The sequence below is a fragment of the Miniopterus natalensis genome, chromosome 8 (genome assembly GCF_054644295.1).
Source record: "Miniopterus natalensis isolate mMinNat1 chromosome 8, mMinNat1.hap1, whole genome shotgun sequence".
Lineage (NCBI taxonomy): Eukaryota > Metazoa > Chordata > Mammalia > Chiroptera > Miniopteridae > Miniopterus > Miniopterus natalensis.
The window spans coordinates 70,923,518-70,995,606 of record NC_142088.1 but is presented as its reverse complement, the minus strand read 5'-3'; the positions used below and the strand labels follow the sequence as shown (position 1 = coordinate 70,995,606).

The 72,089-nt window shown below is 37.0% G+C and overlaps 1 protein-coding gene across 1 annotated transcript; it reads right to left on the bottom strand.

Moving 5' to 3' along the window:
* Window positions 1-13,812: 13,812 nt before the first annotated feature.
* Window positions 13,813-63,672, bottom strand: ACTR3 (actin related protein 3). The gene is made up of 12 exons (XM_016199492.2): window positions 63,493-63,672; window positions 44,087-44,142; window positions 40,656-40,780; window positions 33,289-33,399; window positions 30,905-31,000; window positions 29,073-29,180; window positions 25,325-25,468; window positions 23,389-23,562; window positions 20,029-20,121; window positions 19,718-19,843; window positions 16,569-16,652; window positions 13,813-15,464 (listed from the first exon to the last, which is right to left on the bottom strand). Exons 1-12 carry the CDS (start codon window positions 63,534-63,536, stop codon window positions 15,369-15,371), a joined length of 1,257 nt encoding a protein of 418 aa, XP_016054978.1. The 5' UTR covers window positions 63,537-63,672; the 3' UTR covers window positions 13,813-15,368.
* Between the last annotated feature and the right edge of the window lie 8,417 nt (window positions 63,673-72,089).

Sequence of the window (72,089 nt, the reverse complement as noted above, 5' to 3'; positions counted from 1 at the left end):
CAATGATCGCACCTGTCTCGGCTCCCCCTTACCCTCTAGCTCCTTGCAACCTGCTTCAGTTCCTATTTCTTTTCTAGGTTGATCCCTGAAAAGTCACCAGTAATCGTCCAACTGGGATATTTAATAACCTTTTCTTCAGTCTTCATCTTGCTCAACTCTCTGCAGGTTTTGGCGTTTGTGCCAGCTATTTTCTTAATGTCCTCGGCTGTCCTGGTTCCCTGGTTCCACTCCCTACGACTCTCATCCTAACACCATGGCCACCCCACTCCCCGTGACTCTCATCCTAACACCATGGCCACCCCACTCCCTGTGACTCTCATCCTAACACCATGACCACCCCACTCCCCGTGACTCTCATCCTAACACCGTGGCCACCCCCACTCCCTGTGACTCTCATCCTAACACCATGGCCACCCCACTCCCCGTGACTCTCATCCTAACACCATGGCCACCCCACTCCCTGTGACTCTCATCCTAACACCATGACCACCCCACTCCCCGTGACTCTCATCCTAACACCGTGGCCACCCCCACTCCCTGTGACTCTCATCCTAACACCATGGCCGCCCCACTCCCTGTGACTCTCATCCTAACACCATGACCACCCCACTCCCCGTGACTCTCATCCTAACACCGTGGCCACCCCCACTCCCTGTGACTCATCCTAACACCATGACCACCCCACTCCCCGTGACTCTCATCCTAACACCGTGGCCACCCCCACTCCCTGTGACTCATCCTAACACCATGGCCACCCCACTCCCTGTGACTCTCATCCTAACACCATGACCACCCCACTCCCCGTGACTCTCATCCTAACACCATGGCCACCCCACTCCCTGTGACTCTCATCCTAACACCATGACCACCCCACTCCCTGTGACTCTCATCCTAACACCGTGGCCACCCCCACTCCCCGTGACTCTCATCCTAACACCATGGCCACCCCACTCCCTGTGACTCTCATCCTAACACCATGGCCACCCCCCTCCCCGTGACTCTCATCCTAACACCATGACCACCCCACTCCCCGTGACTCTCATCCTAACACCATGGCCACCCCACTCCCTGTGACTCTCATCCTAACACCATGGCCACCCCACTCCCTGTGACTCTCATCCTAACACCATGGCCACCCCACTCCCTGTGACTCTCATCCTAACACCATGGCCACCCCACTCCCCGTGACTCTCATCCTAACACCATGACCACCCCACTCCCCGTGACTCTCATCCTAACACCATGGCCATCCCTCCTTCCTTCTCCCACTCCGTCTGCCCCGCATTCTCCAAAGCCCTGTCCTTGGCCTATTTCTCTCCTTTAGCTTTCTTTGCTCGAGATTCCAGCATTACCTCTTTGTGAGTGGTGGATGCTTGGTCTTTGCCTTCGGTTCTGAAGACGCCATTGAGCTAGAGATCTCTAGTTGCACCTGCCTAGCGGATATTTCCACTGTTGCCTTCCATGCGCCCCTCCAGGTCAACAGGGACCAAACAGAACTCCCCATTTTCTGGCCTAAGCTTACTCTGCGCCTATGTTTCTGCTGGCACCAGCATGCACTCCTGCCCCAGTCATCTTCGCCACCACCCGGGCTCAGCGTGCAGCACTGTCCTTCCTCCGCCTCCGCCAGGTCCACTTATGGACCGCAGTCCCCGGGCGCTGCCTCCGCGCCAGCCTTCTCCTCAGCACCCCCCTTCCCACGCCCCACTCCAACCCGGGCCCTCAGCACCTCTTCTCGGATGCGTGTGCGGCCGGCTCGCTCACTGCGATATCAATCCGTGTGCCTTTCTGTTGCCCTTTCCCTGCTCTGTTCCATGAAGACGGCTGCGCACCCTCCCTCCAGCAACAGCCTTTCTGCTTATTGGAGAAAGGACACTGAATGCCTCTGAGGGCAAGAGGACAGAGGGGACACTTGAAGGAGAGAGGAGGAGATACTGGGAAAGACCTTAAAAAATGAAACAAGTGAATACTATCCAACCACAAGAAATACTAAGCGACAAAAAGGAACACGTGTTGACATACACAACAATGTGGATGAGTCACGAAGGCACAATGTTGGGTGAAAGAAGGTAAAAGGCTTTAGCATATGAAATTCTAGAACAGGCCCATTAATCTACAGGGACGGAACTCAAGAGTGGCTGCCTTGGGCCCTGGGCAGTTTTACTCAGTGGTTAGATCGTCAACCCTCGAACTTAAGGGTTCAGCGAAGGACACGTACCTCAGGGTGCAGGCTCGATCCCAGGGCCCAGGATGGGGGGGCTGGGGGTGGGAGGCAACCGATTGATGTGTCTCTCTCACGTTGATATTTCTCTCCTCTCTCTCTCTTTCCTTCTGCACTCTCTGCAAAGCAATGGAAAAAAATATCCTCAGGTGAGGCCTGAAAAAATAAATAATAAATAAATAAATAAAAATAAAAGGAGTGGCTGCCTTGGGGGAGGGGGAGGGGAGACAGGAAGGGGCACAAAGGAACGGCGTGTCCTGTCCAGCGTGGGTTGCACCTGGCACCCTGACCTGGAAGGATAGGCCACTGCGACCCTAAACTAGAATAAGCGGGCTGGACAATAATCTTTTCTATCTTTATTCATCTTTCTTAAATGTATGTACGGCTCACACGTATTTCCATGTTAAATGTTAGGAGTGTGTGGGGACTTCATTTAAAAGTTAGGCGATGTCTTTGAGACATGAAATAAGCTGTGGGAACTTAGCTCTTGTTTGTATCAATCAGCCTAAGGTAGAATTGGTTTCACTCTGCCTTGTTTCACTTAAAGTCAGTTTCCAAGAACCTACTGACAGTGAGGACCTACCTGCACCTCATCCTCCGGCTGGATGTCTGGAAATCTAAGGTACCTGAGGCTGGGGTCCACAGCTCGTGGGCACTGCCACAGCAGGAGCGTTTCAGAGAACTGTGAGCATGACGCCCCAGGCAGAAGACGCAGGGCTCATCGCTGTGGCCGGAGCCCGGGCATTGTCGGCGAGGCCTACCAGTCCCATCTGGCCACAACGGATCTGCAGGATTAGGAACGTATTGGCAGCAACAGCTCATGGAAGAGAGGACAGCACACTTCCCAACCTCCCAGGCCTCGTGGAGGAGGGCAGGGAACGAGGGCAAGGGGAGAGAGGCCGGGCCTGGACATCCCCACCCCAAGCAGCCAGAGCAGCTCCGCCCAAGTTGAGCTGTGCTCGAGGACAGGAGCTTTGAAATGACTTGAGACTGCAGCTTTCTAAACCTGATTAGACCACAAAATAGTGGTTCACAGTGAACTTAACTGGTTCCTTCGCACCAGTTACTTGTTCCAGGTGTGTCCATCACTGAAGTGACCTTGGTTCCTCAAACCAGTTAGTGAGCCCAGAGGAATCTGGGGAAAGGAACACAAGTCCCTCATCACTAACTCAAAACCTGCTCTGCTGACAGTCATTAGGGACCAAACACCGGGTAACGGAGCTGTCAGACTGCACGTCAGCCTGAACTGGGAGGCCAGTGAGGGAAGAGCAGGGCTCATTCAGAACGTGGACTTTAGCAGAGCACCTCTGGTTGCCTACTTCTTCCTATTGCTTCCTGCTCCTGCTGGCTTTATGGAGGCCTGCACGCCTGAGCGTCACATAAGGAAAGTGTTATTTCAGGTATGGGTAGGTTATGACACGGATCCCCTCCCGGCCACCAGGAGCCAGAGATTCCCGCTTCTCCACTAACCTCTGCATGGCCAGGGCCCATCTGGAAGGCAATGTAGTAAACTGAGGCTGCTGTTCTATTCGATCTGCTCTGTTCAGATCTTTTAATGTCGTCAGTGGTTTCCCTACGTTGTATCTTAATGGTCTATGTCACTGTGCCTCCATCGAAGTGGGGATGAACAAAAGCAAATACGCAAAGGTTTGGAAAACCAAGTTCGAGTGCGGAATTGTGCATTCACTCCTGCCCATTTCCAACTGCCAATGGTAGTCTGTATTTTCTCAGAGTGGGATCTGACAGCTCACCGCCCCTTTGAGTTCCTGTGCACCTATTTTATCTCTAATGATACTGCTAATGGGGGACCTATTTGCACTCATCGAACATTATGACAAACACATCTATCCATTGACATTTAGGTGACTGCCGACAAGCGGAGCTAGGAAGAGCTGCAATTGCGCACTGCCTCATTGCCCGAGGGTGATTTGTACTTTATCAGGCAGAGGTGGGATTGTGATGAAGAGGGTACCGCAGTCTGTCAGGTTTCAAACGTGGATAAAGCCTCAAGGAAACAGCTGAGATGTGAAGCTTCTCTGGTTCAAAGTGGAAAGTATTTATCGAACATCTACTATATGGTCAAGACAGTGAAAAAAAATCAGGTGGAATTTTAAGGATAGACTCCACCCTCCAGGACGAGATAATTACTTTGTGAAAGAAAAATAATTAAAGGTGAGAAAACATGGTACAGACACATGTGTAATGTATATATTATGTAAATACATTGCACACATATATTTAATCATAATTGAGAATTGTCAAAATGAAAAACATCAATTCAGTTTACTTGGTCTCATAACATTAAATGAACCGTTAAAAAGTGACAATGGCTAATAAATTATTAATGCAACTGCCTGATGCTCAGAAACAGTTTCTCCATCCCTGTGTGCGTCACCCTTGGAATGTGCTTCTGGCGCAAGAGTTTGAGACTTCAGGGGCAAACCCACAGTCTGGCAAAGTCAAGTTTGCTGGCCCATTGCTATGGGTGAAAATGTAAAACCAGATTTGGGGTGTGGACCCTGAGAAGGAAGACAGGTTCATTATGTAAACCCCGAGAAGGACTTTATCTACTTGGACAGACTCCCCGTGGTCAACTGAGCGCCCAAGTTTTATGAATAGTAAGAGTCCAGTGGCCACGTGCTGACAGGGGCTCCTCACGTGCGCTGTCCAGGAAGAGCCTCAGGCTGAGCTCCCAGCTTCCCGCACTACGCCCACTTGTTTGCGCCATCGGGTCAACCACTGCGGGGACACCCTGGTTTCATCTTTCTCCTAAGGAACTGAGACGTGCCCTGTCCATTCAGAACCACACAATTTGGATGCCTAATTTACATTAAAAAAAAAACACCTTAATTGAGACCCTGGGCAGGTACTTAGGTGACTACCAGAATTTGTGTTTCCTGGGCTATCTAGCTCCTTTTTTGTTCAAATAAATGCTTTTCTATTCTTTATTATGGCCTAAAACTAATTTTGGTTTACAGGAGTAAGGGTGATATTTAAATACATCAGCATTGTGACAGGCTCAGAGCAAAGCAAGGCTGTGTGGAAAGGGCTGAACCTCAGGTTGAGACTGCAAATTGGATCTAGGGTCCTGTATCCTTGGAAACTACAAAGAGTGGATGTGGAACGTTGTGTCCCAAACCCCCTTTCTGAGGCTCTGCATCTCATTTGGGAACCGAGGCAATTTTTCTGTGTCAAAGTAAACTATGTTACAGTGGAATATTTCATTTCATTCTTACTGATACGCTTTCAAGTAGCAAACTTTCGCATAGTCTGTGATTTCAGAGCAAAGTTTCTCAGCAAGTAAGAAACCAGTAGTCACCCAGAGGGAGTTGTTATGACATGTTACAGCTGCAGCATGTCCTCAGGAGACATTGCTTCCTCTTGGCTCTGCAGCTGGCTTGATCTGTCTGATGAAGGGCTTGGCATATTTATATTTTCTCAGCCTGAGAGAATTTTTACTTTCTCACCTCCATTATAACTCAGAACACACACCACTCTGTGTTGTGGTTGGCAATGTTCAGGGCTATCTCCATGCCTGGCTATAAATACAAAATGCTCTGTATCCCCACCAAGGTCTAGCATAGTCTCCTATGTGATGGATGCTCAAACATTTCTTGGACTGAATTTGATTACCAAGAAATGCCATTTCAAATTCATCAAAGATGGCACATCCGGCCCTGGTAAAGCAAAGACTGGGCCAAGTCCAGTGGAGGTTAGGGAGCTCTTCCACAACAAAAAGACATCCACACTTGCAAAACTGGAAGCAGGGCATTCCTCCTCAGCTGGAAGCAGCATTACCTTAACAGGATTTCAACAGGAATCCATTAACTTCCAAAAGAAATAGACCCTTCAGGCCTTCCGTGTAAACCCTGCTTAGGAACAATATGCTTTCAAGCCTGTGCCCTTCGGATTTTGCTTTTTATGAATGTGTACAGTAACCAGCCTTTTGTCTATCCTACCCTCGGCATGCATTAATTGCTTTAAAAGGCAGAGCCTATCAAGTTTTTCTTGCTCAAGTCATGTATGTTCAATGGTCTCAGCTCCAAGATGTCCTCATTAAACAATTACACCCATTGTAGATAACAGAGTGAAGCCATCGGAGGGGCAACTGTTCCTAACCCCGCACAACCCCTTAAGTAAAGGGCCTTTGTGTCATAGGAACACTTTCCCCTTCATCTCATCGTGAAATCTGAACACACTGCAAAGAGTTGTTTGTAAACTGGCCTGGTGGGTGTAAACTGGAGAACAGAAAGTACAGAGAGCTGTTGTTCACAAGACCTAGACATGACACTAGACTCTCTACACATTTAATAATTCTAGGGTAAACTTAACTAGGATTCGGTGAACACAAGACTTCTCATCTGATAAAGGAGTTATGCTTTGCACCAAAGTATAAGCAAGAGGTCAGCCGTAAACATTTAGATTACTAAATGAAAACTCAGTCTAGGTTACTAAATGAAAACCATTCTCAAAGAGCCATCTGCCACGTCCTATTGATCAGCCACATCTGGCGGACTGGCCCTCATCTCAGGGCGGGCACATAAAACACACGTTCAGGGGCAGTGATAACAGATGTCAGCAATGCTTCTCTGGATGAAATTGCTTTGTTTCCACTCCACGTGTGCAGCCCCTTCTTGAGAACATGAACAACATGATATACATATTACTACAGCTGTGCCCTGCTCTGTGTACTTCGAGAGTTCCCTCCTTCAAAAGCATCTCAAGGCTACTTAAAATACTTATGCACCGTGAAAACAAGACATGGACAGTTACTCCATTTTCTAAAACCACAGGCGGCTTTGATCTCAATCTGAAAACCTATTCCCCAAACTCACAGTAACCTTGGGGGGAAAGGGAAAATATTCTTTAAGTGCTAGCTCTCCAGGCTTGTGCTATCTGAGTCCATTTGCAGGCTTTAGGAGGATGCTCCATAGAAGAACACATGGAATATGCTTTTGAATCTGTGGGATGATGTTTTTGCTTGAGAGAGTGTAACTTCAGGCCATTTCTTTGCTATTTAGGCTAAAATGGCCCATGCCCACTCACTTAAGGAACTTTAATCACTTCCTTCTGCTATTGTTGTTCATTCCTGAGATTATAATGGGCCCAAGCAGGAAGGCTGCCTGGGAATGGGAAACGACCCAGCCAAGAATGCAGGCGACCCAGCAGAGCACACAAAGTGCAGGTCTCAGAACACCATAAATTCTGTTGTTAGAATTCCATGATTTTGATCAGTTAAAAAAAGTTAGATTTTCTGTGGGATATGCTAACCAATTTAAATTATCAGAATACAGAACAGAGGCAGGTATATCCTGAATATATTCTGGAATATAAAATCCAAATCCTCTCCCATGCTCAAGTATCTCAGGGTCAGGACACCTATGGTTACTCCTGTGTTAAAATAGTAAAGAAGCAGAGAGAACGCTAGCAAGTACTGTTAAAAACTAAACTTTAGCCCTAGTCGGTTTGCTCAGTGGTTAGAGTGGCAGCCTGAGGACTGAAGGGTCTCAGGTTCAATTCTGGTCAAGGGCACACTGGCTGCAGGCACGATCTTGGGGCATGTGCGGGAGGCAAACCAATCAATGTGTCTCTCTCACATCCATGTTTCTCTCTCTTTCTCCGCACCCCCCCCTCCCAAATCCCTCTGAAAAACAATGGAAAAAATATCCCCAGGAGAGGATTAAAAAAACAAACAAAACCCTAAACTTTAAGGACAAAAAAAGCTTAGAATTTTACCCAATACCTTACCTTTTCTGGCTTTCCTTAATGTTAGAATATAAATGATTTGGGTTCTGATATTGAAATTTTAAGATATTTTGCTGTGGCTTAGACATCCTTGAAAAGTGTTTAGCATATAAAATGTTCCAAACTGATAATGCTGTATAAATAAATCCCACATTGAATTACTGCTGCAGCTTAAGAAACACCTTTGTTTTTTACCAAAGTTGTGGGTTTATTGCTGAAAATGACATCCTTTAAATGGGAAAATGAAATGTGTTATTTCCATAACCAAGATCCAATCTGCTTTTGATAGCAGAAAATCTAACTGAAACATATTCATTTAGGATGAGGAGAGGAGAGACACCTAGTGGGTGGATTGGAAGATTAAACTCAAAGCCCACACCTGCCACTCCATCTTCTGCTAAATCTGAAAAAGTCGTTTGTCTTCTTTGTGAAATAGGTCAAAGCAAGTAGTTACTTTAATTTCAACACTAAAATGCTAATGACTGAACAAAAAGTCTTCTACTTGGGGTTTAAGAAGCCGTTCCCTTCCCCTTAGGGAAAAGAAGAGTACTTAAAACCATTTCATTCATGCTTCCAGTGCCCTAAGGAATACTGAAGTGTAACTTTCCATTTTATAAACGTGAAGAAACAGGAAAAGATAGCACAGTTCAGATCAAATACTATACGTTTTTAAGATATATCGGAGACAGGTAAATCCAGACATGCAATTCAAATGTAACCCAATGTGAGATCATTAGCGGATCCTTGATCTTGAGGTTAAAATATATGTACATATAAGGGTTGAAACACTTCTTCAATGACTGTCTTGAAAGAGATGAACTTTTAAAACAGCTATAAATGGATGTGTAAACAGAACTTTTTGTGTCAAATGTGACATTTTAAAAGTAGCCCTTCCTCTGCCTGTGTCCTAAATATTCTCTTTAATTATTGGGTCAAAACAGAGATAGGATCAGAAATACCACTCCTCTAAGTCTTTTTTTGATCAAGATAACTTTATTCGGCAAGTATTTGGGCACTTGCCACGTCAAGAATTGTATTTCATAACATTATCAGCAACTTCACTTTACTTTTGTAGCCTAAAAATGCTTTCCCAATCTTTAAAATCAGTTGAGGTACTTTCTGATTCACGAAAGTCCCGTTATGTCACTGGCAAGTTTAACTTTCAGTATCAGTGAGATCTGATAGAAGGTACATACATAAATTTAGCACCAATTTGGAGACTCATGGCCCAAATGTGCAAAGCCTGATATGCCACTAGCCTAGCTCAGGATAGTTTTAAGCTCCAGTCACTGTTCTGTATAGTCTTATTTTTCTAATTCAGTCTCAAACAGACTTGCTGTTTTAGGCTATGAGCTCGGCACTTCAGCCTGGTAACTAGGGGCCTGCGCATGATTTGGTAGACATATACTAAAGCCGTTTGACACCTCTCTCCTCAGAAGCATCTAAGCACAATAATGTTGAAATCAGCTCTCCCAACGAAATGGGCAAGAGAGGCTAAGCAATATTGTCAATTTTGAAAAGAAAAATTTAAATAAACCATATGCTATTCAGTACTGTATAAATAAAACAAAGAATTATTACCAACTAGTCCTATTCTGCCACTATTTATGTGGCCTTTGCCACCATACCCCTGGAAATGTTTTCTTATCTGTAAAATGTAGCTGGACTCGACCAAGCTCTGAAGACTCCACAATATAACTTACGTCGAGTGTGTGCGTGTGATTTCAACCTTAACTGCACCCATTTTTAAATTTTTCTGTCCATGTTTGAGTGGTGGCTATCCCTTCCTATCCCTACTCTTCTAAATTGCTTACAATCACATCATGCTCATCCCTCCCCTCAGTTACTAATTGTTATACAGGCTCTTTCTCTGATACCTAAAACATCTTCCCCACCTATAACCCACCTACCAGTTTCATCATCTCCCAAGGTCTTGGGAAAGAGAAATCAGTCTATTCTAGTAAAAACTGCCCTGTATAAATTAACTTAGTCAACTCATGAATGCATAGGACATCCCAACTAAGCACTGTGAAATCTTGAGAAAACAAGTCTCAAGATTTTCCTACTGACCAATCCTCTAAGCAGATTAAGAATTTGCTTGGGAAAAATACCAGGTACTCTCAGTAGAAGATGTATGGTTCCAATCCCTGTATGGGCTCTCTCATAAACCTCCAATTTAAGATTAACAATCTGTACCATCGACTCATTCACTGAAAATGGAGATTTTAAGTCATCATCTCTAAATTGGTTCAAAATGGGATTTAGACAAGAGAAAATCAAAACTGTCAAATAAAACCCAGAGCTGGAAATCAGCACTGTTTCTGCTGCTGATGCTCAATGTTATAAAACACTTAAGGGCATTTCAATCAGCTTTGTACAAGGCTGATTTAGAGCACACCATCATTCACACTACGGGGATTTCAAAATGATCAGAGCTAATTAAGGAACTACTGAAGACCTACATCAGAAAATTTATGACCACTTAATAATCCCCCACTGTTTTATGTAGGCTGTCATGTAGATTTTTATGTAGATTATTTTTAAGGCAAAAACTGGTGGAATAGAAAAATGTAATAATCCAGTCTTATTTTCTGGATAAATATGGACATTTTTAAAGAAACAAAAGTTGTATGCTCAAGTAATTCCAAGTTTTAATTTCAAAATGCAAACTGATTTTATTCACTCATTCTCTAATCTATCAAACACATTCACTGAACCACTACTCTGTGCCAGGCAAAATGTAAGACACTAGAAATACCAAGTTAATAGGGTAAGAACTACTTTATTACTGTATGTAACATTTATCATTTTAAGAACTTCAGGTGCACACAAAGTAATTTTAAACTATAGCCACACCTTAACTTTCACCTTACCTAGCTGAGTTTCCCCCTTCTCACCTCAAAACCACCATCATCTTTATGAAGAGAAATTCTAAGCTTAGTAAGCTCTCTCAAACTTCTGGGCAAAATATTTCTCACTCCTGAGTGTGTCCTACTATTACACTCGCTGCTAAGCTCAGGACAGAATGTGTCACTCATCTTCATGACAGTGTTTGAACCACAGCACACAATTAAGAAATGCCTCTGGTCTTAAAGGCCCAAAACTTGATACTACTACATATGTAGTATAAACGAGTTGTAGTGTTTAAATGAAAGTGAAACTATTTTGGCTATCTTAGTTTCAATGTAATGTATAAATTGACCAAAAGGGATGGAACACTGGAAAACAGTAAAGAATAATCATTTGCTAAATCAAACTAACAAAAACAGTACTTTCTAGTTTTTAATTTTTTTCAGTTGTCATTTTTCCTAAATCATTCATTTCTATTTTTGTTCCCTTTTTTTCCTGCTCCTGTAACCACTGGAACAATGTTAATACAATTCTAAATTCAGATAGGTGTTACTTAATTTCATCTCCTGAGTTCCAAATGCATGAGTTAAACTGGGTTATGGAATAGAGATTACCAAAGACAAGCAGAAATTTTAATATTTGATAAGATTCTATCAAGACCAAGCAGGTTATAACAAAAGATCTGGTATGCTGAAAAACATATCATGCAAAAGGGATGAACATTACATAGTCCTGAGGAGTTATCAACAATGAGTAGCAGAAATCTTTTTTCAGAGGTCTAAAAATTTCCCAGACCCTCCAGCAGATCTAAATACTCTTGCTCAAGGTCAACTTAGACGTGGTTATGTAATTAATTAGGAAAAACAAGTACTACCCTGGCTGGCCAGGTGGCTCAGTTGGTTGCATGTCCTCCCGTACCATACACCAAAGGGTTGTGGGTTCAATTCCCAGTCAGGGCACACATCTAGGTTGCAGGTTCAATCCTCGATGGGGGTGCATCCGGGAGGCAACCAACTGATGTCTCTCTCAAAAAGACAAAAAATTAAAAAAAACAATAAACATATCCTCGTGAGGATTAAAAAACAAGTAGTTATTTTCAGGATTTGCTGTGCAAGTTACCGGTAACTTCTTGATAACAAGTCTGTCCTGAGCTAACCGTATAGAATAAGTGCTATTACACTGAAATATGTTCTAACACAGTATTCCAATCTGAGTGGGAGAATGTTTCACTTCTGAGTCTGCACACATTTTGGATTGTATTTTAGCCAACAGATTTAGTGCCCATTAATATTAGTTGAAATCTGGGTGCTAACAGCTGAAGACTGCAGAGGGCTGTCCAAGGTACTCATGCCTGGTGATTATAAACTACAATAGATCAGGGAGTAGGGGGTCATGGTAGTCAAAGCTGGACTATTAACAAAGAAAGAATACACCAGACTTTATTACTGACAGATTAGTCCAGTATTTAGAGGAATGACAACTCTCTTTACAATGGTACCAGTGAATTTTTACACTTCATTTCCTCAATGTTAACAAATATTCTGGTACCGTCTTTAGGGTACCTGAAAGTTTTTATTTATATAGATATATCTTCTAAGACTTCTCTGTAGAAACTAAGGAAAGAATAAAGAACACAACAGCCTATTATCACTATAATTCATATTACTTCTAAAAACATTTCTAGAAATAACTGCAACCAGTTATTTCGATCTTGAAGTAGCCTTGAAAACAAACCAAAAAATTGTGTTGGGCGACCTGACTAGATAGCTGCATTATCTCCTAAGAAAGGAAGATAGGCCAGAGGAGGGTGATTACCTGCAATATATGCCATTTACCAATGTTTAAGTTGTGAAAACTTGCTTATTAAAAAGAGTTGGCATCAAGTTAGATAACCATTGTCTGTTTTATTTCTGTCCATTAATATTTCCCATTGATCAAAGCCCTGATTTTTAAAAAGATGACAGCTGAGTTCTATTTTCAGAACTCATAAAAATTGCATTGTTAATCCAGATATCACCACTCCTTTATTAAGGTCCAGAAAGTTCAAAGAATTTGTCAAAGATTGTACAAATATGTTTCTCATGTTTTAAAAATAACAAAAAGACAAATCAAACTTGAAGGAGTTTTATCCCAATTTGTAGGATCAGAATAAAAATTTCAACCATGGACTGCTTAGTGTTTTTCCAATGTACCATGCTCACGCAGCTGACATCAAATCAGTGTGACAGATCTAAATTAACCTTGGCCAACCTCTACAATATACAACCAAAGGTGCTATAAATTGAAAAAATGATACACAATGACAGGAGAGATGTAAAGAAATAAAAGCACTGTTTTTATCATATGATAGCTCACTCCTATAAAAGCAGGTCAAAAGGTGTATCATATCAGGAGTCTTATTTTCCCAAGTAAGCATAAGCTTAAAAGAAAATATGTGACCTTCACATTTTCATATCAGTTAAGAACATATTTAAGTAAGCATGAGATTGTAATATGCAGCTCTGTAAACATGTCTTCTGAGCTTATTCATTTACTATTCAACCATCCCAGGCGCAAAAGACATTTATGACAATGCTAACAATATTTTACTGAGCCAGGAGCATGAAATCCTTAATGCTTATCAACTTAGATCTATGTAAAACGATATTTGCAACAGTATATATAGTAAGCTCCTATTTGTGTAAAATAAGGGAGCTATATTCATTTCAATATGCACAGAAAATTACGAAGACACACAGACATTCCTAACAGTGTAATGATGAGAAAATGAGAACAGTTTGGTGAAAGTCAAGGGGGGGGGGGGGTGGAGATGGGCAAGGGGGGCAGACACCTGCAATAATGTCAACATTAAAAAATTTTTGATAAGTAAAAAAATTACACAGACTAGGGTGGGAAAGAAACCTACTTTCACTATTTACTCTTTAGTACTATTTGAACTGTTTTTTAAATAATGCTTATGAAATATATTTCAAGTAAAAAAAGATCTTTAATACTGATACTACTAGAAATATTGTTTGTTCTTTACTCCACACTCAAACAATTAAGATTCATATAAATTTAGTCGTATAATTTTAAATATCCAGATTCATTCTAAATAAAAAATAATGTTTGCTCCCAATTCTATCTTTATATTAAAAACAACAAAAACACTTTGTTCTTTAACTTTTGGATAGAAACATTCTAATCACGTGTTATTCTGATGGGTGATGAAGTTGAAGTGTTCACTAGTATTACTGCTTAAGTTCTAAAACAAGCCTGTAAAATCTCCCAATTTTTGCCTTCTAAAAATAACTAGATAAAATTTGAAGTTCACAAGAAATTTTCTACTATACACATTATAGAGATTTCAATGGCTCCCACTATTCCAACAGAAACCATATAAAATACATAAGCACAGAGTAGAATGACACTGCTTCTAAAAAAAAAAAAAAAAAAAAAAAACCATTAGAAAAGGTAATTCAGTTTTAATTTATTTTCATCACGTCTTCTTCATGATCCAGATATTTTAAAATGCAAAGAAAATTAACTTTTCATGATATGTCAGGGACTGGCACTAAAAAAATTTTCAGACTTCAAATGAGTTATACAAATGGAGATCCAGTTATCAAAATGAAAGCACTCAACATATTAAAGTTCACAATTATTTGTTTAGAGCACATAAAAAAGTCAGCTTGCTAACCGTTGTGATTTTAAAGAACTATTGCAGAGATCTAAAGAAAATAGATTAGTCAACATAAAGATTAAAGAGCTTGAAACAAGTATTAAAAAGAAATTTGTGCCTTTATTAGAATGGTGTTAGGCTTTAAATATATGAATTTTGGTAATTCATTTTTTATAAGAAATGACACTACAGAACTGCAATACTGGTCCAACAGTCTTGTCTTTACTTTTCCCTTAAAGCGACAAACAGAATGCGAGTAATCAGAAAGCACTAGCAGGCATCAGTTAATCCAAGATACTAGCTTCTTAGTTCCCAAAGCACTTGCAAAGAAAACCATTGGGGCAGGCAGCACAGGGGATGGCAGCAATTTATAATAACTGGAATCCCATGAGCATGTGTGTACGTCAAGTCTCATGAGGCTATTTTTTGAATTTATCCTTTACTTGGTCACTTTTTTGTACTCAAATACTAGTTTTTCTTTGACTTTTTTCCTCAAAGTATAAAAAGTATGAAATATAAACAAGCTCTTGCATTGCACACTTAGAAGTGTACAATTCAAGCATTATAGAGCTATCTACATACCGATAAATCCCATCAAATCTTGGATAATTCAATAATATACAAAATATCAGGGCACAGAAAGAACTAAAACCCACTTCTTTTTGTTACACATAAGATTCAAATATTCAACCTAAAGAAAAACACTTAATCATTTTGGCTCTCCTCTACATTCGCATGTTGATATATTTATTAAAATATTCCTGTATAATTATGTTTGGTCTTATTATTTCAAGTCAGGTTTAAAACTTCAAAACCAGCCATCCAGACAAAACAAGTAATCAGAAAGATTATTTCTTTCCCACCTCCCTAACCCCAATAACTATGAAGTCAATTTTACGACATGACTCCAAACACTGGATTGTGACGACAAATGCTAGGTCCAATTTCTTCATAATCCTTTTTGGTGTGGCATACTTGGTAGAACTCAGGCTGAAAATAAAAATAAATATTTTCATAAAAATCTGCCACTTTTCAACATGCTATAAAATAGATTTATTAAACCTAAAATGTTTATTATTAGTCCATCTATAGTACTTGAACAAAGCTTAGAAATTCTGGCAACCATGACTTAAAATCCCTTCTAAATCTAACTCCGAACTGAAAAGGAGCATTTAACTCATGTCCACCCACCTCCTCCTCAACACATATGTGTCCTAGATTTTGAAATTTTGAGGAGTGGAAGGTTGATTCTCAAATGCCAAGACTATTCTACTGAGACTTTCCCAAACTATACATTGGATCAATAATCTAAAGCAACAGCATTTAACCTGAGGTACAGATAAAATACTTAGTGATGCTACAAAAACTTATACTCAACTTGCTTTCCTCACTCAAGGTCTGGTATAGACAGACTGCTCAACGCCCTCTGTTATCTCATTTCTCAAAGGACAAAACTACAAACTCAACTAAGCTAAATGGCACAACTGAAAATGACTCAAGTTAAGCAAGAAAACACTTTTATCTCTTATTTTTAAATGACTTTAAGTTCAAGGTTGTATAGTTTTCAATAATTCAGACAAAAGCACCTTCATTTTATCTAATACTCTTTGCACTATGAGATAAAGCACCAATACTTAATAGGTTAATGATGTTAAAATACCTTTTAAAGAGGTTTTAAGATGTTTTGGTTTGGGAAGAGGGCTCTTAGAATTCCCTTTACTTAATTTATTTAGACCACAGTACTTCCTATACAGTAAAGCATGACTCTTAATTCAACGCTTTTAAATATTTGCACAGAAAAAACACTGAGCTTCTGATAGCTGTATTACCACAGAATTAAAAGAATTTTCCCTACAGATAAATTTAAAAACTCTAAATGCTCACTCTAAAAAAAAAATGTCTAGCAAGCAAAGAAAAATATGAATATTAAGTCCAAATGACTTGCACTTTTAAAAAATACCATGTACATACGTATCCAATTTTAAAACTTTAAAATTTCTCATTCTTCTAAATTTTTTAAGTATTAAAGGATTCTTCTACCTAAAAATTAAAAAAAAAAAATCAAATTATAAAAGTAAGCTTCATCTCATTTACCGTGGAAGCCAGCATTGATCCTCCAAACCAAACTGCATATCGCTGCATGTGGTGTGTAATGACTTGTACATCAATAGGTTTTGGCTAAAAAAGACATAGTAAGATCAGTTCAATAGTAAATTAACAGTTTCTCTGTATCATTTGCCTTAAATTTAAATTTACATACATCAAATGTAATGTTTCACATACTCAAAAATAAAACTTTAATTTAAAAGATGTGTGAAAAATGATACAATGGAAAAATATTAAGCTCACTTTATTTTTTAAAAAACATAAGCACACTAAAGTTGGGGAAGGGACTAATCCAAGTAACTTGTGAACACAGCAGTATTATGATTATGCCCTCAGGCTTAAAATAAAAACAAACAAATACTGAACTCTAGTTAGTAGGCCTATTTCTCACAGTGGTATGAATCAACAATTCTGAAACTACTATAAACACATAGTCCAGGATTGAGTTAAATCATGAATATATTGTAGATAACCAAAGCCAGGTTTCTCAATGTCAGGGCATTACAAATATGGGAAGGTAAAAGGCTAGAGTGAACCTTCTGGTATTCTGGAACTGGCAGTATCAGTATGAATTCAGTTTTTAATTTACTTAGAGAACTAGATATAGATGTTCATGCACACACACACACAAACACACACCCCCACCCAGCTCTGACCACTAAGGAGGCTTAGAAGCAGTGATACCCAGTAGCAATGAATATACCTAGTGTCCAAAACTTGATTTCTTTAATAGCATTCTCCACTAAAATAAACAAGGGTGCCTTGGGGAGAAAAAGGGCCAATTCCTAGTTTGGAGAAGAGAATGTACAGCATGAGCCTGAATATCTTACTGTGACGGAAAGTAAAAAGTGCCTGAAGAATACTAGGACCACATTAAAAAAGCCTAACAGCTACCTGGAATGGCTCCCATTGGCCAAATCTGAGAAAACTTGAGCATCAAAAGTAATGATATTAATAGTATTAATAATGTTATTAAATCACAACAATATTAATGATATAGCCTATGGAATAATATGAAATATCAGGAGTTTAAACAGATACTACTAGATGAATGAATGAATGAGAAGGGAAAACTCTTCCATAAGTAAAATGAGACTAGAAAAGCATAAAAGGAATGATGGAATTTCCAAAATACCATTTGGCAACTACCACAGTGATAACTACTTTAAAAAAGAAATATGGATGTTAAAATTAGTGGTTAAAAGTTTTATGATAATCAGGATAGTTACACAGTCTGAAAATATTCCCCCATAAGATTCTCATTAAATGTAGAAGAAAAAAATAACCTTATAGTAGAAAAACCTGAAAGACACAACTTTAACCAAGAGATCTAAATTAACATATGGAGTGAGTCGTATCATGTGTCTATGGATAAATGCTAAAAGGATACACCATCACTTCTGTGGTAGTACTGCCAAAAGTGCATAATCTGGATATAATTACGAGGAAACATCAGACAACCCCAAAATGAGAACCACTATAAAACAAATGACCTATACTCTTTAAAAACATTATTGGTTAAAAAAGTCTAAATAACTGTTCCAGACTGAAGGGACATGATAAAACTAATTAATTCAAACATGTAATCTGGACTGGATAGTAGATCAGAAAAAATACGTATTTTCCTTTTGCTATAAAAAAACAATAATAAGAAATCTGCATCAGGTCTATAACTAGATAACATACTGTATTCAAGATGAATTTCCTGATTTTTTTAAATTGTAATGTCCTGTTTTTAGGAAATACACACTAAACTATTAAAATAGGCTGCTATATGTGCAACTCATTCCCAATAGTTCAGAAAAAAATAATTTTTGCATGTGTAGGTATGTGTGTATATTTGTGTATATATATTTATAGAAATAGAAAAATAAAGCAAATATAAAATGCTAACACTTGAAAAATCTAGCTGAATAATATATAGGAATTCCTGCTAGGTTTTGTAACTTTTCTGTAAGTATGAAATTATTTCCAAAAAAAAGTTTTCAAACTTAAGTCATAAAAAGATGTGGCATACTTTTTGGTAAAAAAAGCTATTTGACAGCCATTAAAAATTACAGATGGAAAAGGTATAAAGTCAGATTTAGATACAGATACATAGAGATGTTATGAAGATCTATAAAATGACTATAGAGTAAAATCAAGAGGAAAGAGGCAGAATCCTGTATCAAGTTTTCCCTGTATCACTAGATGTCAGTACAGTGCTGATTAGCAACACTCGGGGAGGGGGAGCCCTCCTTTCTTATTTAGAAATGTACCAGAAACTTAGAAATATGTTAAACAGTTTTACTTTATTAACATACGATACTCAAAAACAGCACTTCTTTTTTCACTTCATGTAGCTGTAATGAGTCACTACAAACTAAACCAGGGATTTTCAACCATGTCCCACAAGAATTTTTAAAACATGCAATAATTGACTATTTTATCAGGGGCACTGACCTCTTTTCCCTTAGATTATCAAATAAAAAATGACAACAATTAACACAATATCTGACTGGCATGAATGAATCAAAATTATATCTTTTTTTTGTGAGATCAGCAAAAAATGTATTTTTTGGTGTATTGCAGAATTTTAGTAATGTTTACATGTGATGAAAAAGGTTGAAAATCGCTGAATGGCTTAAACATACTTTTTAACTGAACTACAATGGATAGGTTTAAGATAATAAAAATTTAGGGGCTGAAAAGAGTCAGCTGTCACGCAATTCTCAAGAGGCAGCAAATTGTAGAGTGTTGTATTTTACTTTAAGTAATTCTGACTGACTATGGTAGCCTCAGATGAATCCCTCATTCTTGGTAATTTTCCATTTGAATAAAATGTGTTTTATGTAGCAAAATATTCTCTGAGTCGATGTTTTGTTTCAATATTCTACATTTAACAAGGATGAAACACAAACCTCTTTCAGAGCTACAAGAATATTTTCCAAAAATGTAAACAATATCCTAGAGGAGTCAAATGACCAAGAATATAGATGCGAATCTCTTAACATTAGTCACTTTTCATTAGAATATCTGACAGCTTCCTCTTATTTTCCTAAATAGAAGTAAAAGTTGGCAAACATTTCCCATCCCCATTACAAAAACCAAGGTACCCTCAACCTTCCCGCCAATAATAGAAAAAAAAAAAAACCAACCTTCAATCTACCACCACTCAACTCCTCACTTAATTTCAGTCTGGCATCTACAGTTCTTTTCAAATCTCTTTGCAAGCGACGTCCAAAGTCCCTGAACATGGTTGACCCTCCAGAGAGGACAATATTCTATATTAGTGGAGAAAAGTAAATAAGTAAGTATGACTTTTATTTTAAAAGAATAAAAATTTTAAAGATATAAGACCTATTATATCCTTTTAAAGAGAGGTGTTTTAAATGTATTATTCAACAATGGACAGAAAATAAAGAAGGTTTAAAAGTATGACCTTGAGTAACAATTTAGCTGTAAATACCTTGTAGAGAGGACGTCTAACATCAATAGGACAATTCTGAATTACTTCATCTACAACTTCTGAGATAGGTTGAGTAAAGTCTGGATTAGCAAACTGAAAAGTAAATAAAGTTGGATATATAATAGAGATTAGATCACTACTGACTTAAATATCACAATTAAAAATTAAGTTTTAAAAGCATTATTTTAACCTCATTCCATCTCCATAATGATTTAAACTGTCAAACAACTTTCTATCTCAAATCTACCTCACTAATTAGTCTGTTTACAAAAAAGAATCTGTAAAGTATGTTATAACACAAATTTACCTACTACCCCAAATAAACTCTACAACCTGAGAACCTGTCAACAGTTTAAGAGATTTAAACCTCAAAACCTGGACAGAAAATATTAACAATTTGACAGAAAATATGTTCGATAACACTCATTTTTAAATGACATTTAAAATGTTATCAACTTCTTAATATAGAACTTGTAAATTCTCTGCACTGATCTTTGATAATCATACTCTTCAGTATTTACCTAAAACAGTAATACACACACACACACACACACACACACACACACACACACACGAGATTAACCTTCCCATAATACTTTCCCTAGCTTTCCGACAGTTTATTATGTGCTATACCATGAGCAAGTAAAAGGCTGGGATAGGGCCATTCATTCCTGTGCTGTTTCTCTGCACCCTTCTCAAGAATATACAAAAATGAAAAATTTATAAAACCTTTAAATATTCACATAACCTGAATCCACCCACAGAAATTCCGATTTAGAAAGAAATTAAGTCTGATTTGAATATATCTTTTAAAAAAGCTCTGGGACTATATTGCTGTAGAACCCCAGGTGACAAGTAGAATAATATGAAGTAAAGCAACAAGCAATGAACATTAGGAAATAAATGAAGGAAAAAGAATTAACAGTAACAAACTAACAATAAATTGCTGAAGGCTATTCAATACTTTAATACTAGAAGGCTCAACCCAGGGTCCCTATTAAGAATATTTTTTAGGCCTTTTCTTTCACTTTCAGCAAAATGATCAGTCCTGCCTCTAACAGCTCCCTGATCAGGTCTTCATATTCTGCAGTGGCTATCAAGGGAAGAACATTCTTTCTCTTCTCGAAAAATTTATGGAGAATACACGCAACAAAACAGCAATCCAAATAGCTCTGTCAAAAAATTTCAATTTCCTTCAAAAGAAAAAAAGCAAAGTACCAACCCATTCATCCTAAAAATAGTTCTTGTATTTGTGATGAAGTTAGCAGTTCAAAAATAAATATCCTTACTCTTTCATACATTTTATCTTCAACTGTTCAAGTTCAGATGCCTATGCCTATACTTTCATCTAATCAAAACAAAAAACAGTGAATCCTTCAAATAACAGAGGAATTACAGAACAAATATCTAAAACACAGAAGAATCTTAAAATTCACTTGGGAAGTGACACAGTTCATATGAGTCAAAAAACAGGTCTATTTTCAAAAAACATGGTGAACTAAACACACATATCTAATCTTGTTCTTGCTCTTTACTAAAAGCACCACTAAAGAGAATTTTTTAAAAGGCATAATCCCAGGATGTCCACACTGTTAATACCCAAACTTTCACCTCTTGCTGAGGCAACAAGCTGCCTGTCACACCATTCCACTGAAATTGCTCCCCTGGAATCACCAGTAATCTGGATGCTAAGAACCCATGAGTGCTTCTCAAGTTTCCTCTATTACCATACTGTATCAACTGGCACTATTGTTTAACCTCACTTCTTCAAATACTCACTTCTCTTAATGTTAGCACCACAATAATCCCTTGGCCTGGCCTCTCCCCTTCTGCATTCTTCAGAATTCTTTGCAGGTTCCTCTTACTCTGCCTTGTCCATAAAGTGCTGGTGTTGACTATGGGGTCGCATCCTTCCCACTCCACATCCTCTCGCAGACCAATCTCTTCCTTTGTTCCACATGTGGTAATGACTTCACATCTATCCTCACTCGAAAACACACTACAGTTCAAAATCCTTAGAATCCAAGTGTTCATTTTGGAACCTTTTAAAGATGCATACTAAAGTCATCTCATGTTTCCACCTCACCTATTCTTCCCCTTCACTGTTCCTAATGTGAGTGGATGGCACACCATCTAGTTGCTCACGTTACAAATGTGGGAATCATCACAGAGTTTTCATATTCTTACTCCTCTCACACCTAAGCAATCAGTAAGTCATGCTGATTCTATTCGTTCTTCTCTCACCTCCTTTCTCATTCTCACTGACCTACTGACATTATTTAAATTTCATCTGAAAAAATGCAATAAAAACACCTGTTGCCAACACAATTCACACCTCTATTCCAATCTATCCAACCCAGTACAGCCAGAATGACCTTCCTAATATCACACATAAATCTGTGTCATTTCCATGCAGAAGTTTTCTACAAGACTACAGTAACTCCTTTGCACAGTGTATTAGTTCCTCATGAACACCCATCTGGTTCTATCTCCTACCACTCCCTCCCTTGATACTTTTATTATCTAGCTCTCTCATATCCCAGGAACCTCCAGCCCAGCTTATTTCCTCTTCCAAAAATATATTCCCCTAGCATACCTGCCTAACAAACACCCACTCACCCTTTAAGTCTCAGTTCAACTGTTATCTCCTCTAAAAAAGTTTCTCTGGTTCTCCCAGGCAAACTTAGACACTCTTTGCTTCTATTCCCTCACCTGATTGCATGCATCCACTAAAGCAACTATGCCTGGTTAGATACTCCTCTCTCTTATTCTTCAAGCTTGGTAAGAGCAAGACAAATTAATTTCTGAATATTCAATACTTAAACTGAAAGCATGACAATTATATTCACTTACTATCTGATGAATGAATAAACAAGAGTAGGCATTTAACTTTAGTAATTCTATTAACAGTCATATTTTTTATAAGTTATAAGAACTTTTCATTATTAAAAGCATATGGTTTTCATTAATTTAATACAGCCTGTATGTTACTAACATTTCGTAGCGACAGAAGACTATTCTGCTAATAATTAAATATTTTATGACAATTAGTTGGCAGTTCTTTTACAATGGTCACTTTACATATTTTATTTAAATGCTCATAAATTTTAAGGGCTCCTCCTCTTTCTATAACCCCTCATAAGCCACAAATATTAAAGGTTTCATTTTTCTAAATATATGAAAAATAGTAACTGTTTAGCCTGTTTTAACAAGGCCTTTTTTTCCTGGAAAATATAACTCACTATTGGCATCTTAATATACAAAAGAAAGTTTCTGAGATTAACTCTCCCTGAATAATCTTATAGTTGACTGATAGTTTCTGCTGTATATTTTAAAACAATTCCATCTGAAAAAAATTACCTCTGGATGAAAGAAGATTTCAGGTCCCAAAAATCTCTCATAACCAACATCAATGGAAAATTCTTTCTTTGAGATAGCATTGATTCCAGTATACTGTTTAATCCATTTCGACCCATCTGTGTCATACTTGTTAAATTCTTTTACTAAATCTGGGCAGACATAACTATAGCGCTCCTAGAAAAACAAAGAAGTAATTTATTTTTTTTGTTTTAGAAAAAGTTAAAAAAAAAAAAAAGGCATTTTTTCAGTAAACTAGAAACAAAAATATCTTCAGAAAATTAAATTAGGAAATTAAGCTGAAGAAAATTTTATGTAGGATATTAATGTACGTGTAGTACAAATAAACAGGTCATCTCCTACACATAATTCCTGGCTTCATATATGCATAGACTATGATTTGACAAATGAAAAAGTCAAGTTCTACTATTTTAATGTTATTTCATGAAAATGTTCATTAATGTCATCCAACATTTTATCCTGTTTCAGTAATTCATAGAGTCTATATTCTAGAGAGGAGAAAACATAAAATACATATGGAACTAAAGAACAATTAATAATTGATAAATCCACACAAATTAATGTAGATCCTTAGCAGGAACAAAACTGATTATGGTATAGGCAAAAGAAAAAAGGCTGAGAATATAAACTATTCTTTTTCACTATATCACCTGCAAAGCTGAATTGTTGCATAATTGGTTATATGTCCCAAGTAAAAATTATCATCTAAAATGCAATTTAAAAATGTTATGGGTTATAACATTCTATTTGCAATTTATGGATTCCTGACTGCCAACCTCATTATTTCTTTTTAAACAAAAATACACATTTCATGTACTTTTACACATCAAGAATTCTACCCAAGATAGATACAAACATCATTATTGATAATCAAAGGGCATAAAGGGAAAGAATATTAGAAAACAAAAGATGATACGGTTGTTATATCAGTTCTTCCTCCAAACCTTGGAAGTAGGAATTAAATAGAAATGATCCTTAAAAGACATTCAGACTGAGCATCAGTATTCTCTAGAATAGATTTAAATTCTTGGTGTTTTAATTTTTTTAAACTTCACAGATTCCCGAAAGCTGTTAAAATAGTAGTGTTCATATTAATATTTTACATATTTAATAATGATGTCACCAACTTAAAGTGACTTTTGGCAGCCATTTAGTAATTCCTTTACTACCGTAGTAAATTCATTTTCATTCCTTTAAAGAATGAGAAAAACCCTATAACCATACAAAGACAAGCAAATTAATGAAGTTATTTTTTCAGGGTAGTTTCCTTTTACATACTCAAAACATATATGATATAGGCCCACTGAAATTTTTAAGGTATGAAGACAAATGATAAATGTAAAAAGCAATGCTAAGTATTTTGATAGTGTGTATGAAATATTGATATAATAAAGATTATATAGCACACAAATTATCAGAATACCTTACACAGCCTTCACATTTTTCTATTTACCATAGCACTTGAGCTAACTATGCTATAGCCAAATCAATCAAATCAAAAAATTTTTGTAATACAAAACTATCAGAATTAAAATAAGGAATTCAGTGAAGAAATTAAGATGTGAGAGCTCTGTGAAGTGAGAAAATGTATTTTACAATAGGAAATCATGAAAATATGTTAGTCAACTGGTATAAATGTTCTTCTGTTAGTCGGCTCAAATGCTGAAATGTGAAGAAAACAGGCAAAGGGCTGATAATCTGCATAAAACTTCCTTACAAGAAATACAGAGAAAACATATAATTAATATATATATAAAATTAAGGGTAATAATTTGTAACTGGCTAACAAGTTTTTTTAAAGTACTGTTCTTAAGAAGATTTCATGTTTTTTTAAAGTACTATTCTTAAGAATTTTTCATGTTAGTATTATAAATTTTATTTTAATTTCTAACTGAAGTACACTCTCATCACTCTTTACCTTTACTGCCTTAGCAGTTTCCAAGGATTGCTCTGGAGGGATTCCTACTTCTCGGTCTCTCAGCAATTGCTGAATAAAATATGTTATATCTCGTCCTGCGATGGGAATGTGCTTAATACAGCTACCAATCACATACCCTTCAGCCTAGACAGGGGAAAGAAGAGCATCAAATTTACTGTCAATGTTTTCAAAATTAATATAACCCAAATAATTAAAGACCAATACCTCAGGATACTATATATGCATCTTAAGTATTACTTTATCTCAGGATAATTCTTCTAGTCTTTATTGCTCAACTGTATTCCTCATAGTTACTTATCATAGAATTGATAATGCTGTACAAGGAACAAGAATGGGCAGCAACTTAAGACATACTCTCCCACTCTTGGTTATGTAAGATTATGTAACCAAGACTGAAATGAGTCATTAACATACAAATAATGATTTTTCAGAAGTAGTAAATGTTTTAGATAACAGACATCAGATGAAATGATTTTTAAATCTTCTTTAATTTCAATAAAAAATTTAGATTGCATTGTAGGAAATTTATCACTAACTCACGAACTGGCTATCATTTTTCCCAATGAATTAGGTACCAATTTCACAAGCCTGAAACATTACATGCACCATAATAGTGCCAAATAATAAGTTCTGCAGAATAAGTTCATAAATTTATTGATACAAGTCAGAAGAACTAAAAGTAATGCAGCAAAGTTAAATTTCATTAACAAAGAATGTCAGAACTGTCCTCGTCTGCCCATGACAGAATAGTAGGGATTGAATTCATCCTCTCACCTTAAAAATAGAACAGGACAAATTATATGAAAATAGGTTTTCAGATATTAGAGAACAGGCAGAGTAGGGCAATGATCCCTAAGAGAAGGGAAAACAAACAAGGTGAGTGCTACGAACATCCCATCTTGCTGCCCAGGGAGAGCTCTTAGGCAGCAATAATGGGAGGGAGACCCCAGAGTCTGGTGGTCTCATTAAGTTGAGGATACAGAATTTGCAAGTAAGACTACTAAAGTGGAAGGAGGTGCATAGATAGCTGCGGAGATCTGAAGAGAATTATCACCTTACCTGACTAGTAATCCTCAAGTGCATATTAGAAAATCATCAAGGCCAGAGAAAAAACCTCTGGAAAAGAGTGGGCAGAACAATCCCCAACTCATACATAGCTAGGAATAGTTTATGTTCCCACTCACTAGAGTTTTAAAACTTCAAACACAAGGCACAGCACCTAATAGTCTTCAGAAAAATATTGCCTCAATACTGGGTACAAAGCAGGCCTAGGCGAAACGTTGCTAAAGGAGCTCCTGAAAGGATCAAACTGATTCCTAGTAACTTAACTGTGTCCCAAGAAAAAACTTTAAAATATTTAAAGAAGTCCAAAAACCCAAGACATAAGAATGTGAATCAAAAATTATGAGCAAGAAAGAAACTAGGAAAATACAATCCCTGACCAAGAGAAAAATCAATCAATAAAGAAAGAAACAGAAATGTCAAAGATATAGAATTAGTCAACAAGGATATTAAAACAGCTAATATACACCATCTGATCAAGAAGATCAACTGAAGCATGAGGAACAGAGAAATGGAAGCTATAAAAAGACCCAAACAGAACTTCTAAGAACAAAAATAAAATATATGAAGTTAAAAATACATTAAATGTAATTATAGCAGATTAGACAATGAATAAAAATAGTGAACATGAAGACAGAAATAGAAACTATCCAAAACAGTACAGGAAAAAAGAGGATAGGGGAAAAATGAAAACATTATCAGTTAATTATGAGACAACTTTAAACAGCCTAATATACATGTAATTGAAGTTCCCAAAGATAAAGGGGTAAAGGAGGGACAAAAAAGATATGTGAAGAAATAATGAACAAAAACTGCTCAAATATCATAAAAACTACAAATCCACAGATCCAAGCAGCCAAATGAGAAGAAATAAAGAAAACCACATTTAGGTACATCATAGTCAAATTGCTGAAATCCAGTGAACCTGGACTATGTAAGGAGAAAACCTGACAGCAACCAGACAAGAAACATTACATTCAAAGGAACAAACCTGGAATTATAGCAGACATTCTCAGAAACAAAGTCAGAGACAGTAGAGTTACATTTTTAAAATACTGAAAGGAAGAAAACTGTCAACCTAAAATTCTACCCAAATAAAACTGTTTGTCAAAAATGAAGGCAAAATAAAGACTTTTTCAAAGGATGTACATAAATCGAAAGAATTCAGAGCCAGATCAGCAGCACCATAAGAAATATTAAAAACCATCATTCAGACAGAAAGAAATGATGCTAGATAAAAATCTGGACTGTCATAAAGGAATAAAGAGCACTGAAAATGTTACATGGGTAAGTATAAAAGAACTGTATGTTTTTCAAAATCTCTTTTAAAGATAACTATTTATTATAGGCTGACTGCTGACCCGTTCCTCCCAAAATTCTTATGTCAAAGTACTAATCCCCAAAACTAGCAGAATGTGACTGCATTTGGAGATAGGGTATTTAAAGAGATAATTAAGTTAAAATGAGGTGATTAGAGTGGGCCCTAACCCGATATGATTACTGTTCTTAAAAGAGGAGATTGGGACACAGACACAGAGAAGACATACGGTCTCTACAAGCCAAAGAGAGAGCCCCCAGAAGACGTCAATCCTGCCAACATCTTAACCTCAAACATTTTAGCCTCCATATCTGTGAAAAAATTAATTTTCTATTATTTAAGCAACTCGGTACTTTGTTATGGCTGCACTAGCAAAACTAATATACGACTTACAATGAAACAAATTAATAATGTACTACTGAGTAAATAACATGTAGAGGTAAAATGAGTGACAATGACAATAAAGACTAGAAGGGTTATGAAATATTTGAATATTATTTGGAATTAGATTATGATAAGTTAAAAATGTTTACTATAAGCCCTAGAGCAACTACCACCAAGAAACAAGCAAATGACGATAACAAGAAAGTATAGCATAGCTAATAAGTCAGTAAAAAGAAGATAAAACACAATTATTAAAATAACCCATTAATTCAAAAGAAATATGAAAATAATGATATACATTTGAGCTGTCATTCTGAATCTATGAGGCACAGTAAAAAAGCTAATTTGTCATTAAGATTAGAAGCACAAAGGCCCTGGCAAAAAAGTGCTATCTTGGACTTTATATCCAATCTGATACATTTTTCTTAATATACTTGACTAAATTCAAACCATAAAGCACAATCATTATCTTGAACTTTTTATTTAAAAAAAATAGTTCCCTAAAAGTTATTAATAGTCATATGCTCACAACTAACTGCCATTTAGTTAATGTACACACCGGTGTGAAATGTGTTAATTAAGGATGAGAGAGACTATCAACTGGTTAATACACACAAAGACACATCAAACTGGAAAACAGAATTCCAAGTTTAAGAAAAGAAATATATTTTCCATTCCAGATACTCCACTGCAATTCATCATTTCCTAATTATGAATTAGAAACTATTTCTAATAATTTTCTAATTATTTTCTAACAGTAGTACAAACTTCTAACAAAAGAAACATTTTAGAATTTATAAAATTTTAATAATTTGAGCAAAATAAAGTTATAATAGCCAAGTTACAGCACATTTTTAAAGTATAATATTTAAAGTTTCTAAAAAGTGGTATTGAATTCATACAGTTTAACTTTGCCAGGTGTGTTATTTGATGCCCTGTTCAGTAATTTTAAAATATCCTTACCACAGGAATGACATGAGTGACACCGTCTCCACTATCTATTACAGTACCGGTCAATGTTCGTTCCCCTACTTGTCTTGAGGTCCAGGATGCAGCTAAGGCAAGAACGGCCTTGAATAGAAAGAAATAAGACGGGCAAAAAAGAGCACAAAGACCGTGTTAAAATATATATATATTTTACTGGAGTACTTTATTCAATTTTAAATGTAGTATGTCTGAAAAGAAAATACACAAATTAATTTACACTATACAATCAAACTGTTCACATCCTACATTTCATAAGACAAAGTTACAGGCTTACCCCAGCCAGGCGTGACTAAGCAGTTGAGCATGGACCTATGATTCAGGAGATTGCAGTTCGATTCCCAGTCAGGGCACAGGCCTGGGTTGCAGGCTCAATCCCCAGTAGGCGCCCGCAGGAGGCAGCCAATCAATGACTCTCTCATCATTGATATTTCAATTCTCTCTCTCCGAAATCAATAAAGATATATTTAAAAAAAAAAAATTACAGGCTTATATTTGCTTTTAGGGACATATTTATAAATTTTCCATATTTTAGCGAGAGCCGTTTTTCTCCTAGAGCCAAAAAAATGTGGAAGACTAACATGAAATTGTAGTTCTATGATTATCAAGACTTAAAGTATGTTTATATGGGATAGCCAGTTACAAACAACAAAGTAGAAGAAACACACCACCAATCACCCAATCACCAGTTATTCAATACATAGATGGCTATAAACAAACATGGTGGGTATCACTCTTGTAAGATTAGCTCCAAATTCTCTAAGTGAAACATGCATCTAGGAATATATAACAATTTATCCACAGAAAGCCCTTGCACACTTCCGCATACTATGATCTAATTAGGAAACAGTTGATGAGATAACATTTTTCTATGAAAAGTTGTGGCAATGGCAATAAAATGTAATTCTTTAAAAAGAATTAAGAAATTAACACAGCTGGTTCATTTTTTAAAATCTAAATTTCATACAGTCCAAGCCTCAAACAAGATATCTGACTATAATTAAAAACAGAGCAAAACTGGCTTTATCTACTTGCCATATAATAGCTGAAAGGGACATAGAAAGACACCTAGGCTGACCTCCAATTTTAACACAGGATCACACCACAATCATTGTGGGCTAACAAAACTATATACAATAGTTTATATACTCATTAAGCATTTGTGATATGCCAGGTTATCACATTTACTATAGGGTTAAAAAATAAGAGGTGAGTTCTGACCCTGAGGGATGGGACAGAAGCTGTACCATATAGATACACATACAAATTAAGGGCAATAAAATATTACAGGGACTTATGATATATGGGATACCGAGAGGCAAAAAGAAGGTGGTGGTCAAATACACCTAGCAGTAAATCAGTCAAAACAGACTGTAAAAAAAAAAGGACACAACAAATGTTACAAGGATAAGTGAGAGAGAGAGAGAGAGAGAGAGTGTGTGTGTGTGTGTGTGTGTGTGTGTGTGTGTGTACTTCTTGACATGGAAGAACACTCAATAAACATTAGTTCCCCTTTTTCTGTCCTATAAAGGCCTTGAATTAACCTTAAATCATTAACACACTTCAGCACTTCTCTTCTGTTGACTAAGTAACTCAATTTCCTATAATACGATTTCTAAATTATTGATTCAGGAGAGAACTATGGTATGCTTTGAGGTTTTATAGATAGATATAGATAGATATAGATATAGATATAGATGTATAGAGATAGATGACAGAGACAGAGAGACAGAGAGACAGAGAGACAGAGAGACAGAGGGAAAGCAGATTGAAATGTAAGAACCCAGCGTCCAGCAATCTGTGCACCTTACCTGCACAGCAATGTACAAGCCCGGGACGTTGAAGGACTCAAACATGATCTCAGCAGTATATTCCCTGTTTTCTGGAGTATTCAGAGGAGGTTCAGTCTATTAAATTGAATAACATTTTAAATAGACGATATCAGATCACTTTGATAACTACACAATTTTAAATGAAAAGTAATTTATTTCAAACACGGTATTTAAAAGTCATTTCAAACTTAGAGGTCAAGACACAATTAGACCAATGAAAAACTATAGAGAATTCAAACAGATCTATACATATGCAAAAAATGTGGTTATTCACATAAAAAAAGGAAACTGAATTCCTATGTCATGCCACTCATAAGAATTAAACTTTGAGAAAGGGAAGGGTGGAGGGAGGGAGGAGACCCAATCAAATCACCTAGTGAACTCAGTAATGACAGACCTCCAGGCAAACATACCAATGGTATTTGCTAGTGGAAGAATCCTCTTCTATGCAATGTTTATAGCAGGATGTATCTGGTCTGTCTAGAATTATAGTAAATACACCAAGACTCTACAAATTTATGGCACAGCTTCCTGAAAAATGTTATATATGTTACATAACTGTTAAGTGGGTATAAAGTGGAGATGTTTACATAGTTCTCTTCATATATCACTTAGAAACCTGTGGGTTAATTCTGAGGCAAAAAGGACCTAGGAACAGCATTGGCAATCCTGGACTTCATGTTTTGATTATATCTCATGATCATTTAATTCATTTAAATTATTAAAGTTGGAAACTGGGTAAGAAGTCTGATTCTTATGAATTTGATATGACAATCCAATCCTTTTTGTTATCTCAAATATGTAAAGTTGAAAGGCAAAAAGAATTATCTTTTTGGCCCTGGGGTAAGGCATGGATTCCTTAAATTTAAAGAGCAAAAATAAAACTTGAATTCATTACGAATTAAATCTTTTATTCAATTTTAAACTATAAAGTAAGTTTTTTCAAAAAAAATAAGTAGACTTTTCCATATGTAAAACTTCTAGTAGCTAAACTGCCTGGTGTGTCTGAAGTTATTTAAGAGAGTTTTGGAACTATGTTCAACAGTATTAAGATATTTAGCAATACATACAAAATTAAGCAAACTAAAACATCAAGACAGTTAAACTATAAACTCCAACACAAAAAGAAGTTCTACATAAAATATAATCAGCAACTTCACAAGGAAAACATACAAATAGCTAATAAGTACATGAAAAAGTGCTCAATGTCATTAGTCATCAGGAAAATTCAAATTAAAACCAAAATAAGAAAGCTTACACATGCACCAAAATGGCTAAAACTAAAACTAATGACTGACACACCAAATAGTGGACAGATTGTAGAGCAACCAAACTGCTAACATATTATTAGTGGGTGTGCAAAAAGGTTCTGAGAAAGTTCTGAAAGTTTCCTATAAACCCTATTATGTACCTACCTATGGCAATTCTGTATCTAGGTATTTATACGAGAAATAAAAACATTTGTCTACAAAAAGACCAGTATAAGAATGTTCCCAATAGCCAAAATATTAATAGTCAAAAACTGGAGCCCAGCCGGTGTGGCTCAGTAGTTGAGCATCCACCTATAAACCAGACAGTCAGAGTTTGATTCCTGGTCAGGGCACATGCCCTAGTTTCGGGCTTGATCTCCAGTAGAGGTCATGCAGGAGGCAGCCGATCAATGATGCTCTCTCATCACTGATGTTTCCATCTCTCTCTTCCTCTCTCTGAAATAAAAATAAAAAACTGGAAACAGCCCAGATGATGATCATCAATGGAAAATACATAGTAGGGCATATTCCTACAATGGAATACATGTAGCCCAGCAACAAAAAGCAACACATTATTGGTATCCTCAACATGGATGAATTTTTTAAATGTTTGCTTCTGGGGAAAACAAAGGATTGGGAGAGCTGAGGAAGGAGAGTGCTATTTTTTTGTTTTAAATCTTACACCATTTGATTTTTTTTAAGCTATGAACACGCAACTACTTTGGTAAAAAAAGAAGAAAAAGTTTAAAAATTAAGTTATATTGTGTTTTTGTTGCCAAGAATTACAAATGAAATAATAATAAGACTGGAAATAAGAAAGGGAAGTGTCATATTTCCAACTTTTTTCTGAACCTTACTATTCCTATCAAAAAGATTACATATTAATTATCAAAAGAATTTAAGTGTCTAAACTTTGTTTTTTCAACATATTACTACTCTATTTGAACCTAGAACAGAATGGTCTTAAAGATGATGGAGCTTTCTAACAAAGTCTTGTAGACATATGACAATTTAATAAACAACAAAGCATGCCATAGTGAATACAGATGTGATGAAAAATTCTCACTGAGTTTCTTCAAGAGTTTCCTCAGTGAAATTACAATTTGTACTTACCAAAAGAAAATAATGATCTTCAGGTTCTGCCCTTAAATATTTAAAGATCACTTGTTCCATAAACCTTTCCATCAAATCCCAATCTTCAACTATACCATGGCGAATTGGCCACTATTAAAACAAAATATAAAACACAAATTAAATATTATTAACATCAAAATAAATAAACTACCAAAAATGAAAACCCGGGGAATACTAGATCATTCGTGGATATTAGATGAGGACAGCATTTCTTAGACGTGATAATCAAACTGTAGATCATTCTTAGGAGATGCATATATAACTACTTAGAAATAAATAAAATTATCTCTACAACATATTTTCAGGTGGTTCAATAAAATATAATGCAGCCCCAGCCAGTCTGGCTCAGTAGTTAGAGGATGGGTCCACAGACTGAAGGGTCCCGGGATCGATTTTGGCCAAGGGCACATACCTCGGTTGCAGACTTCACTCCCTGCCCCGGTCGGGGCAAATGCAGGAGGCACCAATGGATATGTCTCTCTCACATTAGTGGTTCTCTCTCTCTCTCCTTCTCCCTACCACCTCCGAAAAACAATAGAAAAAATATCCTTGGGTGAGGATTAAAATATATATATATGTACGTGTGTGTCAAAATGTTAAAAATTATAAATCTACATGGAAGATCATTGTACTTGTCTTTCTAGATTTCTGGAAATCTTGAAAAAAGGGAAAAACTTAACCTATTAAAATTAAGCCTATGAAAATTAGTTTATTACAATTTCCTTTATTTTTAATTTATCAGCTCTTTCGTTATGTGCCTAATATATAAAACACAGTTGGTAAGTATATATCAATGATAATCATAAATCGAGCATGTAAAATTAAAAGAAAAATTGTATAAATCTGTAAAGAACCATGCTTCTAAAACTGAGCCCCAGGGTACTACAGCAAATTCACAAAGACAACATCAAGTCCTATAAAATTTCCAGGAAAATATAGTGATACTCAAAATCAGTTTGGCACTGTATATCTTACTAGTTCATGGTAATTCAGTTTCAACATTAGGTAATACTATATTCCTTTCAATAATACCACCTCTTTGAGAAGCTGAGTTGCCAGTAGTTGCTATAATAAAAACTTAAGTATCTCCCCCCAAAAATAGTGTAAATTAAGAAATGCAGGTGGCAGTGTACAATGGATTCCAGGTATGAGAAGTTGTGAAGTGCATCCTAATAGAATTGTAATTATTTAACAATTAAATAAAATATTTTCCTTTCAAATAAGTGTCTTATTTTTTTCAAATGGCTACTTAGTTGCTTAGATCTAGCTTAATAAGCAAACTGTTAGATATTTGTTTTGGTCTAGAGGGCACTCTAAACAGTCTTACTGAGACACTAAAGGCATTGAAAAAAAATTTGTGCATCTCTGCAATAAAATACAGTTCCACAACACATATAACTAACAAAAGATTAGTATTCCAAATATATAAAGAATGCCTTAAACAAGCAAATTAAAAATTTATGCAAAAAACTTTAATATATGTAATAGAAAAAGAATCAAACAAAAATATATAGTTCCATGCACATCATACATACTCAATACCTCACACAGAAAGAACAAGTAATCATCCTGTGTCATTTATTTAATCATTAAACTTCTTACCTGTTAGTCCCTAATATCCACATCTCACCCTCGCCTTCTACATACTTTCTAGGACATTATAGTATGACTTCTAGTCCTCAGTTTAAGTAAGGAAAAATAAGTACTACATCATTCATTTTATAACATTACTACAGTTTACATATTTAAATATTCTAAGTGTTATTTTATTGTGTACCAAGTGTGAACCACTGCCACAAATGCTAAGGGCATGAACATCCTGCCAACAGAAGCTCAATCTAGTGAAAGAAATAGATACAAATCTATTCTAAGTTTTTAAAGAAATAAGGTACCTAGAATAAGATGAGGAACTTGGCTTCTGAGGAAAAACAGAAAGGGTCATATTCCTATATGACTGATGAGGTCATATCTAAGCTAGGTCTTAAAGGAGCAACCTTACTGATTTTTTCTTGGAGGAGGGAGAGGAAAGAACATGTAGATAAAGAATAGAAAGAAAAATATAAAAAGACAAACACTGCATTTAACAAGGAGAAATATGTATGACAAAAGGGTTGGGGGAAAGGGTGTAGAAAGATCAGTTCTAGATAAAGGGTCCAGATTCTCAACAATTCTATGTGCCTTGTATTTGGATCTTAGTCTGTAAGAAATAAGGCATTAGTAGAAATTTTTAAGCAGGGAAATGACAAGAACAGCTTTGATTTTTAGGAAAATTATTATAGCAGCACTGAGAAAGCTGAAAAGAACTGTAAAAGAATTAAGAATGAGAAAATAAGAGCCCCAACTGTGATATCAATGCTGTTAGGCCAGATTTAAGATTTCTATCTGTAAGGATGCGAAGAAACTCAAAGATACCAAGAGGTTTCTAGCTTTGAAATCAGAAAGAAGAGAATCTATTAATCAAGATACAAAAGTTGTGTTCTGTTTTTTCTTGAACGAAGCAAGGGTAAAGTATATATTGTAAATTTTGTTTTGGATACATTACATTTGAGAGCCAGGTAGTAGGTAGATGACAGTAGGTAGATGGAAATGTGGCCAAGGAATTGGAAGCAGAGATTTAGGTTGTATTTGTAGACAGAGGAGTGGATGAGATCACCTACACAAAGTATTTAATAAAGAAAAAAAAGAGAATCAAGGACAGTACCTGGGAAATACAGACATTTGAGTAGTGGGCAAAGGAGGAGGAACTAGTGACAATAGGGTTTAAAAAAAAAAAAGGTAACAAAAAGAATAGTCCATGTTAGAAAGAGAAAAGACAAATCAAGAAGGATGAAGACTGTTAAATACAATGGACTTAACAAAGTTTATCAAATAATTTGAAACAAAATAAGTTTGGTTTTAAGTGGAAAATAACAACTAAAAGTCTGAGGAAAGAAGGTAGGGAAAAAGATTGAGAAAAGTTTTTTTTAGGTTCATAGCATTTGGAAGACAAGAAAATGTGTTGAAGAGAACAGAATCAGTGCAGAGGAACTCTGGTTTCTCAGCTCACTGACTTCATCACCTTCAAAGATTTCTTTTCCATTTTGGCCAGTTTAGATCTTAGTATCATCAGCATCTCTAAATCCCTGAAATCCAAGAACAACCATTTCTGATCACAACCACTCATCGTTCTAGCACCTTGCTAAATCTTTTTCTCCCAGTATATCTCTTTTTATGATAGCCAGTAGCAGGCTGCTGGCTATCATAATTATTCCCTAGCTATCAACACCCCCCAACACACACACACACACACACACACACACACACACACACACACACACACACACACAGAGTTTAGATTTTATGCCCCATCACTTTATTCCTATTTCCTTTTGTCATTCCACCTACCAAAACCCAACTCAGCATGATCCTACCCTAAACTTGCCTATACACAGAATGCTGGTTGTACTGAAGAAACACACGTACTGGGTGGATACAACTAGGTATTCATAATCGTTCTTCTCGAATGGCCCTAACTTTGCCAGGCAAGCATTTGCTACTTTATTCATCTTTACTCTCCATAAGGATGATTTAAATGTTCTCCCTATCACTCAGATTTCACCTCTCACTATTCCCTGGAAAGCAGAGATGATATCCCCATGTATTCACAGAGAAAGCAGAAGCTAACAAACAGGAATCCCTTCACCAAATTTATAAAACTGATTCCATACTTACTCCTTTTTCTTTTTCACTTTTTAATAACATAAGCGAATCTTCCTCATGTCAATTAGATCATCTGTGCTCTGGACCCCATCCCTCTAGCTTTCTCAGAGACCTGGATTATGAATTACTTTCATTTCTTTTTCTGATGGCTCTTTCACAATAACATTTAAATCTCTCTTCTATGGTAAACTCACGTATCTCTTCATCTATCTGTCCCTCCCAATCACAGTCAAATCTCAAAGAATACTGACATTTTTTTCCTGGCCTACCATTCACAATCCAACCTACTGTAATCCAAATGCACTACTCTTTTAAAATTATTCTTATTAAGGTTACAAATTACATCCTTGTAACTAAAGACAGCAATTAATATATGGGCTCCAGGTGACTGATATCTTAGCGACATTCCATGCTCTTGATCACTTTCCTGTTTACCCTGTCCTCTAACCATGCTTTTTCAGTCTCCTTTGCAAGGTTTTCCTCTTCTACCCAAACCTAAATAGAGCACTAATCGGGCTGTCCCCTACATAATTTCAGCCCTTCCAGAGGTAACATACCTTTCAAATATTTATCTTTTTTTGAGCTCCAAAAGCCAAATATTTGTCTAAGGATATATCAGACGTCTCCCAAATAACTAAAACACAACTTAGTAAAAACTGAACTTATCCTCTCCTCCCTATACCACATCCCAGTCAGAACTGTTTCTCCTTAAATGTTCTCAATCTCAAGAAATGAGGAGCAAGGAAACTATCCAGGAGCTGGGAATTATCCTCAATTACAAAGTATTAATCATCAATATCTTGTTAATCATTTCCCTGTTATTCCTTAAGTATCCACTTTTTATTCTTGGCCAAAATATATATATATATGCAGGGGTCCACCCGACAAAGTAGGACTTACTTCAGCAGGGCTCTGGTGGCCACTGAGTTTGTCCTTTTAGTGTGTCACTTGTGGAGTTGTGTGGTGATACTTTGACGTGGTTCTGCCCAAGGTCACCTGGCATGAGCTACAAAGCCATCTGCAAATGGCTGCTACTTGTGCTGGTCTTGGAGGTGCCCAGGAGAGGCTAAGCTGTGAACCAAGGCAGCTGCTGCTAGTGCCAGGCCTGGCTGAGGCCAGGTGCTGCTTGAGAGACTTTTAGGAAAATCTGAAGCATGAGCCAAGACAGGCCATTCATATGGAAAAGCCACTGGAAACAGCATGGGACTGAAATTGGATGGAGTGGGACCTCAGGATCGTGGGGTGGGGTGGGGATGGGAAGTGGGGACAGTGTTAGCCAAGTTTATGAAGACTCAGATATGCCAGCTCTGTGGAGAGGGAGAGCTCATCAAAGGAACAATGGCCTCTACCAGCTCTCATCCTGATGCCAGACAATTTAGTTCCTCCCTGTATGTCTCTGGTGCCTTTCAAGCTGCTGTCCCAATGATGGAGCTCAGAGGGAATGAGTCCAAATATGTCTGTGTGTGGGCCCTTTAAAAGGCACTACACCTGGGACACCAGCAGCTCACTGTCTCCCTCAGCCTCAATCCCCACTGGTTTTCTTATGTTTTTTAAAAATATGTTTTTATTGATTTCAGAGAAACAGAGAGACACAGAAACATCAATGATGAGAGTCACTGACCAGCTGCCTCCTGCACACCCCCTACTGGGGATCGAGCCTGAAACCTGGGCATGTGCCCTGACTGGAAACTGAACCGTGACCTGGTTCATAAGTGGATACTCAATCACTGAGCCACACCAGTTGGCCCCACTGGTTTTTACAGCCAGAAGTTAAGGGGACTACTCTTCCTGGCACTGGAACCCTGGGCAAGGGACCCCTCACTCCTTGAGGGGGACCCCTGCAGCCAAGATAGCCCTCCTAATTTTTGTCTGCCACATGTGGGTATGGGACCAGCCTGTTCAGCGTCTCCACCCCTCCTATCAGTAGCAATGTGGCTTCTTCTTTAATTCCCTAGTTGTAGGACTTCCATTCTGCCAAATTTCATGTGGTTCTGAATGATGGTTGCTCTGTAGTTCAGAAGTAATTTGGATGTGGTTGTGGAAGGTGAGTACCACGTTTACCTATGCTGCCATCTTGACCAGAAGATCCCATGATGAAAGTTAAATGTTTGTGTGCACATACTTAATTTCCATTTCTCTCTATTCCCACTGACTAACTGTAGTCCAAGTCACTAATATTCCTTGCCTTAGCTATTGTAACAGTCTGGTCTTTCCAGTATGATGTTGTGTCCCCAAATAAAAACAGCCAGTATATACTGAGTATTCATGATGTACAAAGCACTGTAACAAATGCTTTATATGCATCATCTCATTAAGCCTCCCAGCAATCCTGTACTATCTCCATTTTACAGATGAAGAAACGAAAACTCAGAAAGGTTAAGTTACTGAATGATATCACAAAGCTAGAAAGTGGCACAGCCAGAATTCCAGCCCAAGTCAATAGACTTCAGTATTTGTGCTTTTAAATACTACTTAAACCCATTAATGTTGCCCAAAGGACAGAGTTAAATTCTTTAAAATGGCCTAACAAGACTTTCAACAATCTTACCCTGGCCTACCTATCCAGCTTCCTCGCTTCTTTCTACCTCATTCGCTATGCTTCAGGCACATTGGTCATTCAGTTCCAGGCTCCCTCATACTTTAAAGCCTTCCTGAATATTGGAGTCTCTGCCTAGAAAAACTCTGCCTACATCAATTCACCGAACTATTTTGTTATTCAAGTCTCAGCTTAAAAGATATACTCCTCAAAGATTTTCCTGAATCCACAAACTAGATTAGCTACTCCTGACATACATTCCCAGAGTATCCTGTACTTCCCTTTTGTAACACCCTTACACTTGTAATTATTTCTTCAGTATATTCCTTTCTACCACATTATAACAGCCTAAAAATCAGGAAAGTCATTTTCTTATTTACCACTGTATTCTCAGCATTTAGCCAAGTTTTTTACACATTGTAGTTGTTCATTAATAACTTATGAGAAGAGAAGAAATGAGGTACAAAGGAGGAAATCTGCAAATGAGGCAAAGATAAGAAATGTTAGAACATTGTTTACCTTTTGGTATGGGTAGGGGTGGGGACTATGGGAGTAGGCACAAGAAAAGCATCTGGGTTACTAGATTTACTCTATATCCTAAACTTCTATGATTAGTCATAAAATTCTTTTAACTATATAATTAAGACTTACCTATTTTACTACATATAAATTATACCTCAATAAAAAGGAAGAGGGGGAAGGGCAGGATAAGAAAGGGAAAAAGAAAAAGAGGGGGAAAGAGAACGGTACTTCCAGATGACGTAAGCTTCAAAGAGGAGAGAAATGGTGTGGGTTTGAATACTGATGGGAAACGTCTCTAAATGTGGCAATGTAGAGGTACGAGAAAGCTAATCACATTGATCATTCTGAGATCTAGTGGTTATGGAAAAGTAGATCTGCTCATTTGGGTAGGCTTGAATTTTCCTCTTGGAAAAAAAAAGATAAAGTTAAAGCTAAGGTAAGAGGGGCCACAGGGAAAGAGAAATTTCTATCATGAAGAGGTTAAGGGTATTAGGCCTATAACTGAGTGAAATTCCAAATGGCAATATCATTAAACAAACTAATTTTTTAAAAGAAAACATTATTTACTTTTACAAATCATAAAATATACCTTTGTTGCATATGTAGGTTTTTCTATTGCTTCATCACCAATGAAGAAGTCTAGGTCATCAACACCTTTCATCACCCTCCTTTGAGCTTGATCACCCACTTTTGCTGACTCCTTAATAGCAATACCTTTAAAATAAAAGTTATTTATACATGTCAAAAATTTTATTATTTTCAGGGGAAACAAATTTATAAAATACTTCTTCCATTATAAAGTGCTATTAAACAAAACATGATCTAGCATATTTAAATTGTCATACTAAAGCATACAGGTCCATAAGAAACCAATGACAAAATTCATTTAATACAATGAAATCTCAACCCAAAGACAACCCAAATGTTAAAAGCCAAAAAAAGAAACGTGGCTCTGGAAATGTATCAGTTATATTTTTTAAAACTATGTTAGGATTTATTTTGATTTTACAATCCCACCAAATCAACATATGTTTGACAGACCATCAGAAAGAAAAAAATTTAAAAACACTAACAAATGACAATAGAAAAATTGCAAGGAGAACTTTCTTTAAAAAAAGCTTTCTTCATATTTCTATCCTACTTGCCCTATTATGGATTAGTAATTTCAATATAGCACTGATATACGGTTCTGTTAAACTTTAATTATGTAAAAAAAAATTTTTTTCGAATCATTTAGATAAAACCCGCAATAATCCCCTTAAATAACTTCAGGAATTCAGGATACAGTTCTAGACCTAAACCTTGTCACATATTTAATTAAGTTATATATTTCTGAATCCTCCAAGTTAAGCAGTCCATTATTATTGTAATTACCTATACATAATACCTTTACGTAATATCTATAATTTTTTAAAATGATAATTCTCTGCATACACTTAGGTTAATCTGGCATTTAATAATTAATGAGGTGGATAAAAACTACTGAAGGAAAAGAAATTCCAAATCCACAGTCTACTCCTTCTAAATGTTAGAAGCTTTTCTAGCAATTTATTTATAATGTACACAGACATCCAGATAATTCACTATAAATTTCCTGGAAAACAAAGATATATAAAAATAACTTTGAACCATATCTACAGCCTTTCCAGATCAAATATCTATGTTCATCAGTGGCACTGACTATATCTGATTATAAACACTGCACTTGCACCTCTAAAATACTAGTCAGGTAAAACAACTCCAAAAATCAAAAACCTTTCAGAAGGTTAAAATAAATTTTTAACATGCTGCAACTTCTCATAAGACATTGAAAACTACCAGGTTGATACTGGAAATATCAGGGAACACTTTGTAAAGTACCTGAAACTAACACAAAATAACATTAAATGTACACTGTAAAAAAAAAAGACAAACCAAAACTGCATATTTGGGCAGAGAGATGAAGTAGAGAATGGATACAATGGTGAGAAGAACCTAAGTTTCAAATGTTAAAGATTATAAGGGTCTCCAACAAAGACTAAACATAGCCACTTAAGAACATAAGCAAAACCAAATTTTGCAAAGATGAAAGTGACGCATAGGAGGAAATCTCCTAAAATAACTGTTTAATCACAACATAATGCCTTATAAAAGATTACATATTAAGAAATTGCAAAATCAGCAATGGGTTGAATTATGTCAGGCAAAAAAAGACATGTTGAAGTCCTAACCTCAGTATGTGACCTTATGTGGAAACAGGGTCTTGCCAGTTAAAATAAGATTATTAGGGTGGTCCCTAATGCAGCCACACACAGAAGAAAGGCAACATGAAGACACACGGGGAGAAAACAGCCAAGTGAATATATATACAAGCCAAGGAATGCCAAGGACTGTCAGCAAACACAAGGAGCTAGAAGAGGCATGGTTTCTCCCCTATAGGTATCAGCAAGATCAAGACCCTGTTGACAACTTGATTTTAGATTTCTAGCCTCCAGACTTCTAGATTCCAGGGCTGTAAGTTTCTATTGTTTTAAGCCACCCAGTTTTTGGTACTTTGTCACAGCAGCCTTAGGCAACTAATACAAGCATATACGATGGTCTAACAACACTAAACTCAAATACAGGGAAAGCAAAAGTAGGTTTACAGTTGTAATACAAATAATACAATAATTAATAAATAATAAAATAATAAACTGTGTTCATGTACTCACAACTATAAAACTACTTTTGCCAACCCCTGTATAACTAAAGTCAAGTACTAGTCTACATAAGTACTTCTATACGAGCCAGCAATAGAGTCAATATTTGTCATCAAAAACAATAATCAATATACTAACATATATTTGTAGAGAAAAGTAAAGAAAATCAACCTGTCCATTGGTGTAGACAAAGATAAGAGTAACACCAAACTGAGACCATTATACTCGGATAAATAAGCTATTTCAACAGTGTCACCTAAAATCCATTCTAGGTATTAAAGAATTAGACTTAGGTAGTAGACTAATATCTTACAAAATCAATTCCTAGAAAAGTACACCAATGACCTGTTCATGTCCAGTGAGTGCCCAATTGAGACTAAACATCTGTAGTCTTTGTCAAGCCTAATAATTTCTACCTAGTTCTCAACTTCACTAATTCTGAAACCTCAGCTGTTTTCACCACTTTCTGCACGTTTACTTTTCCATTTCTTTTATTTTCATAAATTAATAAGAATACAAAATATATTCAAATAGTCACATAAATACTACTGTGCAAACTACTGACACTCCCAAAATTAAATTGTCTAGGAGTTAGCATGACCAAACAAAGGATCAAAAGGTTTGTCATCTAATAAGCTAAAGTTCTAATTCAGCAGAAGGACGAGTAGATCACAAGTGTTACTATATAGCATGAAAAAGATGAATTGTTTGAAAGTCAAAAGTACAAAAGTATGCCAAGGACCAAATACATAATCCATGCTAACAAATAAAAGCACTAACAAACCAAGTGTGAGAGTATTGTTTAAGAACTACTGAAAGACAAACTACTGAAAGTTGATGATCAATTAAACAAAAATAGGACAGAATGACAACACTGTGTGGTCATAAGATATTAGAAAACAGCTGAAGTCAACACCTCTAAAGATGAGATGCCGTCCCTATTTTGAAACATGAGCTCTCGTCAGGGATGTCAAACAAGCACAAGACCCTGCCAACAGTAATCATATCCACAAAGCAAAGGACAGTCTTCGTAGGTGTGTTATGGAGGATGCACTTCTTAACCATTAGTTACAAGCACACACTGTTAACAGCAATATCCTTAAAACAGAAAACTGTTTAATTCTTTCATTCTCGTCTTTAAAGAGATATTTGGAAGATTTGATAAATGGAGCTAAACACAGAGCTAAAATGAATGGTTAGAGGTGCAGAAATGAGGCCTCATTTAAACTTCGCAAACCATGCATTTAAAGGATTAAGTATTACAGTGTATCAGAAATTATAATCTTTTACTTTAATTAAGATCTTTAAATCAGTTTATTTGTGGGTTAAAAGAATCACTTACAGGAAGGGATGATAAACTGTGGTTCTGTATTTCCAGCATATCCTAATTTTGTATACCTGTAAAACAAAAAGAAATTTTTATAAGATTTCACTTACATCTTACCAATTCTAAATTTAATTCTTAGATTTCTGTTTATTATAAATGAGGTTCCATGGTGGGTAAATAATACATAAAATTCCATAGCTTCAATTCATTTAAATATCTCTACTTTCAAAATTATAAATACGCATAGCTTTTAACCAGAAATTCCACTTCTAGAAACTGATCCTATAGTGATATTAATACATATGTGAAATAACATAGAATGAGGTCATGTTACTGTACATATGCATGTATGTAGATATATATAGATATATATATACACACACTGCATCTTTTTTGCTACAATCTTGCTTATAACAGCAAAAGACTGGAATTAACCTAAATAACCATAAAAGGAGAAACTAGTTAAATATTCTAAATTTATACTATGGAATGTTGCATAGCTATCAAAAAAGAGATTCAAGAAGCTCTTTATGTACTGATAGAAACAATCTCCAAAATGTATTGTTAATTGAACAAAGCAAGGTACAGAACAATATTTCAAGTACTCAATATCTGTATAAAAGCAAAGGGGCAAGGATAAAAACATATAAAATAACAGTTGATTGTACAGGCAAAGAATATCTCTAAAAGAGTACAAAGAAATCAGTAACTGTAGTTGTCCCCAGGGAAGGAAACTGAGGTAGGTGATCGTCAGGGGTGAGTAAGAGATTATAACAGCATATCATCTCACACCATCTGAATGCATTATTATTCAAAAATAATTTTAATATTTTTTAAATGTTTTGCCACAGTAAAGTCAGCCTATATTCTTACAACAAATGATAAAAAAAAAAAGCAGCACATTGGGGGCTACTTAGGAGATAGCTGGACACTTTTTGGCTATGTGGGAAAATCTATTTACTAAGAGCAGGCTTTAAAAAAAAAGTAACAATAATATTTTATTATTCCACATTCAAACCTACTGTTAAATAGTAGGCAGGTAAATTGATGACATTCTTGTATTCTAATAATATCCAGAGGAAATTTTTTCTAATATAAAACGGGGAATCTCAGTGGGCAGTATTTCAGCCCCAAAGCTTCATTTAAGAACCTGAGAGTGCCAAATAGACTAAATGATTAAAAATAAGAGAAAAACATACACTGTTCAAAATGTGATACTGCTCTATTGACTAAACTCCTTCAAAGATTCCCCACTGCCCATGTTTTAAATAATAAATAAACAAAACATCTCTGCAAGGCATACAAGAGCCTCCAACATCTGGCTCCTGACCACCTCTCCCAGTGGCCCTGACACCACACACCAACCAGACTCCCTAGCCATAAAACTGTTGAGTTTCTGAGCAGACCAATTCATTTCAGGCCACATAGCCACTATTAACACTGTTCTAACTACAGGAAATGAGCTCCTTTAAATGCTGACTGTAAAGTCTAAACTCTTACTCATTCAGAATATCACTGCCTCTACCTGGAAACTTTCATAACCTCCCAGATAGCTGATTACCTCTGCTCTTGTGAGTATAAGTATTATTTAATAATAATTTCTAAGTCTTGAGACCCCCCTCATCTGTAAAATAAGGAAAAGTACCTCAAGATTGTTCAGAGTATTAAATAAGAGAACAAGACAAAGCATTAAGCACAGCACCTGGCACAGAGTACACATTCAATACCTGCCAACTCTAATTACTCTTTTCATCCACTCCCTCCAATTTTTCCATCCCTCCAATAATCAGGTAAAGGTCATGCAGACAGAAATACCTGAACTTTTAAATGCTTATACTTACGAACAAATTATCTCTTTACCCATAAACCAAAGTCAGTCTGTAGATTTTTCAGATTATAGCTCATATCTGATAAACTTTTAATCACCCTTCCACTGCAAAATTTTTTTTATTCTTCCAAATCAGAGTCTCATATTAATGTGAAGCCCTTGTGTTTAGTAAAACAGAATTCCTGTAATAGATGGATGTCAGCATGAATGAAGAACACATATTCCCCTGGCTTGGGGTCAGAAAAATCAGAATTACTTAAATGCACAAAACCCACCATCAACTGATATGAACAATCTGTTCCCATTGAATTCATTGAAAACCAACTGTAACCTCACTGAAATAAGAGTGTAGAATCAATTGAAACTACCAAAAAAGTAGAGGCTACAGCGGCCCAGAGAGGACAACCAACTATATTTAGCCCCTCCAATGGACAAATGGATCTTACAGTGACTTATCAAATTAAAGATTTGTTTAAAACAAGACTGCCTAAAACTGTCTGAGCTACAACAACATCCTAAAAGTCTACTGTCTGACCAACATTTAGTGGGAGGGTTAATACCTAATTACTCCTTCAGCTAATCCCTCCACTTTTATTCCCATTTGTCACCACAGCAGTTCAGCATTATCCTAAAAGACAATACAAAGAATGTCTTGCTTCCAATTCTACGAGCCCTACAAAAAAAAGTATAGAATAATCTCTCCCAAAACTCACTGCTTAACTCAAAAATCTTCAAATGAGGTTGTACTGCCTACAAGATTAAGTACAAAATTGTGTCCATTTCTATAAAATGATTAATTGTAAATCATTCCTTAAGCCCATTCCAGACAAAAAAATTATGATTCTGATTTCTTAAGCTGAATATTAAGGTTCTTCATATAGGCCCCAATTCTACTGTGCATGTCTCCCATCATTTGCTTCCATGAACACAACTCAAAACACACTCATTTTCCACTATATGACTTCCACATTTCCCCTTCATATATTATCTGTGCTTACACTTCACCCTCTCAGAAATGTTCTCACAACTTAGGACACCTCCATGAAGTTTTTCCTGATCATTTTAACTATCAGTCATCCTTTCTTTCAATAAACTTTATCTCTGCCACTTGCTGAACATGTATACAAGCCTATATTATTTTTATGTGTGTAAATACCATCTCCCAAATATATGATACTAAGATGTTTGAGGCAGAAACCATGTTATAGGTGAAAGTCTCTTAAGAAACCTCCATTTACAAATTCACCAGATTAATTGATATTCCACTCACTCTTGGTCAAATTTCCTAGGTTGACCATAGTAAGCAATAAATTACTTTCAAAACAAACACACAAAAAAGAGAATTTAATGAACTTATTAATACAAAACTGTCAAAAGAAGTATGTTCTTCTCCCCTCCAAAATAATAATATAAAGTATATCAACTATATATATACATCATTATATTTATTTAATCATTTCTACCATATTTAAAACCCCATAGCAGGCCCAGGTGGCATGGCTCAGCAGTTGAGCATCGACCTATGATCCAGAAAGATCATGGTTCAATTCCCGGTCAAGGCACATGCCCTGGTTGTGACCTCAATCCCCAGTAGGGGATAAACCTTTAACCAGACTCATCAAGAAGAAAAGAGAGGACTCAAATTTTAAAAATCTGAAATGAAAGAGAAGTAACTGACATCACAGAAATACAAAGGACTGTAAGAAAATACTACCAACAACTACATGCCAAGAAATTGGAAAATCTGGACATAACGAATAAATTCCTAGAAACATAATCTTCCATAACTGAATCAGGAAGAATCAGAGAATATGAATGGACAGATTATGCCTAATGAAATTGACACACTAATCAAAAAATTTCCAACAAACAAAAATCCTGGACCAGATGGCTTCACAGGTGAATTTTACCAAAAATTCAATGAAAAACTAACACCCATCTTTCTGAAACTATTCCAAAAAATTCAAGAGGAAGGAAGACTCCTAAGCTCATTCTACAAGGCCACCATTATCCTAATTCCAAAATGAGATAAAGACACTACAAAGAAAGAAACTTATAGGCCAATATCTTTGATGAACACAGATGCTAAAATCCTCAATAAAATATTAGCAAACCGGTTCCAGCACTACATTAAAAAGATCATACACCATAATCAAGTGGGATATATTCCGAGGATGCAAGGTTGGTACAATATCTGTAAATCAATAAACACAGCACACTATATAAACAAAATGAAAGATAAAAACCAATCATCGTATCAATAAATGCAGAAAAATCATTTGATAAAATCCAGCACACATTCATGATAAAAATTCTCAGCAAAGTGAAAACAGAGGGACATACTTCCTAATTCCAAAATGAGATAAAGACACTACAAAGAAAGAAACTTATAGGCCAATATCTTTGATGAACACAGATGCTAAAATCCTCAATAAAATATTAGCAAACCGGTTCCAGCACTACATTAAAAAGATCATACACCATAATCAAGTGGGATATATTCCGAGGATGCAAGGTTGGTACAATATCTGTAAATCAATAAACACAGCACACTATATAAACAAAATGAAAGATAAAAACCAATCATCGTATCAATAAATGCAGAAAAATCATTTGATAAAATCCAGCACACATTCATGATAAAAATTCTCAGCAAAGTGAAAACAGAGGGACATACTTCAACATCATAAAAGGCCATTAACCCAGAGCCAACATCATACTCAATGGGCAAAAACTAAAAGTGTTTCCCTTAAGATCAGGAACAAGACAGGGATGTCCACTTTCACCACTTTTATTCAACATAGTACTCAAAGTCCTCACCACAGCAATCAGACCAAAAAAATAAAAATAAAAGGCATGCAAATTGGAAAGGAAGTAAAACTGTCAATATCTACAGATGGCATGATACTGTATATAGAGAACTCTATAGATTCCACCAAAAAACTGCTAGAACTGATAAATGAATTCAGTAAAGTAGAATACAAAATAAATGTCCAGAAATCAGTTACATCTTCATACACCAACAATGAACTATCAGAAAGGGAAACTAAGAAAACAATCCCATTTACAATCGCATATAAAAATAAAATGCCTAGCAATAAATTTAACCAAGAAAGTAATAGACCTATACTCAGAAAATTACAAGACACTGAAAAAAGAAACTGAGGGAGATACAAATAAGTGGAAGCATATACTGTGTTCATGGGTAGGAAAAATTAACATCATTAAAATGTCCATACTACCCAAAGCAATCCATAGATTCAATGCAATTGCTATCAAGATAGCAATGGCATATTTCATAGAACTAGAACAAATACTCCAAAAATTTACATGGAACCACAAAAGACCCTAAATAGCAACAGCAATCTTGAGAAAGAAGAACAAAGTTGGAGGAATCACACTACCTAGTATCAAACTATACTACAAGGCCATAGTTAATCAAAACGATCAATGGAACAAAAACAAAGAGCCCAGAAATAAACCCAAGCCTTTATGATCAACTAATATTTGACAAAGGAGGCAAGAACATACAATAGCGCAAAGACAGTCTATTCAATAAATGGTGTTGGACAATTCTTGTAGCAACGTTTTTTCTGAGATAGCTCCTCGGGCAAGGGAAACAAAAGAAAAAATAAACAAATGGGACTACATCAAACTAAAAAGGTTTTGCACAGCAGAGAAAACCATAAACAAAATGAAAAGACAACCCATGAATGAAAGAACATATTCGCCAATGACACATCTGATAAGGGGTTAATACCCAAAGTTTATAAAGAATTTATAAATCTCAACACCAGAAAAACAAACAATCCCATTAAAAAATGGGCAAAGAAGCTGAATAGGCTTCTCCAAAGAGGACATACAGATGGCCAATACACACAGGAAAAGATGCTCAACTTCACTAATCATCAGAGAAATAAATGCAAATTAAAACCAAAATGAGACATTACCTGTCATAATGGTTAACGTCAATAAATTAACAAACAATAAGTGTTGGTGAGGAGGTGGAGAAAAGGGAACCCTCATGCACTACTGATAGGAATACAGACTACTGCAGCCACTGTGGAAAGCAGTAAGGAGTTAACTCTAAAAATTAAAAATAGAACTGCCTTACGACCCAGCAACGCCACTTCTGGGAATATATCCAAAGAAACGCAAAACAATGATCCAAAAGAATATACGCACCCCTATGTTTATTGCAACATTATTTACAATAGCCAAGATTTGGATGCACCCCAAGTGTCCATCAGTAGATGAGTGGATAAAAAAGTTGTAGTACATTTACACAATGGAATACTACTCAGCAGTAAAAAAGGAAACCTTACACTTTGTAATACAATGAGTGGATCTGTAGAGCATTATACTAAGTGAAATAAGCCAGTCAGAGAAAGACAAGTATCATATGATTTCACTTATATCTGGAATCTAATGAACAAAATAAACTCACACACACAATAGAGACAGACTCATAGATACAGAGAACAGACAGCTGTCAGAGGGGAGGGGGGTTGGAGGACTGGGTTAAAAAGGTAAAGGAAATAAGAAAAAAAACCCATCAACTTACAGACACAGACAACAGTATGGTGATTACCAGAAGGAAAAAGGGGTGGGGGGAGGTAGAAGAGAGTAAAGGGGGAGTCAATAGAGATGAAAGGGGACTTGGCTTGGGGAGGCAAACACACAATAAAATATAGATGATATATTATAAAATTATACACCTGAAACCTATATAATTTTATTAACCCATGTCACCCCAATAAATTAAACTTTAAAAAAAAAAAGTTGAGTGAAATGTCTGTTCCAGCATTTACTATGCTGTGATCATAGACTTTATTTCTAATGCGTAAGGAATAAAACTGAATTCGCAAGGCTGTCATAAGGATTAAAGACAACAGTGAATGGCACTCACCAAGTATCCAGTAAACATTTCCTTTCCCATATTGTTTTCCTTTATCCATGGGCCTCCTTTTATTCCTCTATCCATTCTTGTAATTATTCTTTCAAAGACGTTCGGGAGTATTTTCCCAAACTCTTTCTAGTGCACCAGCCCAACTATCCACCACTAAAGAAGTACAGCAGTCAATACTTGCCTCACGAAAGAAGCCAGTCACAAATGACCACACCCCAATTATAGGAAATGGCCAGAAGAGGCAAATCCATCTAAAGATGGGAAGTAAATTAGTGGTTGCCAAGGGCTGAGGGCAGGGAGCATGAAGAGTTGATAGTTAATGAATATGAGGTTTCTTTTTGGGGTGATCAAAATGTTCTAAAATTGATTGTGGAGATGGTTGCACAACCTTGTGAATGTACTAAAAAATCAATTATACACTTTAAAAGGGTAAATTTTATGGTATATGAATAATATCTCAAAAGAACCATTTAAAATAGAGTAAAATACTATACTCAGACTAATAATGCAGTCATTTAACTTTTATCAATCTACTTAATGAGCTACACAATCTACTGACTATCAAATCAATTCCAAACCACTGTGCCCAATCTTAAATCCTTAAGAAATAAGGCAGGCATAAATAATATAAACTACTTGGTGTCCCATCCCACCCAATAGGAATACCTGAATTCCAGGTAGGGCAATCCTAAATGACTCCTACCTCAAATATTTTGAAACTCCTTCCTGACTTCCCTTCATCAATAAAACATTTACTGGGAATTACTAAATACTATGCATAAGGCCATAACTTGGAGAACAAGTGAACAAAAAAGACATGCTGCCATCAGACAGCTTTCAATTTATCTTACATTGACAAAGTCTTCCTTCCCTTCCATCTGTCATGGCCTATTTATGCTTTTTCCAAGGATGTGGTCAAATTCAGCTCCTTCGTAAACCATCCTCCAAATACTAGAGCCCCTATTAATCTCCTCAAACAACTGAAGACTAATATACCATTCTTAATTATATCACATACATTAGTTTCATCTCTGGAACTAAACTGTAAACCAAGTTTAAGATCATGCTATATCTTTCTGTATATACCATAGTATTTAGCATAAAACTGAGAACATTGTAATAATGAAACAATTATTTTTAATACATTTATATAATAATTATAACTATAGCTGCCATTAATTATTATATGTCAACTAATAGCTGTTCTTTGTTTACATAATACTGGGAAACTGCAGCTCAAAGAAGCCACTTCAAAGAAATAGTAAAGCTAGATCTGAACTCAAGTATCTATAATCCTCTGAGGTCAACCCTCTTTTGTAGTCTCCCTTAGGCATGAGTAGTTACAACCAAAATAAAACCAGAGAAAAGAACTAACAGTATAGTTTATCATGATAGCTAAGTGACCTTTGGCAAGTAATTTATACTCTGTCAGTTTCATCTATAAAAGAGTAATAGTACCTAACTCATAGGGTTAGGTATCAAATGAATTAATATATGTAAAGCAATTAAAATAGTGCCTGGCACATAGTAGCACTATGTAACTGTTGACTACTATTTTTATTATCATAATTCACCAGAATAAAGTCATAAAATATACTTTCTACTCTCAAAAGCCTGGTTTATGATAGATTATGATTTCACACTATCCACAACATAAATACCAGAGTTAGTGTAGAATTCAAGAACTTCCAGAACTCCGTAATCCAGAGCCAACATCTTTTTAATTTAATTCAACTCAAGAAGCACTTACTGAGCATCTACTATATATCAGACTTTCACAACTTCTTTATACAATATCAAACATTTCAATACTTTTCTGTACCATATGAAACTTCATTACTTCCTTGTATATCAAACCTAACATACCCAAATTCAACCTTTACTTTTCCCATCTCATTTTGTTTCCTCCCCATGTCCTCGAACCTGGTATAGTAACCTTTTATCTGCCTATAGGTCCTTTACTCATCTTTGAAGGCCTACTTCAGTTATCGCTACCAGGAATACTTTTTTCATTTTCCCTGGAAAATATAAATTTTCTTTCACCTATAATTCCAAAAAGTTTCCTTAATACCCGCCAGAACATTTACCACATTGCCATAATTATCTGTGCATATGTGAGCTTCCTAAAGGCAGGCACCACTTTCTATTCAACTTTATATTCCCCAAGACAAAAGTATTGCAGAAGTATTCATTTGCATAGTTGATACCTACTAGATATTTACTGAAGGCCAATTCTCCCACTATAAACAAACAGATTCATAAGCTATTTCCTCCCTTTTGTGTGTGTATCCTACTATATTCTGAAAAGATAAATGAATGCAGCTCAAATTCTTTGTAATTCTAGTTCACTGAAAAACACACACACAAAAAAACTTAAAGAAATAGCCTCTCATATCACTGCACTACCAAGTAGGTCCCACTTCCCAAAATATTCCGTAATTACAAACTTACTAGACTGTTATACCTCTGTTCTAACAAAAATTGCATTATTATTCATACCATCATGTATTCTTTTTTAAAAACTTCTCTTTCACATGTTTAGATTGAACACAATTTCTAAGAGTTTTTGCACTTTTGGAAAAGAATGTTAATTCAAACTGCTAGTTAGTAACAGATCAAATAGTTATTAAAATGAAATAAGGAATTTAAGGAACATAAAGAAAAATAGTCAACTTATTTCTCTATACCCATCTTTTTCCCTACAGTGGGCACTCATTTTTTTTCTGCCAGATTCAAATCCCCATTCCTATTATGAGGGACCCACCAATGATTTTGGGGTTTTGACAGGAGGCAAAACCCCACATCCTTTTATAAAACCAGGGTAATAATATTGGCCTACTGTCAGCTACTGTACATCACATGATCTATGTGTAGCCAATCTGAGCTCAGGTGAGAACTTTAAATCCTGTCAAGATGAAAGGTCAGAATTCATATGGCAAAGTATCTAACTGCAGCATCCTGCAGACTTTTTTTTTGAATTGAATTTATTGGGGTGACATGGGCTAATAAAATTATATAGGATTCAGGTGTACAGCATGACTTTGGTGGCAGTCTGTTGTTACTTAGCTTCCCTTTTTCTCTGCTTTTCTGAGCCTGGTTCTCCAGCCTTCTCATCAATTTTGTGATCTACATCATAGCCTTTCAAATAATTCCTTTTTTTTTTTTTTTTCGCTTATTTTAGCTAGAGTCATTTTGTTATTTGCATCTAAGATTTCTCACTGATATAGCAACAAGTTACATTTTTCTTACCTCTTCTCACAGTCTTCCTATCAATTTTAAATCCTGTTCACTTAAAAACCTGTTCAATATCAAACCTTTGCTTTTTTTGTTTTTTAAATAACTTTCCTGACAGCAAGGCAATATGAAACAAGCAAGGCAGGTCCCAGGGGACAGCTGTAATACTTTCAACAATAAAGATTAAACCTATTTTTTTTTTTTAAAGTCATTTTGGAAGCAATAAAATTTTCAACTACTCTTTTAAACGAATAACAGATTAACCAAGAAAAGGCAAGGAAAAAAGCCCCGAAAGGACTCCTTTGCTCTGTTACCTCTGCCTTTTTTTTATTATTATACAACAAAATTTTAAAATAAATACTTTCAAACAGAGTACAAGCTTTTACTAAAACTCTGTGTGCTTTTTATAAAAAATGCACCTAAATCCATCATATACTCCAGAGATAACAATCTCTTTAGTTCTATTTTAGAAAAAACTACTTTCTGGTAACCCATGTGTTTCCCTTAATCTATATATTCATTATTTTCAGAGTCAAATACCAACTATTAAATCTTCTGAGTCTAATAAAAAAATGTTAACAGTCCTATATTATTAAGTTCTTCTAACTGAGCTGTTTCATTTCTGTGTTTTGTGTAGTTATTAACAAGGAATGACTTTTTTAATACACCAATTATTCATTTTTCAAATTGCAGCTTCAGAAATACCTTCATTTTAAAGTTATATGTAATTAAACATCATTTCCTTAATTGAACTGTCCTGAATTAACCAGCGATTGTCAGTTTTATCATGTTAGGTACAACATATATCCTTGCAATATTCAAATAGCTAATAAATAAGTCTTTGTCATTAACATGCATGAGTTTTAGGTTAATCAAAGCAATAAATTAGTCACTAAGACTTCCCTAGATAGTTCATATTTGTAGTAAAAATTAGTTCTAAAAGTAGATTTATTATTTTTATACATTTAAATTCGAACATTCTTCAAAAACTGGGTGAACAATTTAACCACCCTTGTTGAATACATTTCAACTAGGGGCAGTATAGACTCTGGAATCAGACTGCCTTAGGGCTCAAATTCTAGATTTACTACTTAATTGTATCCACTATTTAGCAAGTTACTTAAGCTCACTATACCTGAGTTTCCTCATCTTTAAAATGGTAATTCTATAATAGTACCTATTTCACAAGGTTTCTAAAGAGTTTATAAACAGCTCTGGCGTGGTGGCTCAGTCTGTTGGAGCATCATCCCAAACACCAAAAGGTTGTGGATTTGAGTCCTGATCTGGGCACATACCTATGTTCTGCGTTCCGTCCCCTACCCAGCTGCATACGGGAAGCAACAGATTTCTCTCTCTCTAAAATCAATAAAAACATATCCTCAGGTGAGGATTTACAAAAATAAAAATAAAGGTTATAAACGATTATCTCAAAAACAAAACTATCAAAGGACCTTGAAATGTCTCATTTGCACACATCTCATGTAAATAATTGAAATCCAAAAATTAAAATAAATACATTTAAGATTTATATGCCTAAAACAATAAAAAGCATGTTTGTTTTTTTTAAAAAAGAGCATTCATTTCATTAAATTTTTTCTAAACTTTGTTTAAAATGTTATGTTGTGGGACATAAAATTGTATTTTTTTATTTCTCATATAATGTGTTTGTATTACAACAAAAGCCCTAAAGAATTCTGATGCATGTGTTGTACCAGGCCTTAACCAAAACTACCTTAACTATAAATAACATACATTATGTTATATCAACTACTAATAAGAAATTTCAACTACTATAACCCATAAATGTGAACTCCAAAGAAATTTTAAGAGAATTCAACAGTGCTATCAATTAATAACTAGGAACACTCCTGAAAGACATTTCTCAACTCTGGACCTCTATTTCATTTGCAAAGAGTTAAATTACTTCTCAAACTTAATGTGAGTCATTAGGTACTTCTCTTAATTCACGAAAGTTGTCACAAATACACATTAAATGCTACTTTTGTAGCCTTGAAGTAACTAAATTTTAAAAATGCTTATATGGCAGAAGAAAAGTGCACTGTATTTAATTAGACTATGCTCTAAAACTTTAAATAAGCAAACACTGGTATTTTACCATAAACCAATACTACATATCTTATATTTTTAAAGAGTTTCAAAAACCAACCCTAAACTGTGTTTTCCCCTAAGACTTTACCCTCCTGTAGTAATCCCTCATTCACACTAAGTACTGTAAATGACTAAGTCTTAAAGGCACCCTTCACAAAGGGCGAGAAGCCTTAAAGGAGAGAATTTTGAAGATGGAATATCCAGCATGAGAACAGATGGAGAAAATATTTTTTTGAGTTATGTGTTAGGGGTAGGGAGAAAGAGAAAAGGAATATATCTGACCACATAAATCCAAAGCTGCCCCTTTCCTGGTTAAAAGGACTATGTAAGAATGACTTGAGTTTAAATCAACAGGTTGGAATGGTTTTGAGAAAATTATTAAAATTCCACAAAATGGTCCTTTGGAAAAACTAGGCGATTTGTCTTTTTGCTCTGGTATTACTCAACCTTTTATATATTTATGATATAAAGGCCCACATAAAGATATAAAACAAGTAGCACACAAAGTAATATTAATCACTATCCTATTCTGAAGAACCAAACTTAAAATATTAATCGAATAACATCACCTTATCTTGCAGTTACTAAATAATGCGTGTATTTATAAGTGCTTGGTAAGCTATAAAGCATGTTAATATAGTGTTATTACCTAACTGCTCTGTTCTTGCCTCTTTATACCAGTGGCTATTACAGATCAGTAGCGTCATAAAAGAGGCTACAAGTTCCAATAGAATTACAGGTGAGCATTCAAGTGCTTTTTTATAGAGGGATTTTGTTTCAGAAAACATATTGCCTGGAGCTACGTTTTAACCATTCCACACTTTTGCCCCTAGTCCAAGCATTTATCAGTTTCCAAATGCTGGAAGAGAAGCATACTGGACAAGGAGGAACACTGTGGAGGAAAATTTAGCCCTATTTTGAGCAAACTTTCCTCCTAAGGAGAAAAAAATGGGATGAGATAACAGACTGGCTGTCAGCATAGCTGATCTCTCACCACTTCATGCCACATGTGCTCGCTCACTAATGCTTCTCATTGTGATGTTCAGGAAATCAGATCATATATCCAAGATTTTTTAAAGAAGAAACATTAATATTGTTTTTTGTTTTCTCTATAAATTGTCATTTTATTAGCTTCAATGTACAAATGATAGTGATGATTGTCAAATCTCACCCTTCATTCCTGAAGTTCCTATATTTTTAACTCCCTCTAAAACATTTTCAATTATGGATCATTCCAAAATCAATAACAAATTCCAATTTTACTGAGCTTCTTAAAACCAACTCCCTTATTGTCCCACTCAAACTCACAATCTTTAAATCTTCACTGATGCCTACTTACAATCCACTAAAATCAACTGCCAAGTCCTACGTTAGACACCTCCACTGTACAAAGAACTGCAGAAGGCAAAGCACTGCAGGAGATAAGAAAACAAGCATGATGACACTGTGTTCCTTTCCTTAAAACCGTCAATTCAATTTAGAAAGGGGGGGAAGCTAACTGATAACTGAAATAAATACAATGTACTGCACTCTTACTATGTGCCAATCACTGTGAAAAACCACTTTTATTCATTCTCTCAAAAAAAAAAAATTCCTTAAAAAAATAAAATTTAGATACTATGATCTCCAAATAACAGATGGAAAAAATAATATTTGCAAGTACTTGAAGTGTACAGCTTCAGGTCATACTAAATGGTAAAGCTTGAACTGAAAAACAACTATGACTACAAAGACTTTGCTGACCATAAACAAACAATCCCAATATAATTGCCAGAAGAAAGGTACAAACTAAACAAAAGAAACCACCTTTCCAAATTTCTCTCTTCTACTCCATTCCCACTGCCAATACCTTATTTCAGCCCTTTCTGCAAAGCTAGTGCTTAGAGGGCTGCTTAAAAATCATGTAGGAAGCCTATTTAAATGAATATTCCTAGGTCTAACCCTTGAGATCCTGAGTCACTGGGTATGGGTGTTTCTGAAGCAGTTTTTTAAATCAGACCCCTAATTCTTGTTCATTCATTCATTCAACAAAAATTTGAGTTCATACTCTGTGTGAAGTCCCATAACTGCATCCCAAATACCTCTTTTACATCGGATCCTACTGCATTCCACCCTGAAAATACTATGAAATTCCTATTTTCAACATTTCACTCTTGTCCTAGAAGATATTTATTCAAGTAAAACTATTTTGAGTCAGAGCTTTGCAGACATATAATGAACACCTGGGTACACAGTAAATACTCAATAAATGTTAGTAGCTTTTCACATTACATAATCTAGTCTGCATTATGTTATTATGTAGTCAGTTCATAATAGGGGGTTGTGCAACACATCCTAAGAGGGGCTAAAGAACCAGTTACTCTTTCCCCTTTCTTCTATAAATGCTTTTTCTTCTCCTGCATCTTTCCAAATCCTTAAAAGGAGAGCTCATATTCTACCTTCATTCACTAAGTTTCTTGCCTCTTTATGACCATAATAATCTCTTTCCTCACAAGCTACAGAATAGCTACTGCTGTCAGAAAAGTTAAGTATCTTAACGTTTGATTAATGCAGCCTTCCACCAGCCTCTAATTTTTTTTAATTATTTTTAGCTCTTGTCTTATTAAGATTCTTGAGAGCAGATTGTATTATGCATTTTCATTATATAGCCAAGAGTACCTGGCCTGCTGCTAAGTTTACATTAAGCCTTGATTTGACAATACCACTTTCCACCTGTACAGGTACTCCTTAAACTACTAACATTGCTTTCTGCCTTTATCATCATACACGAATTCTCTAAAAAAACATCTAAATGATTCAAAATTGTCAAAGGCTCATCCTCTATGTAAGGATACTATTATACAGGGTGGGGAAAAGTACGTTTACAGTAGTTTGTATAGAAAATACAGTAATTAATAAATAATAATACAAGAAATAAATTCTTGTGTTTCACATACTCACAACTGTCTACTTTTGCCCCACCCTGTATAGTGGCTCTATCACAGTTATTTGCTACAATACCTTGGACAAGTAGTTTAACTTCCCTAAACCTAAATTTTCTAGTCTATAAAATGGAAATAATACTTCTCAGGTTAACGTGAAAAGTAAAAGAGATAATATAAAGCACTTAGCACAGGGCCTAACACATAATTCTTGATAAATGTTAGCTGTTATTACTTGATAAACAAAACCTTTTTGTCTGTTTTTACTTCTCTTTTTTATAAAAGAGTAAATTTTTTCTAGAGAATAAATTTAAGCCAAGTTACAAGAAAACAGTCCAGAATCCACATATCCAGGAAAAAATCCTTAAGTCAGAAAGATTTACACAGTCAGGTTTCTTTAATTAAATGAAATGCATAATGCTAGGAATTTTTAAAGATAAGTTTAAAGAACAGAGTTAACCTTAGTAATAAAAATAAAGCAAAGTGCATAGTTCTGAAAAGGGGCTGAGTCCCCATGGTGTAATAGAAAAAACATAGGGCCTAAGTACAGAAAAACTTGTCCAAATTTCAACTCTCACCAGCTGCCAACTACATGACATTAAAAAAGTAATTTATATTTTCTAATCCAGTTTTCTCAGTTGTAAAATGAGGTTAAAAAAGAAAAAAAAAAGTTGTCACAAGGTTAAATAAGATAAGGTAAATAAAAAGCCTGGCCAACAAGTCCTCTCTACCGGTGGCTCTTTCCCTTCTATGCTTAAAAATAAAATTTCTGAGCTGTATTTTACAATAAGGCTGGAAAGTTCATTAAATACAATATATACCCAATCCAAAATCAATGTTTCAATACAAAATAGACAGAAAAGAAAAAAAAGGAGAGATTTTAGGAAAATCTAAATAAGACTAACTTCTCAACAGGAACAGGACTGTTACTTCAAACAGCATGCAAAACACGACCCATGAAGGAATAAAAATTTTAAATGAACTTTTTGTGTGCAACAGATACAGTGAATGTTTCTGCCCTGGAGAAATAAGTAGCATTATAAAATATTATGTACAGAATTCATGTAAGAAACATGAACTTTCCACTTACGTTTCCCCGCTGCACTAGACACTTTCCCTCTGCTCTCAAGGTCATCCCATCTATACTTATTGCTAGAATGTGGTCACAGGTTGAATAAAATAAGCTCCTCATCCACAGACTCCAACAAAATATTTATGTTTACATTTTAAGATTGCTAAAAAGTTTAAGTCAATTAGGGAAATTCCTTAATTCATTCTAGATCCGAATACACCCAATAGTTCTACAATAAGGCTATATTAACCTCTGCTATCATAATCAACGCAAATAATTTACCAATGCAGTGTATATCAGGAAAAAAAGTCATGAAGGGGAAAAAGAAATTTTACAATGCAAAGCTCTATAATCAAGCCACAACATAATAAAAAGTACATAAGAAGCTCCTTTATTTGGCTTGATTGTTGTGTGAAAACATGCAAAAATATAACAGGATAATTTTAACTTTTCAAGTGTTACAATGTGTTTAAAGTGCTTTAAAAAAAAAAAAAAAAAAGTTTTCCTCACTAGTTGTAGCTTTGAGTTCTGTAATTTAGTTAAGCAACCAGCTCAAATTAGTTAAGCAACGAGCTCTAGCAATGAGAATCTTTGTGGCCAAATTTTATTCTACAGCACTATTCTAATACAGAACAAAAAAGTGTGTATATAGGGTACCGATATGAAAGAACTATTTTTCTAAATTCTGTTCAAAAGGAGTTATTTTTTTATTATCTGAGCTTAAGTGATTCTTCATTATATGTTGAGGAACGAGTCTTTGCTGAAGGATCTTTAAATCTGGGATTAAGCTTCATGCTGCCTAACTCTTACAGCTTTTCTTATCTAAGACCAAGTTTCATAGATGGCCACTTTTTCAGTCACCTTTTGCCTAACATATAATAAAATGGAATGAGCAACCTGATTAAGGTTTTCATTTTTCACTTACATTAAGTGGGTAACTGCAATTAGAGACATCAGACATGAATGCATTCTCTGAAGCACAAAGGAACACAGAAATTACAGATGCACAATAGGCATCTGGACACCTCAGTATTCTGAAACATAAAACTCCCTATTAAGGCCTTACTTAGAGATGCTAGTCCCAGGTCCAACCTCAATGAGCTATCCTGTATGTGCTAATAAAGCTGAAGGTGTAACATTCCAGGAGTTGCATTAATAGGCAACTGAAGGACCAAAATAAATAGATCTCTAAAGATGGAATTTCAAATTGTGATAGAAAAGTGGTAATTTGGTAAAAGAAAGTGATGGACAATGGGGAATCCTAATCAGTTCCATTCAAATCATGTGTCCAGTTAACAACCTCTCTTTGTGAGGTAAAACTAATGTAATAATGCAGTAATAACTGAAATATTAAAACAAAAATATTCTAAATATAGGTTGACCTCTCCCTGCACCTCCTGGTCACTGGGCAGATGTTTTAAGTTCAAGGTTGCCCTATCAGAAAGGTCACTTAAGGACAGTTAACCTCAATGAAATACCTAGTATGCTAACTCAAAAATAACTCTAACTGTATTTCAAAACACAAAAAATGAAATGAGAAAAAGTAACATCCTACTGAAGATGTTATTACTTGGGGCCACAATTATCTACACTAACTATATTGACAACCTAATAATTTCTAAAGCATAAAATGTTAATCGTGTAGTAGTATTTTTCAGTTTAACAAAACACACTTGAAAACTGCTTCTCAGTCAGACCAAATCTAGTTTTAAAACCAACTCTAAACATAAAACTGTTCACCAATTAGACTAAGAAGGGAGAAAAAAAATACTGGTTCAGGGAAGCGAGACTGAATTAAGAAAAACGTAGCTTTAATAAGCTGTCCACACACACACACACACACACACACACACACACACAAAATACATGTAAGTTCCAAGGCTAAACTAGGCTAATTTTTCCCAAGGGAAAATATTAATAGATGGGTTGTTTCCTTAAGCATGGCTGGGATTTTAGAAACTGCCACATTAGCATAAAGTTAAGAGAAATCTTACAGAGAGCAAATAGAGGAACATCATTAAGAATAGTCTGCCCACTAATAAAGGGCGGGGGAGAAAGGCTGGCAATCCCTCTCTCCCAACCGCTCCCCCCCCCAAAAAAAATTAGGAGTATTTTGGGAATTAACAGATGTAATAATGAATCAGCACAGGACACACCCACAGAAAGAAAACACTTCCAATACTGTAACATAAATCAGTCATTCTCCATTAAAACATAGACAGTATTTTCCATGTAACTCCAGAGTGCGGTCTGACTCTCCAACACTACAAAAGGAAGACCCCCTTTTAAGGCCATTCTATCCTCTAGTAAACGACACTGCAGATCTGCGATAAACAGCTCTTTGAAAAGCAAGCACATCCCCTTATAACTCTATACCTTCCTTCTCGCTTTAAGATACCGTCACAGAATGAATGCACACAACTTAAAATTATTTTCCTGGGTGCTTCCCTTCCTCCTTTCCCGGAGAACAAAAATATTTTAAGTTCACCTAAATGGATACCTAGCACCAGTAACTCGGTCTATCTGAAATCGGCTTAATTTTGAAAGTTCTAATAAGATGTGTTCAGGTTGGAAACGAAAAACTACCTTATAAGGGTATAAAAGACTGAAAGCAGGAAGCGGCTTTGACAAAACTAAGGAAGTTGCAGCGCGCTTGCTCACTGGGGGACTTTTTCAAGGCAAGAGAAGTAACACATGACATCTTTCTCAAATTAAAATGTGACTTGGTTCGCCGGTGAAAACGCAGTGTGCTATGGAAAAGGCCGGGAGTTGAAGAGGAGGAGGAGGTGGGTGGCCCCATGAAAGCCCCGATTTAGGCTCCCTTTCAGTCCGGTTCTTCCCATTCCCCACCCACACCCCGGGCGGTGTTGTCACGGCGATCTTGCAAAACCTACGAGGAGCGCTTCTCTTTCCTCGCTCCCCGGCCAAGCCGGTCCCCGCGCTCGACCCCCTCGGTCCCCAAACCCACGGACAGGAAGGGCGCAGAGGCGAAGGGGAGCCGGGCGCCGGGGCTCGGCGACCACCGCACCGCGGCCGCGCACCTCCCGGGGCTGCACTGCCCACCGCGGCGGGGGCAGGGCCGGGGAGGGGTAGCGCGGAGAAACCCGCACCGTGGGGGGCGGGGGGGTCCTCGGCCCCACGCACCCGCCCGAGTCCCAGAGGGTGAGACCGAGGAACCAGGGAGGCCCTGTCTCTCCGGGCCCCACCCCTTGCAACCCGACCGGGCTAGGACTTGACACCGCTGGCGGCCGCACCTGGCCGCACCATTCATCTCCCGACCTGCTCCCTCCCCCGCCATTTTCCTACTTCAGCCTCAGTTTCCCCACCCCCGCCCACAAGCCCCCTTACCCGGTGCCACAGTCCACCACACAGGCCGGCAGCCGTCCCGCCATCTTCCTCCTCGCCTGCTGCTGCCGCTGCCGCCGTCTGCTCCGTACTGGTTGTGGCCAGGGATTGGCGGCGGAAGACGGGAGCTATCTGACCATGCACAGCCGGGCCGCCCTCTCCGTCCGCGGGGGAGCCGGGAAGCTGAAGCAGTAGCGAGAAAGCAGCAAGCTCGGTCAGCGGCTACCACTTCCGCAACCCAGGCGGGCAGGCAGTCCCCGCCCTGCCCCGCCGCGGCCTCCTCCCCCTCCTTCTCCCCTCCTCCTCACTCCAGCCCCCACCCTACAACTTCTTCCCCTCACGCCGCCTTTCCCAGGGAAGCCAAGATGGCCGCCGGTGCCGACGCCCAGGCCAGGCCGGACCCGGGCGGCGAGCGCTTCCCCTTCCGGCTCCGGGCGGGAGGGGCGAGAGAGCATGCGCAGTGAGGCGCGCTCGCAGGCGGCCGCTCCGGTCCCGACGGGAGAGAATCCACTTTGGGTTTTCCTAGCGCGTGGGGGCGGAGAAGTCCGCCGCGGCCTCCAGTTCCTCGGGCGCTGAAAGGGGCTTTTCGTTTCCATTACTCCCGTGCCAGGCTGAGGTAGGAGTAGCCGGGTCCCGCAGCCCCGAATGCCCTCTCCCGTGCCCCTCACGGAAAACGCTGTCGGCAGGACACCGCCATTCTTATAACCGGAGGGGCTGCTCTTCGGGGTGGAAAAGAGCCGCCTGAGAGCGGGGCGAGCGGCCCGGGACGGACGGACGAACAAAGGTTTGCGCCGTGGCTCTCCGGCCTTCGTGCCCAGGTTTTAATCGCTCACACTTGTGCATTTCTCCAACACTGCACGTTACGGTCGTTCCCACATGTTTAGATTGTAGGCCCTCCACAGAGCAGGCTCTGCCCCCCAGGAAGGCAAGACTCTCGGCAATAGATTCTGCATAAGTACACAAGTAGGCCTCCGTTCGAGGCTTATGAATGACGACAGATTTCCCTCTCGGGTAGTTTAAGATGATACTAGTACTAGCAGGATGATACCGAGGATTAAAGACCAAAAATTTTAATTAAAAACAGGTTATAAACTGGAAAGCCTAGAAATAGATGGTTTTCAAACGTAAGCGTATGAGAATGACCCGGGAGGCTCCTAAAACACAGATGACGCGCCCCCGAGTTCCCTGATTTGGGGGGGGGGGGGCCTGGTAGTTTGCTTTTCTACCAAGTTCCCAGGTGACTTTCTGGGACCCCCACTTGGGGAAACTGCTCACCTACTCTGTTATGGATAAGACTGCTGACCCTGAATATTAAATAGGCACAAAATGGTAAGGTCTCTACTCTCATAGAGTTTGCAGTTTGGTAGGGAAACCTACAAATTTTGTTAAGAATAATAGCAGAGCCCGGCTGGCGTGGCTCAGCGGTGGAGCATCGACCTAGGATCCAGGAGATCAGGGTTCGATTCCGGTCAGGGCACATGCCTGGGTTGTGGGCTTCATCCTGGGTGGGGGCATGCAGGAGGCAACCATCAATGACACTCATCATTGATGTTTCTCTCTCTCCCCTTCTCTTCCTCTCTCTGAAATCAATAAAATATATGTATTTTGAAAAGAATAGCAGAGAGCAAGGGGCTATGAGAAGTAGGGATGATGGGTGGGAGAATAGGAGGGAGGGAGAAGGTAGAGAAGGCTTCTCTTACAAAGGGGGATTTGAACACTGAGTGCCAAAGGATAATAGGCGTTGGGGGGAAGGGAAAAGGAAAGAAGAGCCCTCTAGGAGGAGGGGACAGCAAGCATCAAGGCCCTCAGGTGGGAAAGAGCTTGACTGCTCCCACGAATTGGAAGACCCAGTGGTCAAAGTTAAGTGTTCCGGGGAAGATGCAAAGGGAGCTAAAGCCGAAGGGAAAAGGGAGAAGCAAACAAGGCAAAGATTTGTAGCCTTTCCTAAGCATCCCAGAGTTTAGCCTCAAAACAACTTGGAAGCCCTTAAAGAGATTTAAGCAAGGAAATGTGGTGGCTTTGTAGGGAATGGGTCTCAAAATAGAGAGTGAAGTGAATGGTCTCTGTCCTGCATTGTGGGCTGTAGTTCAGGGATAGAAATATGTGAGAAGGAGCATCCAGAGGAGATCAGCTGTGTGCAGTGGAGACTCACTTAGGGAATCATCATCATCAGTTAGTGCTCTGCACATCCACAGCAGAAAGTAAATAAACAAATGACCCTGGAGGGAAGCTTTCCCCAGAGATTGTCTTCCAAGAAGTCAAACAGAAGTGGTTCTTTTTTCAGATGCATAGTTGGTTTTTATCCCCTACATTTTAGAAGATGCCAAATGGGGATTCTTTGCTGCCTTTTCCATCATCAGGTATTTAAGGTCCTTTGGGAGAGCAGATGCCTGAAGATCAGCTCTGACAGAACAGGGAGATGTGACTTGGTTGGGGCAGAGGAAATGTTTGTTTCCAGCATTACAGGTGTAAGTCAGGAGCGAAGGTATCCTACCAAAGAAGTCCCAAGGACAGAGGTTAGGAACTTGAACAGGTCACTGAGGGAAGCCCACACTGGTAGATCCTCATGATGGCAGCCCACATGCTGGCCTTTGCATGGGTTGTCATGGAAGTAGTTCTGTCAAGGGTCAGAAACTAGAATGCTCCCAGGGTCCAAGCAGGTGATATGAGTGGAGAGGGCCATAAGGAGAGTATGGCCATTTGGAAAACCCACATCCTGACAGAAGACAGTAGAAAACTTGCTATGCAGGCTCAGTATTGTCAGAGCCTCCCATTTTTCAAGAAAAGTTGGAAATCTGTATTTTTATCTGTTGGTAACAAATTCTTTGCAGGCTAGATCTAACCTGTGGGCTGCAAGTGTTCAACTTGTGGTTTGAAAAGCTGTTTAACATTTACTCGTGCACTGCATTCAAATATGAAGCTTGTGTTGGTGCTACGTACTATATCTCATTTTGCAGGCACGAGGAGACCTCCCACCACAGTCTCTTTCCCATAGTCAGGACTGTCCTTTGCCTGTAAATGCTGTGACTGTTAGAAGTGTTTGGAATTTTCCAACACTTGTTAGAAGTGTCTTTTGTGCTTGTTCCTCATAATTTGTCTTCCCAAACCCTTTACTTGCTTAACACCCCTTCTACTTCCTGCTTGCTACATGCCAAATTTGTCAGCCTCCCCGCTGCTGCGGTAGCTCAGCCTTCCTCAGCTGTGGGGAGCCTTCAGAGGCACATCCGGCCAGAGCATTTCTGACCACCCTGTTTGCATATGTCCCCTTCCTGCTCGCCCTTCTCCAAATACGGAGAAGCAGAGGATGTCAGCTAAAAGGCATCTTAAAGATTATCTTGTTAGATACGGAAAGGAAAGCAATAGTGGATGGGGAAGGGGGGTTGTTTGTCCAACATCCATTCCTCACTAATAGCACCCTGGTTCCTTTTAGTTCAGGTCAACCAGGTGCTTGGTTCTTGTTGGTTTCCAAGCCTGGTTTCAAACCTTTGAAGCATTTGTGAGTCTTGCAATAAGTATCCTTCCAATAAATCCTCATTTGTTAAAGTTAGTAGTAATCGATTTCTATGACTTGCAACAAATTTAAGAACCCTAAGTGATACAGAAGCACAGAGAGTGTAAGTGATTTTCCTCAATATCTTAGAGAAGCCAAGGAACAGAGTCCAGACCAAAACCCAGTTCTGACCCCTTTTCAGGGCTCTTCAGTTGTAATCCCACAGGCATTGTTTAATTCTGACTGATATACTGGTGACCAGTTACCATGGGATTTCCTAGGATATTCCTATACTTGAAGGTCAACTTAGCAATGTCTCTGGATCTTAAAATGTACAAGGAATTCACATGTCACTCAATCTCCATTGTTTTTAAATGGGAAATACTTTTTAAAAATCAACTTAGGTACTTACTATAGGGATGACTATTTGCAAATTGGCAGACCAAGCAAATCCACAGAGAGCATTCATTAAGGGCAGATAGATAAATGGTCAAGATGTCCATGTAGTCTAGTGGTCACAGAGATGACTGTGAACTCTGGCTTCTCCCTTCTCGAGTTGTGTGATTTTAGACAACTGACTGTATAAACAGGGCACTAAACTTGGAATCAAGAAACTTGAATTAAGTATGAATTCTTTAATAAAATTGGCAGAAATACCTAGCCTAGTGTTGTAAAGCTTAAATTTTTAAAAAGCATGTTGCAAATTACAGAATGATCTTGTAGAGACATCAAGAGAAATAGGATATTATTATAAATGAATAACTTTTTTACTTATTACTTAAATATACAGACTTAAGCATCCAAAAACAAGTCCTCTTCACAGAATTTATCCTAGGGCCTGTGTGCCTACACTTGTAATGCTGCTGTTGTGCAAAATAGTTGGAAGGTCTCTTTCAGATTTGCCTTCGGAGCCTTTAGCATGTTCTTTTAAATATCTTCATTGGTGGCAAATCTTGGCCCTTTGTGAGTAGATTTGACTTTTGGAATTGGCCGAAAGTCCTTTTTCAGAGCAAAGTCCAGTGAATAAAATGGTCGATCAACTAAGACTGTGTTTTTTTTATAAAAAGCTTCATGTGACAATAAAATAATAAAACTGGTTTTCATAGGTGACTTACCAGCTACTTCTGACCATGGTTCTAAAAAGAAGTTCTAGAAAGATGGCCACATACATTCTCTGGCATAAAAATACTATACTCATTATATGTTTAAATTTCAACTGAAAATATATTTCATATGGTGATAACAGCTGTACAGTGTTTAAAGCGAGGTGAGATTTGGTGGGATATCACCCTAGTCTCCCCACCGCCTACAAAAAGTGAATAGTTTATTTTAAATATAACTCTCAAAGAAAGATTGAGGAAGAAAATAAAAGTTAGACTCCACATACACATATCACATTATATATAAAAACAAATTCCAGATGAACTAGAAATCTTCAATGTAGAGTAAAACCCATACCCCTCATTGGGGCCCACTAAGTCCTCATGTTTTGCTGCCTGCCTCCCTCTCCAACTTGTCTCCTCCTTTCCTGGATGCATTAGCTGCACCAGCCTTCTCACTCTTTACCCACACCAAGGCCATTTCTACCTGCATCCTGTCCCTGTACTTCCCCACTAATCATTAGTTATTCCTGACTCAGTTTAAATTCCACCTCCTCAGAGATGCCTTTCCTCGCCACCTAATCTGAAGCAGCCTGCCTCACACTACCACGCCACTATGTTTTCAGTCTTTGGTGAAATGCCTGGTTTATTTATTGCTTCATTAGTTTATTGTCTATCTCTCCCAACTAGAAAATATCCCCACTAGAATTTGAAGGTGACCTGGCACATAATAAGTGTTAAATATTAGTTGAATGAATGTGTCTAATAATAAATACAAAACTATAAATATATAGAATGTCCCTCAAAAATGTATACACACACTTTGAATCATTATAAAGGCAGTGTATATTAAATACATTTCATTTTCAAAATTGAGCTATCAGCTGTTAAAGTATGTATACATTTTTGGAGACACCCTGTATTAGAAGAAAATTTAGGAAAATATTTGTATACTCTCAAAGTGGGGGAAACTTTTTTTGTTTTTTTAAATCCTCACCTGAGGATATTTTGCCATTGCTTTTCAGAGAATGGAAGGGAGAGAGAGAGAGAAACATCGATGTGAGAGAGACATGGGTTGGTTACCTCCAGCACTCGCCCCCACCAGGGCCAGGGATCAAGCCTGCAACTGAGGTACATGCCCTTGGCCAGAATCGAACCCAGGACCCTTCAGTCCGCAGGCTGATGCTCTAAGCAAAGAACAAAACCAGCTAGGGTGTAGGGGAGAATTTCTTAAATAAAAATAGAAACCCATACCCATTAATGGAAAGATTTGGTTACATAAATTTCCATTGGCTAAAGATTTTTTAAGATTATAGATTAGAAGAAAATATTTGCATCACATATGACAAAGGATAATATCTCTAAAACTTTAAAAAATGATAAGAAAAAGGCAAACAATCCAACAGAAACACTGGAAAAGAGGATTAACACAAACTCCCTACAAAGGAAATTTAAATGGACAATTAACATCGGAAAAGAGGCCTTTCATTGCTGGTAGTAAAAGAACTACAAATTAGACAATGACAGATACCATTTTTCACCCATCATTCACAACATTTAAAAGAAGGAAAAAATACCCAGTGCTGATAAGTGTACAGAAAAATGGACATGCACTGACCCTGTTCCTTAGAATGTGAATTGCTACAACCTCCTATAAAGTTAACCATCAATATCTATTAAAAGTTAAAATTTGTATATGTTAGTCTTAGAAACCCCATTTGGGTGACTCCTTAAAAAACAACTACTGGATTTGGGTGGGAGAGAAGATTACAATCATGACGAATTATTTAAAACTTTGAAGATTTTAGAAATACATCCTTCAAGTTCCTCTGCAACCAGGTTTATTTCAGGTTTCTTTTAACTTAGAAGGGGAGCCTGGATGTTGAGAGGTACTCGCAGTCTCTTCCATGTGCCTGTTTTAACTTGCAGGGATATGTAACAGAGATTGATATTTATGCTTTCTCCTTAAAAACCACCTGGATTTTATTTAGATGCATATGTGCCCAACTAAAAGACTGTGTTTCTCAGTCTCATTTTCAGGCAGGTTTGGCTGTGTGATTAAGTTATGGCCAATGAAATACAAGCAGAAGTGGTTGAGTGGAATTTCTGGAAAATAGCGTAAAGGAGGTTGACTCATGAAGAATGCCATGTTGGATTCGTGTCCACCACTTTTCTTCGTGCCTGAAACAGATAAAATGATTAGAGCTCCTCAGCCATTATGGATTGTTAACTCGCCTGAGACCAGAAGCTGTGTCCTAAGAAAAGTGGAGCAGAAAAGTAGGAACTCGGGTCCCTAATGAAGTGCCCTGAAATGCCCTATAAAAGCCCTGGACCCCTCACTTCCAGATTTATTTTACGTGAGGGAAAAATAAACCCTTAGTGTTTAAGCAGGTGTAATTTGGCTTTTTTAGTTACATGCGGCTGAATCCAATTCTAATCAATAATACCATGATATGTTAACTTCAAAAAGCAAGTCGCTAAGTAATAGGAGGATATGAACACAAATGCTTATAGGTGATAGACCAGTCATAAAGAAAGGTGGAACAGTGAAGGTGTGTAATAGGGAATGGGAACTGGAAAGCCTGTGCAGCATCAATAATATTCTCATGTAGGCATGTGGACCCAGGTCTTCCAGTTTTCATGTTGAATTTCCGTAATGTTTTGCAAACAAAACATTTTCCCTGATATATCTACACTGCAGGCCATCAGTTTGTGACCTTTGATTTGTAGTGTGACCTAACATTCAGAAAAATACAGAAAGGGGAGGAGTAAAGAAGGGGAAAAGGAAGGCAGGGTGGGCCCTCTAGGTATTTACATGTGGTATAAACAAAGGTGATAAGGACAGTTGTATGGTGAAACCCAGAGGGATGAGATTAAAGGGGAAGATTATTCACTTTTTGTTATAACTGTATTTTCTGTCTTGGTACAATGAATAAACACTGACTTTGTCATTTTAAAAAATCTAGTAGGATAGGAGAAATTTTCTGAGTTACCTAGACTGCAAATCCAATGCCAATGTCATGATATAATCAAAGAAAGCTTTTAATTCAGTCTGACCAAGTTCAATCTATTTTTAGGAGAAGGTCACTAATTTAATATTATCTAAAACTAGAGAAAAAACAGATGTGAGAGGGAAAACAAACACACTGTAGGTTGCAGTGACATTTTTATGTGTAAGTAAACTGGAAGTCATATGTAAATACATGTGTTTGCCAGTTGGATTAAAAAAAAAAAATGTTGTAGGAAATGGTACCTTTGATTATTTTTAAATTAAAAGATAAAAAGAGCCCTGGCGAGTGTGGCTCAGTTGGTTGGAGCATCGTCCTGTACACAGAAAGGTGATGAGTTCGATTCCTGGTTAGGGCACATACCCAGGTTTTGGGCTCAATCCCCGGTCAGAGCATGTACAGGTGGCAACTGATCGATGTTTCTCTCTCATATCGATTTCTCTGTCTCTTTCTCTCTCTCTTTAAAAAAAACAAAACAAAAACTTGTCCTCAGGTGAGGATTAAAAAAATAATATTTTTTTAAAAGTTAAAAAGAAGTGCATTCTTTTTTAAATTTATTGGGGTGACATTGGTTAATAAAATTATATAGGTTTCTACAATACATCATCTGTACATTGTAATGTTTGTTCACCATCCGAAGTCAAGTCTCCTTCCGTCACCCTTTATCCCCCCTATACCCTCTTCTACCTGCCTTTCCTTCTGGTAGTCACCATACTATTGTCTGTGTCTACAAGTTTTTTTCCTTAATCTCTTCACCTTTTTCACCCAGCCCCACAATCCCCCTCCCCTCTGACAGCTGTCTGTTCTCTGTATCTATGTCAGTTTATTTTTTTCATTAGATTCCACATATAAGTGAAATCATATGGTACTTGTCTTTCTCTGACTGGCTTATTTCACTTAGCATAATGCTCTCCAGGTCCATCCATGCTATTGCAAAGGGTAAGATTTCCTTCCTTTTTACTGCCAAGTAGTATTCCATTGTGTAAATATCCCACAGCTTTT

Bases quoted from the DNA above. Each gene is read 5' to 3' on its own strand.
- ACTR3 (XM_016199492.2), bottom strand. From the start codon at position 63,536: ATGGCGGGACGGCTGCCGGCCTGTGTGGTGGACTGTGGCACCGG. The intron at 44,143-63,492 runs GTAAGGGGGCTT...TTTGTTTTACAG, and splicing joins GTGGTGGACTGTGGCACCGG to GTATACAAAATTAGGATATG. The intron at 31,001-33,288 runs GTAAGTACAAAT...TCAATTTAATAG, and splicing joins AAGATCATTATTTTCTTTTG to ACTGAACCTCCTCTGAATAC.